Source organism: Cannabis sativa, chromosome 1, assembly GCF_029168945.1.
Source record: "Cannabis sativa cultivar Pink pepper isolate KNU-18-1 chromosome 1, ASM2916894v1, whole genome shotgun sequence".
In the NCBI taxonomy this organism is placed as follows: Eukaryota; Viridiplantae; Streptophyta; class Magnoliopsida; order Rosales; family Cannabaceae; genus Cannabis; species Cannabis sativa.
The window spans coordinates 23,814,451-23,879,251 of record NC_083601.1 but is presented as its reverse complement, the minus strand read 5'-3'; the positions used below and the strand labels follow the sequence as shown (position 1 = coordinate 23,879,251).

Genomic DNA, 64,801 nt, shown 5'->3' with positions numbered 1-64,801 from the left:
AAAAATTATTTCTAAATATAGCTTAAATAGAACAGTTTTGCAAGAATTTTCCATTTCAGCAATCATTTATCTACATTTCCGATTCACACAAGCAACTAGAGTCTCCACTAGAATTAGATATAGAATGCATGAATCATGATCAAATGAATGCCATCAGCAACAAGGAGAAAATATAAATATATTATGATCAATGTAAGCCACAGACTTACCTCTGCACATTGCTCTTCGATCTCGTGCTTCAGTTTCAGGACATATTCGCTACTAACATCCATGTTGTTTAAAGCTGTTGCAATCTCTGTTCCAGTTTTCTGTACACCAACACCACCCAAGAACAACTTGGCACCGAGATTGGGCTCCCTCATTTTCTGTTGCAATGCCTCATGGAATTCATTACTCAACAAGCTACTTGCCCCACTAAGAACAGCAATCACAGAGCTTATATTCGAAGTGGATATTGCCCTTCGCAAACAGCTCTGCAAAACATAGAAAACATCGTCCACCATTGATGTTGTGAGACTATCAGGTACATGCTCATCAATAGTAATAGCCTTTCTAACATTTTCCACCATGAAGAATCCTTCTAGAATGACATAAAACCCAGTAATATCCTGAACAACTTTGCTGAAACTCCCACTCCTAAAAGCCTTGGTGGCTCGTGGGAGTAACTCTGGATCCACAGAAGTCAATCCCTTGATCTTAGAAACCATGAACTCTGTATAGTCCTCACCCAGTTGCATCAAGGATAGTATTTCCTCCAAATACAACTCAACCTCTCTGGGGTCAGGCCCCTCAGTGCTAACCCCAACAGTTAGCAAATTCTTATTCTGGGCATTGATCTCAGAAGACAACTTGGGCAATTTCCTGTACTCCATGTACTTCTTCAAGATCAAAGTACCCCTAGAATCACACTCCTCTTGAAGTTCACAAATTGCATAAACAATACCATCTTCACCACATAGACCTTTCAAGATGGCATGGTTCTCTTCAACAGCCAAGACGATATCTTTAAACAAATTGGTCAAGCAACCGACAAAATTCACCGGGCTCTGACCCACACCAGAAGCATTTTGCTCCATCAGCTCCACCAAATTCTCATACTCAAGCCTAGATCTCATTCCAATCACCTTCCTCAAATAACCAACATAAACCTGCAAACCCTCTTCCTCCAATCCCAGTGGTGTGTACAACTGAATGAACCTCAGAATGGTGGCGTGGTCTCTCTGATCCACGGCCGCCAAGAGCCGCTTCCTCACAATCCCCTCCAACTTCTTTTTCGACTCAATTAGCTGCTCCCTCTGATCGGACCCAGAATCCTTATACTTATCATCGATTTGGAGGAAAGTCTGGACGTAATTGGCAGCGGCTTCGTAGTCTTCGCTCTCTAGCGCCTTCTTCACCCCATCAATACAGTTCCCCCTCTCAACAATGGCGTCAAGACGTTGAAGCGTGGACTTAACACGCGACTGAGCGAAATCGAGCTCACGAACCTTACCACTGACATGGTCGGCAAGGTCTGCAGTTGAGCTCACATTGGAAAGCATGTGGTCGGACTCGCCCTTGACAATGTCTAGAACCTCGGCAGACTTTTGGAGGTGGATGAGTTGCTTATCGAGATCGGTGCGTTGAGAGAGAAGGGTATCAAGCTCCAGATCCAAAGCTCTCTGATAAGCAATACATTCGTGGAGTAACCGAGTCATGGTTCCCACATCGGTCAGGCTCCGCACATCCTCCAGTGCCTCCTCCGTCCCGAATTTTATCGACGACGACGATAGCAGATCCTGCTGTTGACGGTGGTGATCATTTTCCAGGGATGTGATCGATCCGTTTGGGGTCGACCCCATTTTTTTCAATTCGGTTCTTCACACACACAAGCCAAAAATATGGCACAATGAACTACTTGGAAACAATGGAATGAAGAACACACGTTCACGAAACCACTGCTTCTCGGGTCGGGTTTCCGATTCTCATCCAAGTTTGCGATTTTGGGCCTTGGCCCCAATATGAAAAAAAAAAATATTAGGGAGAAGTTGAAAAATGCCTTTTTATTTAATTAATAAACCAAATCTGTCTCCATTTTGGATTTAATTGAAACTTACCTCTTTTTATGGGTATAGTACCCAAAATACCCTTGCCACAATCACGATTAACTTCATGAACACAAGTGACTCAGTAGCCATTGTTCACCATCACCATCGCATATTTTTCGTCTCTTTTGCCACTGCCAGCAACAGTCCGCCACCTCCATCACCACCATCAACGTTGTACCTCAGCAATTGCAATCTTAAGTCTCATCAGTGAGTCAAATAGAATTTATAATCTTTCTGAATTTGATTATTTTCATTATTTTAGTCTGGTTTCTCTCTTCAAGTTTATTTCCTTCTTGTTTGTACTGACTTAATATTCTAAACACTGTGTAAATTTGTATATAAAAATGTATTAATGCTAATGGATACTATTTTTTAAGGCTTTGATTTATTTGAATTGATTGGCTTTGAGATTTACGATAATGATTCACAATAGCTTAACTCTAACGACAGGACTCGATAAGGATTCAAATAGTGAGTACTAGCAGCTATGGTGGCTTGCAGTGTCGGACTCTGATAGAACGAGAATTGCTAGTGGGTGTTAATATTGGGATGGGAAAAGTATTGTGTTAATAAGTTTGAAACAGGGGCATAATTGGTACAATACTTGAAAAAGAGGGTATAAATTTAATAATTTTAAAAAGGAGGTAAAAATGAGATGTACTGTGTTAAAAAGGCTATAGCATGTAATTTTATTATCACGGGAGAAGTTGAAAAATACCTTTTTATTTAATTAATTAACCAAATCTGCATCCACTTTGGATTTAATTGAAACTTACCTCTTTTTATGGGTATGGTACCCAAAATACCCTTGCCACAATCACGATTAACTTCATGAACACAAGTGACTCAGTAGCCATTGTTCGCCATCACCATCGCATATTTTTCGTGACTCTTTTGCCACTGCCAGCAACCGTCCGCCACTGCCAGCAACAGTCCGCCACTGCCAGCAACAGTCCGCCACCTCCATCACCACCATCAACGTTGTACCTCAGCAATTGCAATCTTAAGTCTCATCAGTGAGTCAAATATAATTTATAATCTTTCTGAATTTGATTATTTTCATTATTTTAGTCTGGTTTCTCTCTTCAAGTATATTTCCTTCTTGTTTGTACTGACTTAATACTCTAAACACTGTGTAAATTTGTATATAAAAATGTATTAATGCTAATGGATACTATTTTGTAAGGCTTTGATTTATTTGAATTGATTGGCTTTGAGATTTACGATAATGATTCACAATAGCTTAACTCTAACGACAGGACTCGATAAGGATTCAAATAGTGAGTACTAACAGCTATGGTGGCTTGCAGTGTCGGACTCTGATAGAACGAGAATCGCTAGTGGGTGTTAATATTGGGATGGGAAAAGTTTGTGTTAATAGGTTTGAAATAGGGGCATAATTGGTATAATACTTGAAAAAGAGGGTATAAATTTAATAATTTTAAAAAGGAGGTAAAAATGAGATGTACTGTGTTAAAAAGGCTATAGCATGTAATTTTATTATCACTCCAATAAACATTTGAGGTAAGTTGAAAAATACCACTTTTAGTAATCAATTAATCAAATTTACCTCTAATTTTATATTTAATTGAAACATACCTCTTTTTATATGTATTGTACCCAAAATACCCTGACATAAAAGAGTCACATAGAGAGTATCTTGAAGTGGCAGTGGCAAAATTGGTACAATATTTAAAAAAAAAAAGGTAAAAATGATAGACTTTAAAAAAGAGGGCAAAAATAAAAGGGAATAATATAAAAAAAGATATAGAGTGTAATTTCCTCTAAAACATTTCCTGGAATGTTATTGGGAAATAACATAAACCAGTAAAATAGTAAAGTGTTATAAAAATACAAGAAAATAACATATAAATAACAATTTTATGTAAATAAAATCTAAGAAAACCTAAAAATGTTAAAAATTTCCTACATACCGTATTTTTATAAATTTTTTTTTTTATAGTTTTTGTGTTTTTTTTTTCTAATTATCCCTAAATTTTATTTACAAATATATTAAAATTTTAGGAGAGTTTTATTTGCACTAAAAATTATACAAATACACCATATTTTAATAATTTTATGTCAAATTTAGGGGACAAAGTTTCTAATTTACAAATACACGACATCATTTAAACGGAATAATGGGACAGAACCTAACAGAAGGACTAAATTTCTGTAGATGTAAAAGTTCAGGAAGATTCTTATCAAGCCGTATATTTTAGGGGACAAAATTAGTATTGTCAAAAATTCAAGGGTAAAAATTACTAATTATTCTTCTTTAAAATACATCACAAAACCCCCCACTTTTTTAAATTTTAACATATTTAAAGCAATGAATAATATTCTATAAATGTAGAGCATGAATAGTACATTTTAAGCGTGTTCAGTCTAGTTTGGTCCGAATTTTAATTTTTTTGAACCAAACTAGTAATGTTGGTTTTTTAAAATTCAAAGCCGAACCGAACCAAACTATGATTTGTAATTCGTAATTTTTTAAATATTCTTTTACTAATTATGTTTACTTTAAAGTTTATAATACATAAATAACAATGAAAGTAAATAATCTTAACACAATGTTAAGATATTATCAATATTAGGCTTAAAATTGTTGCCAAATATCAATATTCAATAAAAAAAAATTATATTAAAGTATATATCAAGAATTAGGCGGTTTGGTTTGGTTTGAACTACATGTGAGAATTTTAAAATTGTGACCGAACCAAAGAATTATAAATGGTCCGAATTAACACCATATTCATTTGGTCCGGTCTTAAATAATTTGGTTCGAATTGGTTAGATTTTGGAACTACGAATTGTGAATTATATGAGCATACCTAGTAAATTTTAAAGAAATTTTCAAATAAAAAAAGAAGTTTAAAATATTTGCTATAGCATGTTTTTAGTACGGATTAAAATTCACTGTTAAAAATTAGTGTTACATAATATATTAAACTAATCTAATTTTAATACATTAATTAGTTTGAGCATTTTAAGGAAAAAAAATAATGTATAGATAATTAATGGAGTTCTAAAAAAAAATAAATTTTTAATAATATAAATTTAATTAGTTGAATTGTCATACTTAATTTTGGTATTGGTCTAATAGAATACCACCAGTTTTTTAGAAATGATCTTAATTCCAGTCTCTTAAATAGTGATAATAGTTATGCTAAAAATTCTAATTATGTTATGTTCAAAAAAAAAAAAATTCTAATTATGTTTTTTTCTTCCTCTAATCTATAATTCCATTTCAAAAACAATTTTTTTTAATAACTAAACAATGTTATTTTTATTCTTATTATTTTCCCGAAACCATGTCTTAAATTTGAGTGAATTTTTCGTTATTCTTTTGTTGGGCTTTTGGGCCTAGAAAAGCTTATCCATTTTAGTAGCAAGAGAAAGAAGAACAGCTGAGCATTCGTCTATGCTGAGAGATGAGCAGAGCAATGGCAGCCAGCATAGTACCTCTGTCTTTCTCCTTCATTAACACCAAAGCCGCAGCACTACTTCCGGCAAAACGAGTCGTTTCTTGGTTATCCCCTCCGTTATTTCGACCATGCCAGCTTCCTCATCCAAAAATGCCCATTTTTGCTGTTGTAGATGGAGAAGCAGTGGCGGTAGAGGTACCGGTGGAGGAGGAAGGTTTAGATGACAACAGTGACGAAGACCACAACCAAAATGACGGCGTTTCGACCCGACAATGGAATAATCGATTGTTACCGTGCAAGCTATATGTATGTAATATTCCGAGGAGCTACGATATTCCAGACCTCATGAATTTGTTTAAGCCTTTTGGAACCATTTTTTCTATTGAGGTAGTCTTCTTCCCCAACCCCAACGCTGAAACTTAATATCAAGGCAAAAGCTTTGATAATCTGCAGTTATTTTCTTAATTTTTATTTTTCTTATTGTGAAATGTGAAATGGGGTTTTTCTAGATTTGTAGGAATCTTGAAACGGGGTTAAGTAAGGGATCTGGGTATGTCTCAATTGAATCCATTGAAGCTGCAAAAGCTGCCATTGCTGCTCTGGATGGCACTGTGAGTTTCAAACCTCAGTTTCTCTCTTTCGGTTTGCTTTGATTGAAGTTTTTTTCTTTCTTTGTTAAATGAAGAACTAATAAAAACTTGTTCTTCACATTTTGTTTTCTCAAGGATGTTGGGGGAAGAGAGATGCGAGTAAAATTTTCGACTCACATGAATCCAAAGAGGAGGAATCCAGAGCCACTGGACTCTGTTCCACTAGAGAATAAAATATACGAAAGCCCTTATAAGGTCTATGTTGGAAACCTTGCATGGTCTGTTCGACCTGAGTATTTGAGAGACCACTTTAGCCAATTAGGGACTGTAAAAAGTGCTCGAGTGTTACGTGATCGTAAAGGAGGCAAGAACAGAGTTTATGGGTTTCTCTCTTTCTCTTCAGCTGAAGAAAGGGACGCTGCACTATCATTAAATGGAGAGGTATGAATGAAATCCCATACAAACCATATTCTTGCCTTTTCTTCATCTTCATCTTGTTGTGTTTCTTATTCAGTTTTGTTTCATTTTCTTGCAGGAGTTTCATGGTCGGAAAATAATTGTAAGACAAGAGTTACAGAAAAAGATTGGCCCTTCAATTTAGGTACCAAAAGAAACATAGTAGTGAAGAAGAAATAGAATGCAAGGCTAGCTTAACGTAGTTGTTTACACGTCCGTCCATTCCCAACCCAACCACAGTTTTGTATAACCTATTCTATATTGATGAGTTGAGTAGTTGTTGTTGTAGCCTCTTGTAAATTAACGTTTTTTAACCAATATTATTATTATGTTAAGCTGAGACAGAAAGTGAAGAAGATGGTTTCTTACTTTTGACGTCTCTTAAACAGTTTAACTCATTAGACACATCATTAATGAATCTAGAAAAGACTGTGCAATACTTCTGTGAGGATAATCAAGTTGCAACTTCGTGCGTGGCCTAACTTAAGGCTCCCAAAGCAAAGAAAAGGGTGTTTGGAAAACGAAGCTAGCCCAAAAATTATACATCAAACAAGTTTAATGAAGTTATTATGATCTGTAATGCTTGCAGGCAATAATCCTACAATGAAAGTCTTACAATAACCATACAGCATTATATACATATAAATACCCCTTTATCTTCATCTCACACAAAAGCTTAAATGGCCCTCTTAGCTGCTGCTTCTTCCTAAAACTGTTCAATAACTTGGTATAGGCCGAGATGACTAGTCACAATATTATTACTGAAAATTAAACCAAAAAATTCCCTTTTTCTCATCAGACTGTTTTGTGGCCAATTAATTAAACAAAACGCTGAGAAAGATTGAATAAAAAAATAAACAATGTAGACAAATTTTATAGGTGTTGTCGTGATTTTTCCTTTTTAGTGTGAAAATGGTTTTAGTTGTTTTTCTTGGTTTTAATTAGGTGGTATGTATTATTGACGCAGGTGCTTGTTTGTGTTAGACATGGGTTCATTTCATTAGGATAGGTACACTTTGTAGTCGGAAATGGTGTTATGGCTTGAACAAAATATTGGATGTGGATGCATATCATGCATTGGAAGGGTAGTGATATTCTTGCTTGCTTGTCAATCAGTTAATGTCTTTTATGTTGATGATCTTAATATTGTTTGTTTTGTTGGTGATATTTAGTATTTTCTGTGTATTTCTAATGTTGGCTCTTCCTTCTTTGTTCTTTGTTCTTTCTCAGGGAAACAAAGTTGTTGGACCCCCATAACTTGTATTCACACCAGCATAACGTTATGTGAAGCTTGATTGTCAATAGGAAGATGGTTGAAATTCTGATTTTATGATTACCAACTTAATTATTCAAAATAGAGTTTTTTGCGACAAAACTTTGTTAATTGTCGTTTCACTTGCATTTAATCCTCTAAATTCAAATTTTGGCCGTAAAATCCTCCAAATTACTGAACTAGTAGCAAATTTATAGTGTCATTCGGTTAACTGTCACTATGGACTATTTATGCTCTTGTACACATGGTACATTTATATTGATATACCTAATATTATTATTTAAAAATTATTTTCAAAATTTATTTTAAAAATTAAATAAAATTATAAAAATAAAAATAAAAAATATTATAAATTTTGAAATAATTTATATATTTTTAAAATAATAATATTACGTGTACCAATATAAATTTGACACATGTACAAAGTGTACACATAAACAGTCTATATTGATAATTAACTGTAAAAAAAATGGATGTCACCTTAAATTTGCAAGCAATTTAGTAGTTTGGAGGGTTCTACTGTCAAAATTTGAGCTTAGAGAGTTAAGTACAAGTGGAATAATAATTGAGAGGATTTAACTGTAAAAAATTCTTTAAAATAAATAATTAATAGCAATTGTGTTGTGGAAATATTTACACGCAAAAATTGTTTAAACAAAAACACAATAAATTTAAATAGTTTAAAAATAAAATAATCATATAAAAATAAATAACACAGAAAATTATAAGTGATATATCAACAATTCTTAGAGATTGTTACCACTCAACAAGACTATACCTAAAAAATAAAATTTATACAAAACTAAATTGAATTATACAAATAAAGACTCACTCTTAAATTTATCACAATTGTTATAATTATAACTTCTAATTAAATTTTTGAAGCATTAAGACCTTGAACTCCCTTCAATCATAATACTTGCACTCTTCTTTCTTAAAAGTGTCTCATGAACAAAACTTCCCTCAAACTTAATGAAGCGTCTAAGTATGTATCAAACCTACACAATTAACATAAAGAACAATACATAACACACTTTAATATAAGTGTAAGAACTTTATGAACTCAAGTTATTCACACCAAGAAATTTTCTCTAAAAACTTAAAAAACTTTTTGAAACATGATCAGAGATAATCAAAATCAACGATTTAAGGATGTATATATACATAATACACCCTAAATACACTTTAGATAGTGGAAAAGAGTAAGGGAAACAATTAGAAAGTAAATACAAACTATTCATGAAAAGAAAATTCAGAATTTATTCAAACAAACTATGAATCTGTTGAAATAGATTCAATGAATCAATCTGAACAATTTTTAAACAAAATATCCTTAAATAAATTAGGAAAGAAAATTCCATGTCATACAATTACAATCAATTAAATAAAAAATTATATATATTAATAAATATAAATATTAAGATATTATATACTTATATAAAAAATATTTATTTGTTTTATACATATATAAAATATAAAAAAATTTAATTGAAACTTTTCACACCAACACAAAAGCAAATTCAGATTTCAAAAATGCTATAGTAATTAATTTTGTCGATTTTATTAAATATGACAATTTACTTTTTTACAACGACATCAATTTAATAGTTACACCTCTTATTGTGTTGTGTTTTCTCTTTCGTTCTTATATTAACTCTTATCTTGCAGCTATATGATTGAATGGATATTTTCTCCACTAACAATCGAGGGGTTACTGGAATATTCCTCAGAAGAAATTAGAAACAACTTTATGAAGAGTATCTATTTTAGGTTTAAAATAATGTTCTAGACAGAGCTCTAGACATTAGAATAAAAGGAATGAAAGAAAGAAAAACAAAATAACTCAAATAATGACACCATCAAAAAAGAAATACCAAATAATGAAAGGGATGCAATAATGAAAGCAAAGATATAAATTAGATTGAGAAAAAAAAAAAAAAAAAAAGGATAAATGATGTTCTCCAATACAAAAGCATATAAGCATATTATATTTGGCGTCCTTATCCAAACAATGAAATATTTGAAGAACCTTAAAAAGGCAAAACGACAAATCCTAATTTGGAAACCAAATGAGAACCACAAAACTAGATGGTCCATAAAATGCTGAACGACAATATACCATTAAAGAGAACGACATTTTGAAGATGCTAAACGACTTACCATTCCATGACCACCTTTACATCCTTCACCAAAGCTAAAATTCACAAACCTCCTAAAAATTTATTCCCTAACAACGACCCAACTTCTTTTTCTTTTTGACTCAATATAGTAAAATTACAACATTTAAAACTTTGGAAATTTTCACATACTTTCACACAAAATTCTATATTTTATGTATGATATTAGATTGTATGTTATTGTGTAATATTATATTCACTTGTATTTTATATTATATGTTTATAGAGTAATTGTAATTTACAACGTATTTTGTACTCAAACGGTCACTTATTTTAAAAGTACAGGTTAAACATACTTAATTTAAGAGTTTTTAAGTGGTAGATTCTTGAAAACAATATAATATAGGTAATACTTATCAGTTTATTTGAGAGATCTTCAATTGTGTAGTTTTATATATATACACAGTCTCAGAATATCTTCACCAGATGATGTGAGATTGCACAACTTACCTAATACTTTCAATTACGGATCACAAAACTACTGAGTGTCACAACCTAAGTTATATTCTAAAATTTCGGTAGGACCTTATCGTTAAGTGTCAAATCAATAGCCATAATACAATCATTGATTGATCCAGGTAATTAAATTTTTATTTTTCATTTAAAAATTAATTTAAATATATTAATAAAAAAAATAACGAGTAAATAAGACGATCACGTACCAACACAAATTTTAGAAATATAATTTAGGTATTATTAACGTAAACATTAAAGTTAGATATTTATTTACAATCAAAAATTAAATTTAAATATTTATACCACAAATTATTTATTTTTATATAATACTATATTAAATTTTTATTTATACGAGGATCTTATATATTTTTATGAACATATATAACTCAATATTAAACCATAATATTCTATGAAAATAAAACATATAATACAACTAAATATAATACTACACTATATAAAACGATATAATAGGTGTACTAAACAACTCTTCTTCAAGAACATCTTGTTTTCACTCATTTTGGTGTTACTTATTATAAATAAAACAGCTATTCTGTGTGTGAGAATTTTATTGGCATATACAAAGCATATTCTATAGCCATGTGTGGTATGCGATTGAATGGACTAAAAGTTAAGATTAGATTGATTTTTTTTTTGAAATAGTGTTCATTCATTAAACATAAATTAAATCTCAGGATCATTATAAAATATGTTTATAAGAATTATGGAATATTAATCACACTAGAATCGCTCTCACAATCACAAACAAGAAGCCACGGCCAGTTGTAGTTTCTACCACCAAGAAACAAGCTGTAATCTCACCACAAAAAGGATCAAAGAAGCACAAACGCTAAGTGGTCACCCAAATCACCTTACCAAGATAGTTCCTAGCAACCACCACAACGCACATATTCTCAACACCCACTTTATCATCATAATTAAGCTTGATTCACTCTAATGAAAGAGGTGACTATCCATTAATTGACATCGAATCAATTTGAGTAAAGACAGAAGCTCTATAATCTACATATTAATATAGTTCAAAATGTTATCCAAATTATTATTATTATTATTATTATTATTATTATTATTATGTATCTTATAGTTCTAAGCGTATGAACAACAATTGATGCATAAAGAAATATTTCATCAACATTGATTCTTTTTCCTTGAAAACTCTAAAAGAACTTGACCTAATTCCACATTTGGGTGCCAACCGAATATACCTCAGGAATTAGATTGGATTGGATATATTAAAACTATGTTGTGTTTAGTGTAAAATAGAACTATATAAAATATAAAATATTTTTAAATAAGTTTATAAAATATATTTTTTGATAAATGAAAATTAGTATTTTAAATTAAATAATATCTAATAAAAACAAAAATTCTAAAAATTAAGTCAATAAAAAATGTTTGAATTTTTTACAGTAAATATAATATTATTTTTTTAAAAGCATTATACTTGAACGGAACTGTAATTCCGCCTCCTTTATAGCAAGCATTCCTTTCCAAGAAAAAAAGTAAGAGAAGAGAAGGCCGACCTCCTTTTTGTTGTTCGAAGTTGGCAGGGTTATTGCAGCCATTATCCATTCCTGAATGGAAGTGGGAGGACATTGCAATGAATTTCGTGGTTTGTTTGTCTAAAACTAAGGGAATGTATGATTCGGTATGGGTCATAGTAGACCGATTATTTATTTATTTATTTTGAATAAATCAGGAGATTATTTAATTAATAAACTCGTTCAAAACAATAGAACGTACTTCAGAGGAACAATCCTCTAACTGAAGCACACAACCTGTAGAGAAACAAGAGTCTCTTGCCAAGCAATGAGTCAACTTATTTGCAGATCGTTTAACAAAACATAACTCAACAAAATACAAGTGGACCGATTATAAAATTAACTTTTAAATACAAGTGAGTGTCCTTGTACTATATTAACCTGGGTTAAATCAATCCCAAGTCAATTTGAAAGAAAAGAAGGGACCATCCACACTTAAAAAACCATACATAATTTAGGGGGTAAGTTGAAAAATACCATTTTCATTAATCAATTAATCAAATTTACCTCTAATTTTATATTTAATTGAAACATACCTCTTTTTACATGTATTGTACCCAAAATACCCTGACATAAAAGAGTCACATGGAGAGTATCTTGAAGTGACAAGGGTAAAATTTGTACAATGTTTAAAAAAATAGGTAAAAATGATAGACTTTAAAAAAAAAGTAAAAATAAAAAAAGACAATATAAAAATGGTATAGAATGTAATTTCCTCTAATTTAGGACTATTTTGTCCAATCCGAAGCCCTTATCCTAAGTTCCAAACGAGGCTATAGTATTAGTACCAGCACTGACTTACAATACTCCACTACTTAAGCCAACAATCCGTGATTTAGCACTTTAAATATAAATAATGAGCTATGTTGTTAAATTTAAATATGCAAAATTATCTTTTGATTTACCAAAATAAATATGTTAGAAGTGTCATAATTCATAAACTGTGGTTAATAACTTAATATGATCATCCATGGCCGCTATATTTTATCACTATTTATTGTGACACTGTACATACAAAAAAATAAATAAATAAAAATTGAAACCTCAATGAGAAATTTGATAAAACATGATTATATTAGAAAAAAAATAACAACTTAAATTAAAGTTAAATTATTATTAGCAATATAGATTTATTTTTCATGTCTCTCCAAATTATTTCTCTCAAAAATTTCACCCGTTCTCTCTTTCTTCTCTCGCTCCCACTCGCTTGTCTTCTCACGAAACCGACTGAACTAAGACCTAAGTTACACTCACTTCTGGAGCCAACATCGTCTTCATACCCTCAACCGACTAGAATCGAAGAAAAAAAGAAGGAATCGAAGCTAGGACCCACACGAATTGCAAACCCCCCATTTGTGAACCAAAAACTCGATAAATCGAAGAAACCACTGAAACCCTTTTCGCTATTGTTGTTTAGATGTTCGATATGCGGTTTCTTTGTGTTGTTTTTGCTTATTTTTTGTTAAAAAATCGAGTTTTGGTACGATAAGGTACGATAATAGTGTAATCTGAAAGTTAGGGATGAAGGTTTGATAGGAAACGATAGTGATATGATGGGGTACAATAGGGTATGATAATTAATAAAATACGATAGTGGTACAATGCGGTACGATAAGGTATGATATGGTATAAATTTTTATGCACATATCGTACTACTATCGGACCACTATTAGACTATATCGTTTCTTTATCAACCATCGCACCACCATCATATCTCATCGAACATTTATCCCTAACCTTTCATCATATTACACTACCCTATTGTATAATAACCTTAATATTATCATGCCATTAATTTATCATGGCATAAATTTTAAGTCACTATCGTTCATATCATACTCTAAAAATTTACAGAAAATATAAATTTCACAAAAATTTGAATTTTACCAAAAAAATAAATAAAGAAATACAAAGAAACCACATATCGTTTGTGTGTCTATTCGACGGTGGTGGTCGAAGGTCGTGGGTCGTTGGCCACTCACCAGAGAGAACTATAGAGAGAGGGAGGGTCGTAGGTTGTCAAGAGTTGTGGGTGGAGGTCATCGATGTTCAACGGTAGTTTCGATGGTGGAGTTTGGTGAGAATCAAAGAGAGAGATAGAGAGAACAAGATGGTGAAAAAGAGAGAAGGGCTAATTTTTTTTGGATAATTTTTAAACTATTGAGAGAAGTAATTTAGAGTATACAATAAAATATACCTATACTATTAATATTGAGCTAACTTAAATTTAAGTTCTTATTTTTGACCTAAAATATGAATAAAAAAAGACATAAAATATATAAGGATAATAATAAGGCTTATAGACCATTGAATTTGGTGCACAAACGTCTTATTCCATACGAAGAATAGTTTTTTAATTTGTTTAAAGTTTGATGGGTGTGTGTATCAATTGAGATTCACAAATTCTGGAACAGCTAAAAGTTTGAAGATTTTTTTAGGAATATGGAAAAAGCTAGTTATAAAAGAAAGAGGTTATTTTACATTTTATATCTTTCTTATCCAATAATATATTGCCAATTAAATATGCAAATAACTTCTAGAAAGTTCTTTCTTGATTTAAATTAATATAGAACGATGATTAATTTTATAAACCTTCTCAATCTCAACCATTGGAAACATTATTAATTATAACTACCACTTACCACCCAATTGGCTTTTACATATAATTATAATCAAGGCTGTTACTGTTAGTATAATAAAGTCCTTAATTGTTAGGTGTTTTTTTTTTTTTTTAAAAAAAAAAATTTAGAAATGTTATGATACGTAATTATCAGTACAATTTAAGATTTAGTTCTATTTATTTTATTTTAATAAAAATTGTAAAAAAAACATTAATTAATTATAAAGTATCACTTAATAATAATATTAAGCACCTTAATTTTTTATAACAATGCTTTTTTTTTTTTTTTTTTTTTTTTTTTTTTTGTTGCAAAAGAAAAATTGTTAATTGATGTTGTTTGGCCGGCCTCTTATGCTGTTAGGAGATGTTTTCTTGCTTCCCTTATTGTAGAAGTCTGATAATTAATAGCCAATTGTTACAAATTACAATAAAATCTAAAGTATGTCTTTTGACTGGACAAATAATTATGAGGTTTTTACAAAAATATTAGATTTTAGGTAAAAATTTATAATTTTATTGTCATACGGATTTGTTTTTAAAAAATACTATCTTTTTATAAAACAACCGTAAAATAACAAAACAGAACAATTAAAACAACAGTGGAACAACTAAAAAATAATTGTAGAGCAACTATGAAAACTTAATATAATACATAGTATAAACCTTGCACAGTAATTTTTTTTTTTTTTTAAAAAAATACAGTATTTTTGAAAAAAATTCTTCTCCATAAGAAAAAAGTAAAAAATTAAAAATTTCAATATGTGATGTAAAAACCTAAAAAATTATTTTTAATTATTGTATTAAATTATAAATTTTTATTTTAGTTATTATTATTATTATTATTTTGTAGAAGTGATATAGACCACTTTAAGAATTCACGATGTAGACATCAACGATCGTCAAAGTAGTCTGCATTTCTGTTCCACAAGCTTAAAGTTATTTTTGTCAATGTTAAAGTCATGACAGATGACCGTGAGGTCGATTCCAGTCACTTCCTTATGCGACCAGACGGATACATCTTGGTTTCGCCAGAGACAAGCCACGAGAAGTGTTCTCAAGGTTGGCCCCAGGTTTTTGCCGATTTTGACAGTCTTAGTCGAGTATGCTTCGTTGAGAGGGACCTCTTCTAGTTCTTCGGTCAAACCAACTCCTAAGTCATTATCTCCAAAGCATGGGCAGATATCTTCCAAGCCCAGGGTGCACCCTTAGGCAGTTGCGGGTGCAGTCCTTGTCTTCTCCTTAGCGAGATTCAACGCCTCAAAAGTCTTCTTCTTCTCATCAGATGCTTTTGCAGTCAATGAGGTCTTTTTTGCCACAACTAGCGAAGTATTATAACACTCACGAGCTGCACGCTGGTTACCCAACGAGCGTCCAATGCTTGTCGACATTGAGAACTTGATGAAGAAGTAAAAAATGGATGAGATGGCTCGAAGGTCATAAAGACTAGGCCTCCCTGTCATCGCATTATACAAAGATTTTGTATCGACCACTATTAAAGTGACCATTATAGTGTCAGTATGTGGGGATTTTTCCACAGTCAGTGGCAATTTGATCTTGCCACACGGAGCAATGCTCGCTTCACTGAAATCATACATTAGCTGCTTGTATGGCTCCAAGTCCTTCAAAGACAAACTCATTCGTTCCAGGGTTTATTCGAACATGATGTTGGATGACTCTCCATCGTCAACCATCACTCTTGCTACCATCATGTTGGCAATTTGTATCTCCACGACCAAGGGGTCGTTGTGAGGGTACCATACATGAGTAGTGTCAGACTCTGCAAATGTGATATGATCACACAAGCATTTAGTCTTGGGAGGTCTCTCCTCAACTTCCAACATGTTGACACAATGCTCATGGCGCATCGACCGTACGTACTTCTCCAATGCTTTTCTCAAGTTTCCAGCTATATGTGGGCCTCCAACAATCACATCTAACCGTCCTGCAATGGTTGCAGGTTGGAGAGGTGCGACATGCTCTTGAGGGTTGTTAGTCGTACATACCTAGGGGTGTTCATCAAACTACCTGCACCGTACCATACTGCATAAAATAATGCAATTTGAAATCTTTTGCAGTGCAGCTGCGATTTACATTTTCCCCAAATCGTAGAGTGTGGTGCAGTACGATTTTAAATTTAGTAATTACGGTTCAAATCGCACCGCACTATACATTGTAAAGTTACCAATTTTTATAATATGATTTTTATTCTTTTTTCATATAAGAACAAATATATGTAATACATGTATATCTTACATTATTTTTTAGAGACAATTTAATATAATAACTTGATGATTAATATATATGTTATAATGTTAAAATTTTATTAAGATTTTTTTTTTTGATTGCTAAAACTTTATAGATTGATTTTTAAATTTTTATTATAATGTTCGATAATGATGATAGTGTAAATTGCTCAAACTGCACCGCACTATACTGTATTTTCACTGTGTGGTTTTAAGATCTCGTAGTGCAGTTGCGGTTTGAGAAATTACAAAAACCACATATGGAGTTTGGTTTGAAAAAAAAGTTACAACCCGCACCATTCGTACCGCGAATAACCCCATAGATATTGCTGGAGGGCATCATGTTTTTGACAGATAATGAACTCGATCTCGTCCCACAACTGATTACACTTATTAGTATCATGACCGGCTGACCGTAATCATTGTGAATCTGAAAAAGATTAGTTTATTCTTTGACTTTGGAGAAGTTCTCTTGGTAAGTTTACTTGGTATGCACGGGTGATGCCTAATGAATAACTAATGACGACTAGGTGACACTCAGGTGATCACTAGTGTACATGGATATCGATGTACTTTGCACATGACACATGTACATGAGATATTGACTTACGAAAACATCCAAATCTTATTTTAGGGGCAAAATAAGACTGATACCTAGAACATAATCTTTATTTGAAGGACAGAGCAGCATGCCCCAGGCCAATGCCAACCTAGGCGCTTAGTGTGTTTGCACACTGGCGCCCGGTGATTCCTTGAGGATAACTCACTACTTGAACAATATTTCTCCTGATTTCAAGTCTCATATCTTGTTTTTGGAACAAAACAAGAAAAATTCTCAAGAAAAAAATACTTCGAACTGACTCAGGTTGACAAAACTTCAACTTGGGCACTAGGACCAGGCATTAGGTCAACTTAGGCGCTGAGTCCTAGTTTTACCGATAGATGCTTATATTTGATTCCTAAAATCACTTGTATCTTAATTGTTGGTGAACAAAGAGAATATGCCGAAAAAACTTATCGTGAAAAATGTTTAGCAATGGCCCAAGCTGACAATATGTCAACCTGGGCGCTAGACCTTAGCACTAGGTCAACTTAATATTAATATATCTAATACTTATACTCAATAATATTTGTTGAAGAAAAAAGAATAATAATTTTTTTTACCAATATAGGCCAAAAGTCATTGAGATAATAAAAATTTAAGAGACTCTTAGTTGGGTTAAGAGCCAAAAGTGGCATTATGGTTTTGGTTCAAGTCATTTGTAGTAATCTTGCAATGTGTTTAACTTTTGGCTTTGTTGTTGGGGACTGCCAATTTCTTTTATCTATGATATTTATTGTTTAATTATTTTTTATAAGACGATCAATAAATTAAGTAGCACATTATGTTGTTACATACTTTCGGTATCAACCCTGTTGTAGTATTTTTGAATTTCTAATTTCAGTTAATCTTCAATATCTTTTGTATTTAGAACGTGAATTCATTTTAATGAAATTATATTTTAATTAAAAAAATATTTTTTTTTTACTAAAAATATATATTCCAACTTTTATCATTTTATATCCACCAAGCATCACATTAACATTTTTTTTTTCCCATTTTCCTTAGAAGATTTTTTCCTTTCGATCAATTATAGGTGTAGTTGTAGAAAAGAATATAAAACCAAGAGAGAGAGATAGAAAGAAATAGAAGAAGGTTTAGGAAATAGGAAGAGGCAGAGGAAGTTAAGAGTGAAAAAGAAAAGAAACTTCTCAAAGAAGCTGCCACGTGTGATGCTCCCAACCATGAAATCCAAATTCGTGGTGGCACAAGGTGTACGTGGCAGTTCCTCAAGAGAAATATCAAAACAAAGAATCAAATAAAAATTAATAAAAATTACACGTACCTTTATTTTAAGAAATATGTAGTACCAAGTGGGCCCCTTCACCACCTTGGTCGATCATCACCACCACACCATGTGACAAAACTTAAAAAATCAAATACGGTGGCTCATATTTGGCCACGTGTACTGTAAGAAACCATTGCCCAATCACGGCCCACACCCACACCTCTGTCTTCTCCAGATATTTTTCTTTCTCAAAACTTTGTTTCGCGGCTGTGATACAGAGCTTAACATTTTGTAATTTTCTTTATTTTTTTTATTAACTAAAATAGAGAATAAATCTGCTTTTTGAGTTTTGTTTTCGAATTTGGTTTCAGATACTTTTTTTTTTTTCTTTTTTTCCCGGGTTTTATATGAAGAGGATGAGGTAGAGTTTTTTTTAAGTTTAAAGTTGTAGAGTAGACCTGATTTTTCTTTTAATAGTATTTTTATTTGCATTTTCTCGTGGTTTCTTTTTTAATCTCAACTGGGTTTCTGGAATTTTGGGTTTGGGTTGTGTTTACAGGGTGTTTGAAAATGGGTGAAGTAGCTGAGAGTATTGAAGAGCTTATGGCGGCGGAAGTTGAAGTTGAGAAACGAGAGCAGAATGAAGAAGAAGAAGAAAAAGACGGATCCAAGGAGGTAGTTAGGTGGGAGAGTTATCTTCCCAGAATGGTGCTTAGAGTTCTTTTGGTTGAGGCTGATGATTCCACGCGGCAGATTGTGACAGCCCTTCTTCGAAAATGCGGTTATAAAGGTCAAATACTTTGCTCCTTTATGTATTACTCTCATTTTATTTGCTATTATTGGCTTATGTATAGTAATATATGTGTATATGTATTACTATATTTGCTGTGCGTTCTTGGATTAGTGGCATTCTTTTTATTTAATTTTGTTGTAGAGGCTAGTACAGTTACAGTTTTTTGTTTTTTAACAGAACCATTCTTTGTACTTTGTTGTAATATGAAAATGAGATGGAACATTAGAAAAACTTTGCGTTTGAATTCTGTCTATTGGGTGATTTTGGTTTTTGGGTTGGACATGGAATTTTATATTTTGTAGGATTTTATGCTGTTATTGATATTCATTATAGGTTATGAGATGTTAAGCTTGTTCCCAATTGGACCCCTTCTTTGCCTCTTTAGTGTTATAGCAATTACTCGATGTTTCTTCATTAGTCCTTTCGTTTCAATGTCATGCTAAGTATTTGAAGTTTTTTCTTTTTGGATTGTTAATTCAAAGAGAGATGTTAGACACATTTCATACATAAGATTTATACTCTTGAGACCGATGCATCATTTTTTATTAACCTCACTTATTTTTATGGGGCTTAAAAATAAGCCACATCACTGATGAGTGTTAAAAAGTTTGTGTTTAATATTAAGTCTGAACCAAGTTATAAAGTGGATGAAAACATTATACAGATTCAAATGTATACCCAATAGAATTATTTAAAGTACATCAATAATTTTCAATAACTTTATTGTAGGCTTTTAAATTAGGAAAGAGGGGGGGGGGGGGGTATTGCATATAATTTTACTATAATTGACAAAAAATTTCTCTTATGATAAAAATTTGAGGGGGCAGGCATATGCCCATCATTAGCATAAGCTGGCCCCGCTCCTGTTTGTTGATGTTAAACCATAGGGAATAATATATTTCACAGTTTAGTTATGCTAGTCATTGACTTTCTGTATGAAGATCAGACATTTCTTATGACTAAATGTTTCACAATTTTTCTTTTATGCCTCTGTGTTAGATAGTTAATTGGATTGCTTAGATTCCCATTGCTAATTTGCAGTTTCTTGCATCTTTATGTAAAATTCTATCATTTTTCTATGATATTTTTTTTTTTTCGAATGGGTTTCTAATATAAAAAAAAATTATTGGTTTGTAATCCGACCAAATTAACTCAATTCGGTTATCCTTTCCTATTCTTAATAAGCATTTGAACCATTATCGATAACTGTTTTCTTAATAATGTATGAGCAACATCGAAATTCATTTTTTTTTAAAATGTTGGTAAAAGTTTGTAATTAAAAGTGAATACTTTGTTTGGTCAACCAGTTTCTGCAGTACCCGATGGACTGAAAGCATGTGAGGTTTTAAAGGAGAGGGCTCGAAACATAGATCTCATACTGACTGAAATGGAGTTGCCATCAATATCAGGATTCACACTTCTTTCGTTAGTCATGGAGCATGAAGTTTGCAAAAACATACCTGTCATAAGTATGTTTTCTGTAGAAATTGCTGTATCTTTCTCTAACTTGTGGTCCTCAAAATTAGATGTGAAACTAATATAATACATATTCTTTCATTGTAGTGATGTCCTCTCAAGATTCAGTTAGCATGGTTTTCAAGTGTATGTTAAAAGGAGCTGCTGACTATCTAATCAAGCCTATTAGGAAGAATGAGCTAAAGAATCTTTGGCAGCATGTGTGGAGAAAGCGCACCGTATGTTCCTTTTCTCTTCGGCGTGTATTGGATTATCTTTGTTGATTCCATATTCCTATAACCATAAATGATATATTTTTCGTTCCACGGGGTTTTGTTTTTTAGTTTTCTAAGAACATGACAGCTGCTCAACATGGAGCGGAGCTTGCTTCTGAAATTAATACAGCAAGCAATCAGTCAAGCGATTGTGTGGTTTCAATAAAGAAAATTAAGGAATGCAGTGAGAAGGAGAGTGATTCCCAAGTAAGTTTATTTAATCATCCAGTCAATTCTTTGTCAATTGAGAAATGATAGGGTAATCTATGTTTTCTTTTCCCAACCATAATTGTATGCTTTCGATTACATATAATTTATGTGCCCATTGTTAGAGTTAATTGTATGCCCATTTCTCATATTTTTGACTGTCTTCTACCTGTCTATGATGTAAGAAGTGATTAGAATTGTTATTAACAACTAAAACAAATAAGAAGAGTTTATCAAGTTTCTTCATTACATTTTATTTTTTTGAAACTATGATCCCCGTCTAACCTTATAAGGGGACCAGAAAACTATTGAAATTGCTATGTAGGTATTTAGAACAGCCTCGAAGCTCTGACCTTGTGGGAGCAAACCACATGTCTGACCATTTGAGTTATTCCACTTGGGTATCAAGTTTCTTCATTATTAGAGTATCAAATGTTTTCCCTCTTGTTTGCTAATTACTGTCACAACTTTGAATATAATTCTTGATTGCTAGTGGACCCAAAAGGGACACAAATTAATGGTTAGAACATAGATATTGAAATCCATGTCGAAGTTAATATGAAAGCGGGGCTACTTAGCTTGAGGGAAATTTTCTTATTCCACTGAAGGCTGATTTCATGAAGTTTTTGCTAAGAGACTGCATGTTTTCCCATGTTGTGCAGAGCTCTTGTACAATGCCTCACTTGGAAGCTAAGAGTGAGCACGTCCAAAATATGCAAGATATTTCACAGATAAGGAGTGGGAATTCTTCTAAAGTTGACAGGAACAATGTAAAGAGTCACGAAGATTGTACTCCGTTAAATAAAGAAGCAGTAATGCATGAAAACAAGACAGAAGGAGGTATGCCATAACCTTTTGTTTCCCACTCTGTGTCTGTGCTCATGTATTTTCTTCTTCTTTTTTTTTTTTTTTTGAGTGGAGCAGCTAATAGCTATTTAACTGCAGATAAATCAAACCTTTTTAAACCAGAGGTTGTATCTTGCAATGAAGCTTTTAGGTCATCTCTCTTGGGATTAAAGGAAGAGTACATTGGCAATAAGAGAATGAAGCTAGTCGAAACTTCCCAGCCTGAAAATTGTGAAGTCAATGCTAATGCCAATATTCAGAGTTGTTATGACGAACTGGTGAAACCCTCTTGTGGAGCTATTGACTTGATCGGTACATTTGATGATCACCCAAGGTGCACTGATAAGTCGGATGATCAGTGCATAAGCATCTCTGAGTATCCTCCACAGCTGGAACTTTCTTTGAAAGGAATTTGTCCAAGGAACTCGAATAGCCAAGGTACTGGTGAAAGGCCAAAACTCAACCATTCTAATGCCTCTGCATTTTCATGGTGCGTTCTCTATCACTTTTAGACGCCTTATGATTTGCTTAGTTAGCTTAATTGAGGTTCAAGAGAGCCTCACCTTCCTTCCATTGTTATGTTCTCAATACTTTATCAGAGGAACAAGAATTTGGTATTTTCTTTTGTGTGCCATTTAATTATAAAAAAGCTTTTTAAGAATTTACCACAGAAGAATCTGTATAATTAAGCTTGGAAGGTTTCCTTGTCTCTGATGAATTGTATGGAAGAAAGGCCTAAGTGGAACTGTAAGAGTACTGAATTATATATACATATATATATCTATAAAAAATGAGGGAATTCGTGGTATGTTTCCTGAATATGTAATCATTGTATCCCTTCTGCAGGTATAGTAATAGCAATACACTGCAACCCCTTTTTCCCACTCTTCCCAACACTGAAATTACCCCAAAGGAGGGTCCAAAGAAATCTCCTGAGTTAATTTTCACTCCATCGTTTAGCTCCACCGGTTCTTCTCCACAGCATGCTGCCACAAGGAGCGGTAGTCACTACAATTTGCCGGCTTCGGTTGCTGGGCAATCCGGGCATACCACTGTGTCCTTCCCCAGTCCTCAACTTGGAATGAGTCCAGTTAAGGGTCTAAAGTATGAAAATTCTGGAGGCAACCAGTTATTACCATCCTTTTATACACAATCAAGTGTATCCTCTACGTGGGGTCCCATTTCGGAAAGCCAGCGAGAGAAGTCTCCATTTGCAGCAAATACCTCAAGTCAACACTCGGAACAAGGTTACCAACTTTCTGAAGAAGCAACTCATAAATCTTCTGATCTAACCAAGCAAGAGAAGAAAGAGTTTGATCTTGTGGAGGAAGTGAAGCCTAGCTCTTTTGCTGCTGCTGATCAGAGCCATGGTGGTAGTTTTTGCAATGGAGTGGGAGATCAAATTAGTAGTGCTGAACATGGCAGCTCTTGTGGTAGAAACGATGGAAACACCAATTCTTCTTCCGGGGCTGATGAGAAAACCACCACTTCTCGTGGTCTAAACGACAATGGACATTTTGTTTATGAAAGTTTTAGAGGGATGGATTTGCATCGCATGAGTCAGAGAGAAGCAGCTCTAACCAAATTTCGAATGAAACGTAAAGATCGTTGCTTTGAGAAAAAGGTACTACTACTACATAGTACTTACTATTGTTTTTAATTGTCATTATCAGTGTTCATTAGTTCACTGTTGTGCTATTGAAAATTTTCAAATGATCACTGTTATAACTCTAAAGATCAAAACGTAGGGACTCAAGCTTTAGCAAAACGTTACCTCTGAATGAGGTTTCATTACATTATTTATAGGCATTAGTTTCAAGAGTACAAGAGTGAATAACAGAAACTGTTAAAGAGTTATAACAGAAAACTAACTCTGAACAAATAACAGAAAACTAACTCTAAGTAACTGCCTAAACTAACTGTTGACTATCAATCACAAACTAAGTCATCTCTGTAAAGGGTCGAGATTGGAACCTAACATTGGCTCATTCTTTTACACAGGTTCGATATCAGAGCAGGAAAAGACTGGCAGAACAGAGGCCCCGGGTGAAAGGACAATTTGTTCGTCAAGGACAAACTGACCCTCCAATTGGTAATAGTACGTGAAGATCAATTGCTCTCGTTTGCTTTATGACACAATAGCGTTGAAGTTGACGTAGGGTTCTTGTGCTCTCAAAGCAATCGTTAACTATAGGACTAGGAGTAGGATGTAGAGTGACGAGAATGACTATCAAAGATGGTTGTAACCTTGCAATCACTTTCGGAATTGCTAGTTGGTTTGGCTGTGTTTTACGACGTGGTTTTCTTTTTTTTTTTTTTATATAGTTTGGCTTGAAAAGGTTTAAAGGTTGTGTCATAACTACTTAGTAACTGAATTTAGATGACTGAACTTAGATTTATTTGATTGGTGGATTATTTGTATTTATAGGCCTTGTTTAGTACCAGATAGTAGTAGTTATTGTAATGCTACATATATAATGTATGATAATATATTATATATCAGTTCATAATTCATAGCTACATATTTAATGCTACGTGTACATGAGATGTACTCATATATGTACATGCTGTCATCAGATCATCGTGCTTAATTAACTTTATCATGGAAAGAAATATATACCGAAAGTAGAAACAGAAAGGAGCAAAGCAAATGCATGCAAATGCAACGTGTGCTTTTATAACCAGAGAAACACTTTCATGTGACACGTGGGATCTGACTAGGCATGACCCCACAAGTGTCCAGAAACGTGTAAAAGCCAAAATAGAGAGGGCCGAGGGGCCTTTGTAGTAACAGTCGATCGAGATGAGAACATTTGGAGGTATTAGGAGTCAAATAAGGGGTCTTATACTTTTGTCGGCAAAGCCCGGGCCCGGCCAACTCCATTACCATTTCCTTTCCCAATGACTGATAAAACGTGGGACTCAATTAATTTTAAAATGAATGATTAATGAACTTTACATATATAAATATATAATTTACATAATAGTTTTATTTGATTTTATATAACAGATTAAAGTTGCAGTACCGAAAAGGTTTGGGAGACAAGGCTCGGGGATAACGCGCTGAAACTAATTAAATGTTCCCAATGACATATAATACCTAGTCTTGGATCATGGGCGTAGTGCAATTCAATTTGAAAATCTTATATATTATGGAATGAGAAATACTAAAAAGTATTAGTGGTCACAAATACTTCGTTATATATTGACTGGTCTAATTTAATATTCTGTCTTATATAATTTAATATAATAATTTGTCTCATATAATTTAATATAATAATTTTTAAAATATATCTAACAACAGGTTTAATATTCTGTCTCATATAATTTAATATAATAATTTTTAAAATATATCTAACAACAGGTATCCACTAACAATGCTCTTAACTAATATTTAAATTATAATGTAAACTCGTGAGTCTATTAAATTGTTAACGGGGGGCGTGGAAATTAAAACAAAAACAAAAAGAAAAGGAAGTAGGGTTATTCACATCGATTAAAGGAATCTCCCACTTGAAAAGTGGACTAATATATAAGCACACTTAAGTTTAAAAAGTATTTCAAGAATACTTAACCCCAAAGCAAATTTGTTTGGCAATAAATTGAGAATAAATAAATAAATAAATAAATACAGTAAGTATACCACCACTACTACCGTTATAGTACCAATGAACTGTTACATCGAGGACGAGAGCTAAATAGGCTTTTTTCATACATGACAAATTGAACGATTATCTTTCTCTACACAAACAAATACTTGAACAAAGAATTATTAAAACCAAACAATACTAATTTAGAAAATTAAGAACTATTCATTTTAAGTACAAGTTCTATCATCATTAATTCATGTATAATTTTACAACTAAATTATAAAAGAGCTTTTGAGTGAGAGAGAAGAGTACACTATTTTATACTAGTTTACCAATAAAGTAAAACCCAACACTTCACCTTTCTTCTATTTTCCACTGCTTTTTGGTTCCATTTGGATTCTTCTCCTTCTTATTTCCTCAACTTCTTCTCTCGTAAAATACACACTCGCCCACTTCCACTACCACCACCACTAAGACTAACCACCTCCTTTTTCTTTTTCATACGTACACAAACTTTTACTGTAGATTTACACAAACACACACATATATATATACACTCAAATATCTTCAACCATGGCAGAAGAGCATGCACCAGAACAACAACAACAACCACCACCTCCAATACAAACACAAAAAATGACCCACGAAAAAGGCACCCCAAGCACGAGCGACCCCCGCAGGGCCCTCTGCTCCTGCATCTCCGTCTTCCTCCTCCTAGCCGGCGTCACAGCGCTCACTCTATGGCTCGTCTACCGCCCCTACAAGCCCCAGTTCAGAGTAGTCGGCGCCGCCATCTACCAGCTCAACACAACGTCCACCACCTCTTCCCAGATGCAGCAGCCGCCGCTAGTCACCACCACCATGCAATTCACAATCGTCACGCGCAACCCCAACAGGCGCGTGTCCATTTACTACGACCGGCTGACCGCCTTCCTCATGTACAGGAACCAGGCGATAACGCCGCAGGTGTCGCTGCCGCCGCTCTACCACGCGAGGAAGAGCACGGTGGCGCTTTCTCCGGTGCTGGGCGGCGGACAGGAGGTTCCGGTGTCGGTGGAGGTGTTGAATGGGTTGGCGGTGGACGAGGGTTATGGGGTTTTGGGGTTGAGGGTGGTTCTGTTGGGGAGGCTTAGATGGAAAGCTGGGGCCATTAAGACTGCTCATTACGGGGTTTATGTTAAGTGTGATGTTTTGGTGGGTTTCAAGAAAGGTGTTATGGGCCAAGTTCCTCTTCTCACTGCTAATGCCTGTAAAGTTGATATTTGAACCAAACTTCTTCTCTTTAATTTCCTCAATTAATTGTATAATTTTCTTTTCTGTTTTGTTTCTTAATTTACTTTTAATTATTACTAAGTAATAAGCTATTTTTTTTATCTGTGTAAGTTTAACTGATAGAGATTTACATTTTCATATGTTTATAGATTGTTACGAAATGCAACTAAGGTTTCTTGCTCAGTTCTTTCTTTTTTCTTTCCTTTCCTTCTTTTTTCTTTTTGGTTCTTGTTTTTTTTTTTTAATTAATTTGTTTATGCTAGCATGGTTTTTTGGCTTTGAGACACGTGGCTTTCTTCATGCAGACTGTATAAGACTACTATTAAAATTACTTTTTGAAAGCTAATAATGAGATGAAGTGTTACATGTTAAATTACTTCCTTCAAGTATGATTTTACAAGCTATATTAGAGATATTTTGTCAAACTAACATGTAAAATTTGCAAAAGAATGATAATATATACTGTGCGAGGTTCTGTACTAGGTGTTAATAAGTTAGTGATTTTAGTAATAATAGTGAGAATTAATCAATATGGGTTTGGTGTTGATAAATTGGGGAACAAGTGTTTTGATTCTAGACATGAAGATAAACAAATGAACATGGGATGTAATGGTGGGTTGGCACTGATAATATCTGGCATTGGTTTGGTGTGCTGAACCAAGTTTAGAGCCATCACACTCAATAATAATGTACACTGTGTCACTTGGTGCTTCTTTTCTATCTTTTTGACTTTCAATATGCTACACTTGAAAATGATTTGTGTAGCTTAATTTTCTTAAAGTTCATGATTATTAATCCCCTAATTAATAGCCTAATCATTTAGTTAACTACTTAATTATAAGTTTTAATTCTTGCATTAGAGAATTAAAGGGGGAAGGGGGGAATCTCAATAATGGGATTATGGGCATCTAATTCTCACTCTCTCTATGCCTCTCACAATCAATGCAATATTCCCAATGTTCAGTGGACATAATTAGAAGGAATCGGATTCATATCTTTATGAAATCAGCTCATGCTCTCTTGAAAGAAATATATATGCCTTTTAAGCTTTGTTGATCACCTAAATGTCTCCTTAAAAAAACATATAAATATACCATAACTTGAGAGCTTGGCAGAAATATTTAAGGCTTTTATATTCTATATTATCACATATCATATAAAAAAGGCAAGGTGGGGGCTACAAGAGAGGAAAATGATAGGTAGCCCTTACTTTATTATTTTAGGGATAAAGATGCTTATCCAGTTTCCTTTGAGACAGTCTCAACTTTGGTTACTGTATTCTGAGTTCTGACAATGGCAAAACTCCATGATTATTTGAATACTTCTTGACCTGTAATTTTCTACTGGGATGGACCTCAAATACGCAGGCTATTGAAAATTAGCCATAAGGTTTGCTTTCCAATGCAAATTATATTAGGCATTTGGCAGATGAGAATCTCTCATCATCTTACAGTTTTAGTACCTTTTGAAAGAAAAGAAAATATTATATATTTTGAATTATGCGCATATCGCCCTTTTCTCCATGTTTTGTGTGATAAATTTATACTCACATATGAACAATGTAATATTTGAAACACAAGATTGAGTTTGTATCATACAAATTCTAAATATTGCATACTTATGCAACAAATATTTCTAAAGTTTATGAAGGTGGTGAAAGATCACCCTCAAAACACTGTCGTTACAAATGTAGTGATATTCAAGAACACACAATTAAGCAAGAATCAACTTAGCTCGAGAATGAATGAATCATGAATCTTTATTGATTAAGAATGGTCAGTAGTACACAATCAGATATGTCCAAGATTACAACTCAACACAGTGAACAATTGTAAAAAAAAAATATCTCACATTGAGATAAATCACTTCAAGAGTGATACTACAATTACATCTCTCCATATATACACTCACTGTGATTTTGGACTCTCAAACTAAACTTGACTCTGAATTCTGGAGTATGAGCCTTGAGTTGATATGAGAGAGTTAAGACACGTGTATTTGTAGGTGTTGGTGGGGCTCTTTTTAAGTTAGTGTCAAAGCTAACTATTATAACTAATTGCAGCTTTCTTCAGTTTGATAAATGTCAAGATAGAACTACTGACTTGACAGATTAAGTGAGTTTAATCTCAACAATTCCACCTAATTAGACTCACTTGATCCTTCCAGAAATGATTGAGGACATTAACTATCCTAAATGCTTAGCAAGTTTAGGCAGTGCCTAAACTTGTCTCTATACAGTCTTAAATATCAGCAGGGTTATCATGTGTGCTTATTTTCTTCACTTGTACCTGCTTAGATGACACAATGTCCCTTATGAAGTGTTACTTGATATCAATGTGCTTTGACCTCTCATGAAATATTGGTTTTTTCATGAGATGCAAAACACTCTGATTGCCATAGTAAACTGTGATATCCTCAAATTAAAAACCTAATTCCTTTATTAACCCCTTTAGCCATATAACTTCTTTGATGGCTTAACAACCATGTATTCAACTTCTGTTGATGACAAGGCTACTACTTTTGTAGGTTAGATTTCCAGCTGATGCAGCCCCTAAGAGCAGTGAACACAAACCATGTTAGGATCCTTCTAGTGTCTAGGTTTGCCGCAAAATTTGGGTCCACGTTTATTTCTTCCTTGAACTAGTTCTCTTTATAACTGAACATAATTTCAGTGTGCAGACTACCTTGCAGGTACCTCATTGTCCATTTTAGTGCTTTCTAATGTTCAGGGCCAAGGTCTGGAATGTACCTGCTGACCACACCCATAACATGAGCTAAGTCAGGTCTTGAACAGAACATAGAGTACATGAGGGTCCCAACATAACTTGCATAGGGAACCTTGCTCATCTTGGATCTTTCTGCATCTATTTTTGGTGACTAAGATGCAGACAACTTGAAGTGTTGAGCAAAAGGTGTTGCAATTGGTTTTCACTTGACCATGCCAAACTTATTCAATATTTTTTGTACGTAGGCAGCTTGAGAAAGTATTATCATGTTAGGCTTAGGTCTTCTAATTTGCCCAGATCTTTCATCTCAAACTCATCACTGAGTTTCCTTTTATAAGCTTGTCAATCTCTGACCTTGCTTTGCTAAAGATCAGTATATCATCAACATAGAGTAACAAATAGGCCGATTATTGAAATACACACATGAGTCATACTTGCTTTTAGTGTATCAAATATTATGCATATAGTTGTCAAACCTCAAATTCCATTGCCTAGGTGCTTGCTTAAGAGCGTAAAGAGACTTCTTGAGTAGGCATACCTAATCTGGGATCCCATTGCCAAAGCTTTCAGGATGTTGCATATACCTCTTCCAATTCGCTATGTAAGAAAGTTGTCCTTACATCCATCTATTCAATCTCTAGGTCCATGCTTGCTGCCTTTGCCATCATGACTCTGATTGAAGCTTGCTTGACCACTAGAGAGAAAATCTTATTGTAATCGATGCCTTCCTTCTGAGTGAACCCCTTGGCAACTAACCTTGCTTTGACTCTGGCAGGTTCATTCCCTTAACCTTCTTTGTGCTTGAAAAGCCATTTACATCCTACAAACTTGTAGAACTCTAGTTTATTCACAATAATCTAGGTTCTGTTCTTTTTAAGAGACTGCATCTCTTCTTGATGGCCTGCAACCATGATGCATCATCTTTACTTTTCATAGCTTCTTGAAAGCTAGTGGGTTCTGAACTGTTGGTTTTTCTTCTCAGTTTTAGTATTAATTTTGTTGTTTCAAATTTTTATCTTTTTAGTACTAATTTATTTATTTATTTATTTTTAAATTTTATTAATGTTTTACTAATGAGTTTGATATGCAAGATAAATCCAGATGCTATACCTTGAGGATTTTTCCCAACAACACAATGAGCCATTCTATTCTCCTTAGGATTATAAGGGGCAGTGAATTTTTTGTTGCATCGACTGATAGTATTTTGTCCATAACTCTCTCGACATTGCTCAAAATTAGACGATTCAAGATATTCTGGAAAGATAAAAGAGAGATCTAGAACTTTTATGTTTTAATTTTTTTTAAAATCTAATCAGAACATAGTTGAATTCAAGTTTGAAGTTTAGCTTTATTTTATTGCACAATTTCTCTATTTTTTATATCATCTTTTTTTGTGAGATTTTTTTTTTATCTTTTTTTTTTCCATCTTATTCCTTTGATATTTTCTAATCTTCTTTTATTTTAAATCTGCAAAAATAAAAGATAACAAGCGTTAAAATGCTCCAAACACGATTTAAAACTAATTAAAAATATACTAAATTTAGTCTAAAATTAATACTAAAAATAACCTAACAACTGTTAACCTCTTCTCCAATCATGCATATGCAATGAATTCAGCATAATTAAATCGATCAGGGCCTTTTCTCTATCTTTTTTTTTTCTCTCTCTCTCCCCTCTCTTTCTCTCTCTAATTGATAGTTACTTAGTTCCTGCTGATCGTCATTGTCTTCTCCTTCTGTTACTTCAGTTTCATCTGGAACAACATTAGTTGGTGCTGTAGGAGCAACCAACTCCAACTTAATCTAGAAATTCTCATTTGATACAAGATCACTGTCTTTAGAAGTGATTTTGGTTTTCATGGCCATTTCATCTTACTTGAAAATAACATCTCTACTAATAATGCACTTCTTGAATCCAAGTTTTAAGAACCACACTCTATATCCCTTAACCCTTTCAGGGTAGCCTAGAAACATTCATCTGAAAGCTCTAGGCTGCAACTTATATCTTGTCTAACATGCACTACATGCACAAATGCAGTACATCCGAACACTTTCAAGTGATCTAAGTTTGGGGGTTTACCGGTCCATAGCTCTTGCGGGGTCTTGAAGTTGTTTGGCACAAATGGTGATCTGTTGATTAGGCATATTTTTTTTAAGGCTTCTTGTTGAAACTTATTTTACAAGAATCTTAATTTACTAATCATGTATGTTGATTATGCAACTATAATCTATCATCCTAAATACGAATAATCCTAAAACAATAAATAAACATGTAAAGTATAAGAAACCTTGTATTGATTGCAACAGAATATAATGTCTCTTTCCATTCAGTACTCTGTTGTAGAGTAACAACAAGTACTAAACTTGGATTCTCTTTCCTTAACCCGAAAAATGACAGTTCTTCATAGTCTTCCACAAAGGTCTGAGTATCACCTTGAATAGTGTGGACTGATACTCAACTCACCTTTGAACACATTTTGAAAGAGAAATAGACATAGTGATTTTCAAAAATAGCAGAAAGAGAAGAAGAAGAAGAGAGCTTTCTTGTCAGATCTAGAATAATTAGGTTAGAATAACATTACCAAACTCTCTCTCATCACTTCCTTTATATAGCCATCACTTAGGGCTAGGTTTAGATGAGATGGGCTTAAAATAGAAAACTTGGGCTTAAATTCACTATAAGGTCGAATTCCACTTAAACGTTATAGAGTTATATTTTTGCTACTTTATTTCAATTAATGTATGTATATAAAATTAAATTTCCCTTCCTATTTTACGAATTATCTCATCTAATTATTTAAATATCAATTTTAATTTTTTTTATCTTGAAATATCAACTTCATGAAGTATAGCATTCCAAGTACAAAATAGTACTAAGTTCATCAGGAACATTATGCTAGAAAATGCTACGATAAGAGTACTATCAAGAATTCCTAGCAATAAAATGTGCAGCTCGATCTGTTGATCGTCTTACAAAAGATAATCTAACATTAAACATAGAAGAAAGTAAAATGCGATAATGATGAATAATTAAACTAAAATTGGAACTCATCACTTAATCACTACGAATAGCTTGAATAAAGAGTAAGCTATCTGATTCAATAACAACCAATTAACAAATAAACTCTTATTTCTCTTTTCTTCTCAAAATTGCCCAAATTTAGTAAAAATTCTCAAATAAGACCTATTTTCGAATTTTAATTGATTTATTAAATATATCAATTAATTGAGTCTACAAAATGATGTTATCTCAGACAATGTGAGAACCGATCTAGACAATGTAAAGGAGGCCATTGCTGAAATTGTGGCGGATGAAGTGAAGCAAGCCGTCAAAATTGACAAACATTAGATGGAAGAATGGGTGAGGAAGAATTCAGAACCGCTCAGGAGCTTGAAGACCGTTTCTTTGCCATCTACTTAAACATTTTTTTAAACGTACAATTTTTTTTCTTCTTGCTTTGAATTTACTTTTATTTGTTTTATTTATTTTAATTTGTTAAAGACATAAAACAACAATAATTTATTTTTTCTTTGTTTGAACAAATAATAATTTATTTTATTTTGTTGTTAGTCATGTGAAAAAATTAATAAATGTTAAATTATTTAATATTAAAAAGTAACAAATTCAAAATAATTGATCCAATTTGCATTTTTAGGGAGTGGATTAGATTTTGAGTTACTATGTGTAATTGATTGGATCCAAATTATGAAATTGGCACTTAATGCAAATCGAATAATGCACTATAAGCAAAATAATACAAATTAATTTGATCAGATAAACACCCTTAAAACTACACAATTATTAATATTTCTCGTCAATTATTAATTATAAAAATAAAGTAGGTTTAGTACAGAGTCATCGACCAAGATACAATCTGTACTAACATAATCATGCATTTATTATTGGTGCGACTCACTTCTTTTTAATTATTGGTGCAAACAATGGGTTGAAATTTAGATTGATGATGATATATATATATATATTTTTCTTGCTGTGTGATGATGATATATATGTATATTGAATAATAGATTGATGATGATATTATTATTATTATTATTGAAGTGATGACATTTTCTTTAAATGCAAATGATATTATTATGTACATTTTTTTGTTTTTTTGTCCTAGTTAGTTGGAACTGTATGCAGTTGAAAAGTGACTCGCAACATACATGATTATGTTAGTACATATTGTACTATCATATTCATACCTTAGTACAGATGTTAAACGTATGCCACAAAACTAAGAAGATAAATAACAATAACAATCATATTTACTGAAAATAATTAGTTTTCTTTTATATAAATTATGAATTCTTACTGGAAATAATGAAAAAAAAAAAATGTATGGGCCAGGAGAACTACAGCTGACATCGTTCCCTTCCATGACAAAGAAAATGAAAAAGAAATAAACAAAGTGCATTATATGGCGAGTGAAGCCAAAAAAATATATATAATGATTAATATGATGATATATAATATATATATATATGTATTACATGAATGATATTTATCAAACTTATGAAGTTGTTATATGTAATGATTGATGCAAAGATCGGAGAGGACAACCTTATTGTCCATCATGTTTGTCACTTCCCAGTTCCAACGACTCCATCAAACATTCAAACTCTTAATTTAACAATTCACTTGAGATTTACTCATAAAATAGTTTTGAGACATTAAACTAAGAATAAAAATAAATGCCCAAACTCATGTGCAGCTGGCCTGGCATATTTGACCAAGTTTAGGATTTGGCTTATAAATCTTCCAAGATCCAAAACATTATGTACTGATGAGAGTGTCACCCTCTCACAATAAAGACCCTCTTTTATCCGATTCAATTCAACAGTTGCAAAGATTTCAATTTCAATCACCGACTTAATAGCAAATATTGGTAAGATCACCACACTTTTATTTACTTTTTCTATTTTTTTTTTTTAAATGAAGCTTTTTGCGATTATCAAAATACCATTGTGAATATCCTATGTGGGGTTCTTGTTTATCCTCGTAACTGCATATTCTTTGGTTTGTTTCCTTTGTACCATTTCATTGCTTAATTATTCTTTCTGACTACTCTGTATGATAGATATGGATGTCTGATTTTCCGTAGCCCTTGAGATATTTATATATGATTCCGTGTAATGGTGTTGAAATGTGATCAATTAAATGAATAAGCTTATATTTCTTATATCCCTTTTTAATGGGCCATTCGTTGCTAGAGCAGGGCTATGTTGTTTAACTTAATCCTCAAGGTCGGTTTGTACTACAATCTGACTATGGAAATTTTTAAAAAAGCATATATTTGAACAACCTGTAAATGATAGAAAATGAATTGGCAAATGGTTTGAATTTGATCATCTTCTCTTCTATAATAACAAAACTATCCATGAAAAATATCATCATATAAGTTTCTTTCTTATGAAAAATACGAGTCATATGACTATGACACCACTCATTGACACAACTTTGTTTCAAGGTTCCTGGTTTTAAAGAATCTTGTCCATCTTAGCAACACACTAATATTCTGTGGTGTTGTCCTTGAAGTCTTCAGATGGAAGTACAAAATCATCCACATGGGCAGATTATTGAGATCAGAGGTGATATTTCTTATGGAGAGGAGGGTAGCAGAGGAGGAGGGAGTACTAAAATTTGTGGGGAAGTTTCCTGTGGATTATCTGATGTTGGATCAAACTCGAAAGATGCTAAAGAACGATCAGCAGCAATGCGAAAGCTCCTAATAGCAGTGGCACTTTGTCTAGTGTTCATGAGTGTGGAAGTTGTTGGTGGCATCAAAGCAAACAGTTTAGCTATATTGACTGATGCAGCTCATTTGCTCTCAGATGTTGCTGCTTTTGCCATCTCCTTATTTTCTCTGTGGGCTTCTAGCTGGAACGCCAATCCCCGCCAGTCTTATGGGTTTTTCAGGGTTGAAATTCTTGGTGCACTCATTTCCATCCAGCTCATATGGCTGCTTGCAGGTATACTGGTGTATGAAGCCATTGTTAGGATTGTTCATAAGACTGGTGAAGTAGATGGTTTTCTTATGTTTGTTGTGGCTGCATTTGGCCTATTAGTTAACATAGTCATGGCTGTATTGTTGGGACATGATCATGGGCATGGACATGGTGAGCATGATCATGGTTTTGGCCATTCTCATACTCATGAACATGAACATAAACATGAGGAGCACTCAAAACATGATCATGATCATGATCATAAAGATCATCCACACAATCATGATTCTGAAGATCCTGCTGAGTCGCTATTGGATAAACCCGAAGGTGGTCATCAAAAGAAGCAGAGGAACATAAATGTACAAGGAGCATATCTCCATGTACTTGGGGATTCCATCCAAAGTATAGGAGTAATGATTGGTGGTGGAATTATATGGTATAAGCCCCAATGGGTGATAGTTGATTTGATTTGCACACTCATATTTTCGGTCATTGTTTTGGGGACAACATTCAGGATGCTGCGAAACATACTCGAAGTCCTGATGGAGAGCACACCAAGAGAAATTGATGCTACTAAACTTGAAAAAGGGCTATTGGAGATGGAGGATGTTGTGGCCATCCATGAGCTACATATATGGGCCATAACAGTGGGAAAAATCCTTCTGGCTTGCCATGTCAAGATCAGACCAGAAGCAAATGCAGACATGGTGCTGAGTAATGTAGTAGAATATTTTAAAAGGGAGTATAACATCACTCATGTCACCATTCAAATTGAGCGCTAGTTGGTTTTTTAAAGGGGAAGATAAGAAATGTGAAGATGTGACTAGAAAGGTGTGTGAAGTTGTAATGTACGTATTATTTTTGGTCAGTAGATTGCTGGTACTGTTTCTGTAAAGATTTGCATATTGAGTGTACTGTACTTTGATATGAATCTATAGACACAGCTTTGATCTATAGCTCTTCACAGATGCCTGAACTATGTTTACAAGTGTTTTTCCCCACTAACAACTTTCTTTTTTGGTACTAAATATGACAAAGAACAAAAGATTAAACAGTTTTGGCTAAATTAAGGGTCTTCAAGGTGGGGTAAGGAGCTCAATACTTTGTAAACTCATTCTTATACTTGAGACTATTGTTCGTACACCCAACAAGAGGAATTTTCTGAAGGTGGAATTATTGGGAATTCTTTTTGTTGGTATGGTATGGAGACATCTACAGGTCTGTGAAAAGCTCAGAACAGTTGGCAGAGATTCAGTCATGGATTCCATACCACCATGTCATGTCTCTATCGTATGTCATACCAATTAATATGAAATTTTTTATATATAAGCATGTCAATGGTTTAATCATATGGGGCATCTGATTCTCTGCCTATGATTCAATATAAAAACATACAAGTAAAACAAAATCCAGTAATTCATACTCTTCTAGATAATTCAAATTAGTATGCATAAAATAACTAGTACCCAAAGTATGCTTGGTTCCCAATTAGTGACTCTCTTTAATTGTTTGTTTCATTATGCTCATTTTATTCTCTCATAGTAATGTAGTTAATAATATTGTGACTTTAATTACTTTGCCTCATCAATTAACTTATGTTGTTTTTTGTATTGGAGACTTTGCTTTAGCTTTATTCATAGTTCTATTACAAGCAGTACTATAAAGTAACCAATATATTCTCCAATTTCCTGTGTTATTGTTTTGTTAGTTTAGCCTTTTTGGATGATCATCTCAAAGTTTTAGGTTCTGTTTGAAACATGATCTTCTTACTTGGTGAGTTGTAACCAGTGAATTAAGGCATTGCTACTTTCCAAGTAGGGTGCTAACTCATTTAACTCTTGCATAATAAACCTATTTGGCCCCAAAATTTAGTTTGTTCATGTTATAGTACAAATGTTTCTCTCTTTGCATGTTGGAGAAATAACAAGATTTCTCATGTCAACTGATATGAATTGGAATTAGTACTATAAATGTTGAAGAGGAAGTACTAAAATTTGTGAGGAAATCGCTTGTGGATTGTGTGATATTGCTAAATCACCCTCCAAAGGTGGTGAGGAATGATCAGATTCGATGCCAAAGCTATTAATGGCAGTGGCATTTTGTGTATAGTCATCATAATCAGAGCCAACAGTTCAGTAATACACACTGATGCAACTCATTGGGCCTCAGAGATATCTACACCAAGAATTTCAACATCTTTGAGACCCAATGAGTTGCATCAGTGAGTTATGAGTATTACTGAACTGTTGGCTCTGATTATGATAACTACACAAAATGCCACTGCCATTCATAACTTTGCAATAGAATCTGACCATTCCTTATATAGATATGGTTGGTTTGCAGGGGATCAGGGATGTTGGTGAATGGAGCCAACAACCTCATTCACAAGACCAGTGAAGAAAATGGTTTCTAACTGATCAACGGCCAATATTCGACCTCTAGGTCTACATGATCCAATGGTTAGGAAGGAACAATCTCAACGTTGCGAGGATGTCAAATGCCAAAAAATATAGGGATGTTGGTGCATTATAAAACTTTTTCTATAATAGGCATTTTAGGTCCAAATTTTACATTTTTATTTTATTAAGATAAATTAAACAAAAAAGAAAATACAAAACTTTTTTTAAAAAAAATACGGACGGACTAAACAATCCGCATATACACGTTGCCCACTACCTCTAAATGACCCCACTTAACACTAACATATATAGACTCTACTGTCACCTATTTCTATCCATAATATAACGTAGAAACCAGTGGTCATCATTCCTCATATGGATTCAATAGATATGTAGCTAGTATGAAGGTCCATTCTCATATTTATTAATATTGTATACATTTTGTTATTATTTAACGAATAATTGAAAAAAGTTTAAAAATAACTAAACATAAATCACAATTTTTTTTAAAAAAAAATAAAAAGTTATTTTCATATTGTTATTAATTAAGTTTTTTTTATGTTGTTTTTGTAATAATTTATATTCAACTTTAAAATATTTGATAAAATAAAATTATTAATTTCTATGTTGTTGTATAGTTTATTACGAGTTGTTTACACTCTGTTTTTTCAATATGTAAAAAATATAGAGTTTTACGATTCAAAACAAAAACCCATATCATCCCTTAATTCTAAGGAATAAAACTTATACCAATCTTGATACATAATTTGGAGAAATAGGATGACAATAAACATTATGTTGATAGGAAGAGATTCTGAATATGATCAATAAAATTAAAAATGTTAGATCAGCAGCTACATTATAAATATGAATTTTATGTTCAATTTATAAATTTAGGATCTAATAACATGATGATGTCTAATTACTGATATTGGAATAACCAAAGTTGTTTTTATATTTTTGTATAATTGTTTTTAAGTTGTTTAGTGTGTTTACTGTAATTATTTTCTTCATTCATTATAGTTGTTTTTCTTGATTCACATATATTAGCCAGTAGATTTTTTTTATATAATTTTAGTGCATTTTGATAATTTTCGAAAAATTAGAATAAAAACAACTCAAGTGAATTTTTGGGTACTATAATGAATATATTGTATTAGAATTTTAATATAAAAAATATGTTATTTTTACGTTGTTGTCCATGAGTTTGAAAGAAAAATTATACAAAGAAATGCAAAAATAACACAAATATAACGAAAAATGTGATTCAAAACCATAAAACAACTAAACCTAAATAAGCATTTTGTAACAACCAAAAATCAAATGTAAAATGACACTAGTATATAGATAAGAACAACTGAAAATAATTACATAGCATCTAAAAAATTACTACTATCAAACATTAACACCTTTTCTAATACACAAATGTTACAGGAAAAAACCCCTATAAATCAAACATAATGAAATTGGCCATCATAATGTTGAAAAACCTTACAGAAACTCTAAAACCCAACCAAAGAAACTCAAGATATCATACTTAGAACAGAACATTAAAAACTGAAAAACAACGAAAAAGCACCTCAAAAAATACATTTGCTTAGTGATAAAATAAAACTGAACAACAACAAAAAATGATAAATGGCTAAGTAGAAACAAAATGAAAATATGAACGAAATTAGGATCAACATTCTATAATCACAAAAACATACAAGAATTCTTTTACAACTATAAAAAAGAAAGGAAAACAACAATGCAAAACATAAACAAAAGAATTTTTCGCATAATAGACCAAAAATTAAAAAAAAAATTACAAAAATACATTAACACTAATGCTTTTTTATTTTTACGCTTTGAAATTTTTTATTTACAAAAATACATAGTTCAGTAAAAATAATAAATTATTTTTTTATTGTTTTATAGTTTATTTAAACTTGTATTGTAGCTGCCACAATGTTATTTATTTTGGATATTTTTGGTTGTTTTGTAGTTTTTTATGATTATTTCATAGTTGTCATGATGTTAATTTCACGTTGTTTTTTAGTTATTTTCTTATTTTTTGTTGAGAAAAGAGTATTTTTGTAATTTTAAAAGCGTATTTTTGTAAATAAAAATTTTAGGCCGTAAAATTATAAATAAAACATAAAAATAGGATATTTATACATGACATTACTTACACTAGCATTTGATTATTTTCACTTTTTTTTTTTACTTTTTCATTTTCAACCTTATATGGCAATGGCATTTTCTTTGAAGTTGATGCTTCTGGAATAGGTTGAGAAACATGGTCATCCTCCATTGCAATAGCGTTTACCCATTTTAGTTTGTATTTTGGGTTTTTATGATTATTTTGTAACATTTTTAGGATCTAGAATTAGAAGAAAGGATGAAAAAGCTTTAGAAATAGCCATAGTCTTGTTACTCTCTCTTTCTGTTTTTTTTTTTTAAAAAAAAAGGCCATAGTAAATTATGAATTTATGAATTAAAAAAAATAGTTTCACAAATAAAAAATGAGTGGAATGGGAGAACATGTGTACTGGAGAAGTTCTATTTAAAAAAAAAATGAGAGAGAGAAATGTGATGAATATAAAAGAGTAGAACAAAAAAAAATGAGTATTTGAGTGACGAGAGAGAGAGAGAGAGAGGGAGAAAATCATGTCTAACATGTAAAAATTAGAAAAATACATTATATCAACATTAATGTGTAAGTGTAATGCCCTAATCTATAGGGACGCCACGTGTGTGATTTTATAAACTAGTTTAATACTAATAGAATAATTAATTATTAAAAACCGTGATAATATTAAAAACTTGACTAAAATAAAACACTGAAAATGGACATTATAACGGCATAAAAAGTGTGTTCCGGGAATCCCTGTTGTAAAAAGTTTTACTAAAGAAATATATACGACAACTATTTAAACATAAAATCAAAATACACAACCGATAAATCCAGTCTAAAATAACTCCTGGCAACTCGGCACGCAGGCCGGCGAGGTCAATATGTACATTGCTGGAGAAGACTGCCACCTCATGGTTGATCTAGCTTTTCTTTGCCTTTACCTATACCACATAGCACCCGTGAGTCACAAGGACTCAGCAATAAAAGTAATAATAACAATCATATAGCTTATTATTCGAATATTGTCATTTATACACAATAAGAATCAAACCATCACACTTTGTTCATAAGATGAAATCCAAATCACTACTGGCATCTGCCACGAATAAACATTAGTATACAGATATTTGGTAATACAAAACCATTATACCAATAATGGAATTCATATTCATTTAATCATATAAATAATATATATGTTACCTCATAAAGCAACCATCTTCATGACATCATGTTGCCTAATTAGGCAAGTCGATGCTTTAATCTGATGATCTTGTATTGTATCGCCTAATCAGGCAAGCCCGTGCCATAGCCTGGCACCCATATGTAGCATAACTGCATCACCTAATCAGGTGAGCCTATGCCCAAAAACCTGCAATCATATAATTGCATCACCTAATTAGGTGAGCCCGTGCCACAATCTGGCACCAATATATCGCATTGTCTAATTAGACGAGCTCGTACCTACGCCCGGTACTTATCATGTCACTGACGCACGTACTTACGCCCAGTACGTCGCCAGGAAAATCGCATCACCTAATCAGGTGAGCCCACATATCACATGCATAATATTATCACATTATCAATACTCAACCAATCATTCTTTTTAATATATAACAATATTAACTATATCTCAATATTAATCAATTCATAACAATACTAATTGTATTACATACAACGTACTATGCAGTACAATATACTTTTCAATATATAACAATATTAACTATATCTCAATATTGATCAATTCATAACAATACTAATTGTATTACATACAACGTACTATGCAGTACAATATACTTTTCTATATATAACAATATTAACTATATCTCAATATTGATCAATTCATAACAATACTAACTGTATTACATACAACGTACTATGCAGTACAATATACTTTTCTTACCTTTAATCCAGATTCATATATTTTAGCCAACCCAAGTGGAGAACTATCCCCGATGATCTCGGCCCTATGTCACAACAACGATAAACCAATAAGTGTTTATCCCAAAACACTGCTTATATTCACATAAGACAATCGAGGGTTTTCTACCAAACCTCGCAGTATAAATACACTAAAATAAACTTATATTTTGGCTCTAAAACATACACATATTGTGGAGCTCGTCGCAAGCTTCGAAACGGTATATAGAATGTCCAAAACGGACACCTGAGTCAAAAGTTATGACAAAAATACAATTTCTGATCTCTTAAGAATTTCTATAAACTGTGAAATACGAAAATTTCAATTTTCGCACTCACCGAAACACTACCAAAACTTATCCAAATCACTTCAAACTTCACAGGGTGCATGTATGCCATAAATACTACCATCCTTACGTAACAGAAATAAAAATCGACCCCTTAAATGAAAAACGCCATTAACGTTCGGACTAAGCTTTAAAAAGTTCCAAACTCGATTTCTAACTCAAAAATAACTTCTAATTCAACAAGAAAATATCGAAACTAGTCCCATGACTACCCGAGAACAATTTTATAAGGTCAGAAACTTCATAACTATTCTAATTCACAAAACCCCTATACGAAACCAATTGTTTTTAAACTTAAAACGAAATTAAACCATACCTTAAGCTTTCCCTCTTCAAGGATTTGCTATCCTGCTACTACCAGAGCTTAGATCGCTATGTTTTGGATTAAAAATTGAAGAAAATAGATATAAGGGGAGAAAGTTTTATGAAAAGAGGGAAAACGAGGGTTTCGTTCGTCTTTCGTTCTGTTCTGTTTCACTGATAACTTAATATATATATATATAAAAGTTAACTTACGTTAACTTATATATAAATAATATTATAATAATATATTAATATTAATAATAATATATTAATATATTAATAATAATATAATAATATTAATAAAAAATTTATTATTAATAGTTATCTTATTATTTCTTAGCCACTAAGAAATTTCTATTTCTAAAGTATTTGGCCAACTTCGAGTACTCTAAAATACCCCGATATTTTTAAAATCAATTTATCCCAATAATCTCATCAATATTTCTAACTAAAACTGTTGTAACATTTTTGGCCTCCAATCGGGTCTCTAGGGTCGCCAAACTTGAAAATATTTTTATTTCACAAATAACTTATATTATATCCACGTATTTCAAATAAATCCCCGTAATTAACAAATTACGCTTATGTATCCACTTATTAAGTCTCCAGGGTTGCCCAACCTGAAAATATTTTTATTCCACATATAGCTCATATTACATTCACACATGCTATATAAATCTCTGTAATTAACAAATTACGATTATTTACTTACTTATAGCAAAATTTAAATTTTATACTGAAATAGATTAGTAAGATCATAATCCCACTAATTACCTGATTAACTCATAGTATAATATAAACTCCAATTATTTACCATTAGGCTTATCGGGATATTACAGTAAGTAGTAATTTTTAAATTTTTAAACTTTTAAAAATGTATTAAAAAATCAATGTTAAACTTATTCAAAATGCTCTTCACTAATAAGAAAGTAATAATCTGTGATTTTTTGTTGAATTGCGTAAATATCTCTTATTTAATTAATATTACAATTGTTTTTTTTTTTTAATTTAAAGAGAGAGAAAAATGAAGAGAAAAAAAAAAAGAAAATTAAAAAAAAAAAGAAGAGAAAGGGAGTTAACATGTAAAGAGATTAAATATAAGCAATAAAGGTATTTTTGTAATTAAAGAACTTTTTGAAAAGTAAAATTGAAAAATAAAATTTATAAAAAAGTTTAAAAAACCAAACATAAATAAAAATGTAAAAAAGATACCAAATTTGACATATAGTGTAAAAATCATTGGATCATATAGACCAACCATTGGATCATGTAGACCTAGAGGTGCATTATAGGGATTTATCAATAAGTTTAATATAATGCCTATAGTTCTTAATAAGTTTAATTTATCAATATTTGGATTTGGTAAGCAAATAATGCGTTTGGTAACACTTTTAGTTGTGATGGTAATAATACTTAAGTTATAATTGTTGAACTTCTATAGTTATCTGGTTGTTAAGTGTTAAGTAAATTGCCACGTGGCAATCCTTAATTGGTCAAAGTCATTAAATTTTTATTTTTTTTTTATAAAAAATAGTTTAAATATACCAATAAAAAATGACATGTGGATAATGACTTTAACATTTAATGGTTAGGTACTTACAGAGTTCCAGAAATATAACTTAGGTATTATTACAGCCAAAAAATAAACTTAGGTATTTATCTGCAACTGAGAGTTAAACTTAGATATTTATGCCGCAAATTACTCATTTTTTTTAATTAGAAAATTGAAAATATTTTTTAAAAACATGTTTTATAAAATAGTTTTTACTTATCAATTTTTTAATTGAGATTCAAAATTTTAAAAATTTTTGAAAAAAATAACTTTCAAAAGTTTTTTAAACAGTTTTTTTTTTCTTAATAAATATTTTGAACTTCGACTCCAACCTGGACCTTAGGACTCGAACCCTTGACACGAACCCCGACCCTAACCTCGAACTCAGACTTGGACTTTGAACCCCAAACTCGAACTCTGGACCCCCGAACCCGGCCCTAGAACCCAACCTTGACTCTAATCCCGCACTTAGACCTAAACCCGAACTCAAACTGGGACCCCAGTCCTGGACCTAAACCTGACCCCAGACTTAGACCTCAAACCTAGGCTTAAACTTGGTCCTAGACCTCGACCTGTTCTCGGATCCTAGCCTGAACAAAAACTCGAACTCGAACCCCGAACTCGAACTTAAACTCCAGCCCCGACCCCAGCCCCAAACTCGGACCCAAACCTAGACCCAGGCCCCAGCTCTGGACTCAGACCCAGACCCCGAAGACTAACCTCGAAGTCCGACCCTAACCCCATACCCTGACCCCAAACCTAGACCCAGACCCCAAACCTAGAGCCTGACCTCAAACTAAAACATAGACATCAACCCTCGACCTAACCCCGTTCCCGGCCCTGACCCAAACCCAGACCCCGACCCCAACTCTAGACCTGGATGGACCCCAGACCTAGACCGCGACCTCAGACTCAAATTGGGAACCAGGCCCTGAACTTGGTCCCACACCCCAGCCCTAGACCCAGCCCCGGACCTTGAAGTGGACCCAGATCTTGGCCCCAATCTGGACTCAGTCCCAAACCCCAGCCCCGACCCCGAACCTGGACCCTGAACTCTGAACTTGGACTCAGACCACGATCTCGGTCCCAAACTTGAACCTTGGACTCGAACCATGATTTCGGTCCTAAACCCGAACCCAAACTTGGATCCCCACCCATGCCGCGACCGTCATAGAGATTTTCGACATGATTAGGTTAAATAAACCTAATTCAAAAAAGGGAAAGGTGAGAGACTTTTGGGGGCACGAATTTTGAGAGAAAGAGCAACCTTGGAGACTACCACCATTGATTTTCAACGAGTTTTTTTCTTCCAACTTTTCTTCTATGTTTTCAATTAGTTTTATGCAATTGTTTAGAATGACAATTATGAGCTAAACTTATATTTAAGGTTTTTAATGGAATTTGTCTAATATTTTTTATGATTTATGATTCCAATATAAAAATTAAAAAGTAAATATTGATTATGCTATAATTGATTAGTTACAGGTCTCTATATACGAAATGAAAGTATTTTATGTGGCTTGTAGGGTTGTTCATCAAACTGCATAAACCACTAGCACCGCAAAAAAATGTAGTTTAAAATTCTTTCCAATGCGATATCGGTTTGAATTTTTTCTAAACTACGAGGTGCGGTTTGCGGTTTTGAGTTATTAATATGCGGTTCAAACCGTACCGCAACACATTATAAAAATACTAATTTTTATATTTATTTAGGTTCATATGTGAAGGTCCAGCCCAAAACCCACTAATTATTGTATTATTGAAACTTGAAATTTTTTTCATATTTATTTTCAAGCCTTATGGTATTTTTGACTAGTGTTGCTTAAGTTTTATTGTATTTGTAATAGTTTAATTATTTTGTGGTAGTTCAAACTACAGAAATCGCACTACACCGCACCATTTTTTGCCGTGCGGTTTCTGCAGTTTTTTACTTTTGCACAACAGGTGCGGATTGGAAAATTAAAAAAACCGCATGTACGGTTTGATTTGAAAAATAGTCAAAAACCGCACCACCTGCACCACAAACACCCCTAGTGACTTGTGTGGCGTTTGAATTATTACTTATTGATGATTATATATGCATATGTTATACCTTAAAGATGTAGGATAGTATCATATAGTTTAAGTTTTTTATGTCTTAAATCACAATAGAAAATAATTTATAAATTGCTATCACACTAGTTTAAAAGAAGAAGATTAGTTGCATTGGTGAAGTAAAAAGTAGAAGCAAAGGAAATTAATTTTCCTAATCTTGTAAATCACTTTTATTTGCTTTATTTATTTTCTTTCTCTTAATTGATTACAATCAACATTCAAATTTTGTTTGCGAATAGAATTTTTTTTTATTAATTGGTATTTAATTATAAGAGTAATTTGCGGTATAAATACCTAAGTTTTATACCTAGTAGCAGATAAATACCTAAGTCGTATTTTTGGCGGTAAAAATACCTTCCGTCACTAGTGTGGAACTTCCGTAGGTACCTGGCCGTTATGTGCCAGGTTAGTGTCCATGTGTTATTTTTTGATTAGTCCACGTCATTTAATCTATATATTTTATTTAAAAAATTAATTTAAAAATTAAAAATAAAACAAAAAACAATTTAAAATTAAAATAAAATAATAAATATTTAATATTTATATTTTCATTAAATTATAATAAAATAAATTATTAATTAAAACCCAAAAACTAAAACATCTCTTCGTCATCTCTTCTTCTTCCTGCTCTTCTTTTTTTGCTGAAAATTGAAACGCTAATCTTCTTCCCGCTCTTCTTTTTTTGCTGAAAATCGAAACCCTAATCTTCTTCCTGCTCTTCTTTTTTTGCTGAAAATCGAAACCCTAATCTCAAGGGATTGACAAAATTGCTAGCCAAAATCCCAACTCGGCGAGTTCTAGGGCAAACAACAGGGTCCATCGGATTAGATGCAAAGGTGGAGCCGAAATCGCCTCTGATCTCCTCACATGCCATAAAAGCGTTCTGCTGAAGACTAAAATGGTTCATCGATCTTTCTAGGCAATAAGAATATTCTGCAGAAAAATGCCTAACCTACCAGAACTTGTTGGTGGAGCTGGGCAGCGAGCTTCTCACAGACCTGGCATTTGATGTAGGGAATGTCTTCCTTTCTAGCCACAACCACTTGTTTCTTGGCACACTCTAAAATGGGCATCCATGCCAAGGTCGCCATTACTGAAAGCACAACAAGTATTGCCTTCAAATTCGCCATAGCTCTTTCTCTCTCTGTTTCTCTCTCTGTTTCTTCCTCTAACACTATAACTATGCAAAATGAGGAAAATAAATTAGGGCTTTTGATAGAGAAATGGGATAGAGATGTAAAAAAGATTACACTGGTTTTCAGGAAGAAGAAGAATGGCAGGAAGAAGAAGAGGACGATGAAGGGGATGACCTTCAATTTTTTAGGTTTTGGGTTTTAATTAATAATTTAATTTAATTAAAATATGAATATTAAATATTTATTATTTTATTTTGATTTTAAATTATTTTTGTTTTATTTTAATTTTTTAAATAAAATATATAGATTAAAGGGATTTTTTTTAATAATATACTTAAAATACAAACTAATTACAAAAATACCTTAACAAATCTAATTTACAATAATACCTTGCCACGTCTTCAAAAAATACCTTAATTCAAAATTAATATGCCTGAAACAAAATTAATCTCAAATTCTACTTTTTATTTTTAATTTACTTGCGTTTTCAAAAGTAATTATTTGGTTACTTAGTTATGATGTTGATAAGAAACTAATTAGTTAATTTTACATAAAAAAAAAATTATTTTTATATCATATAATTTGAGATACAATTTAGTTACTTCCAAAATTTATTTGTAAACATCTTAATAATCAATTAGTTATTTTTAAATTATATTATAGTATCTTATTATTTAAAATATATTTTGGTAACCTTAAAGTTTATTGAAACTAATGAGTTGTTATGTAATATAATAAAATACCACTTTTATATACCAATTATTTTGTATACCTTTTTGATACTTTGAAATCTATGTGTTTATTTTTAAATCATATTAAACTATTCAGTTATTTTGAATTTTTACGTTTTTTTTTTTATTATTTTTCTTTTGTAACAATATCTATGTTACTTTCAAGTTTATTTAATAAACTACTAAATTATAATAATAAAAAAAAAACTCACATAATTTATTAGTAAAATTAGTAAACATTTAAATTATTAATTACTTATTTTAAAATTACATTTTTAGTTATCTTTTAAGTTTATTCTAGAAATTAGTTCCCTTTCATAAATATAATATACAAAGTAAGCATAAATATGAAATAGTTTTATCTAGTATACTTAATAATTTGAATATTGTTTAATTGTTGGTAAACTAAATATAGAAAAAAACTTTTGAAAAAAAAGAAGAAAAAAACACTGAAAAAAACTAAAATGCTACCTTTGATTCAGGCTAGCAAAAAAATATATGTTTCTCACATATCAAAATGATTATCTTAAAGTGTAGATCACAATGTGTAAGTTTTGAGACCAAATAATTATTAGTGTAGCCAAAAAAAAAATTAAATATAAAAAAAGAAGAAGAAAGAGAAAATATTATAAATCTAAATATTAATTAAATATATGTACAGTAAAAAAAACTAGGTGTATATAAGACAAGATAATTGATACAAACATTGAAATATATTGTACAAACAAAAATAAAGAATGTATGTCACAAAGATAACCAAGAATGTATAAACTAAAAACAAAACTAATATTAATGAAAACGTTACAAATACAAGAGTAAGTTTGATTGTTTTAAAAGTAACGTTATTTCTGTAATTGAGATGGATTTTAAGACTCCACATGTAAATTTCTCTAGATTAAATGACGTGGACTAATCAAAAAATAACACGTGGACACTAACCTGGCACATAACGGCCAGGTACCTACGGAAGATCTACACTAGTGACGGAAGGTATTTTTACTGTCAAAAGTATTTATCTGCTACTCGGCATAAAACTTAAGTATTTATGCCGCAAATTACTCTAACTATAATCATCATGATAGTAAATTTATTACTTGAATACGACATATCTTTATATATTAAAAGTGCCTATCTAACGGCAATTCTTGGTTTAACGATTCTTGGTTTAACGATTCTCTTTTTTTTTTTAAGAAAAAGTAAACGGAAGATTAACTCTGTTAACATTCTCAAAATAAAAATTGAGTTTCTAACGATTGACCCTCTGTAATGAAACCCTGCAATCCGATTCATTCGTAACCCTAAGCATATGCCATAGCCCTGAACCCATGATCAAAACATCGGGAGAGTTTCTATTTTGCTTGAATGTTGTAACCAAATCGGTCAAATTGGATTCGTACGGAGCCCATACAAAATCCAATTTCATCCCAATCTCATCAACATAGTCCGATAATCATTGTGCCTCCTAAAGAGATCGTTTTTCACTGACTCAACAGCTTGGGGTTTCATTGCCAAACCCAAAAGTGATAGAGCGAAGAATCGTGACTGTGAGTCACCAGTGAATACAACCCATGACCCGTTTAGGAGATCCGAAGCGTCGGATGAATGAGTTTCCGAAAGTCACAGGCCGAAACGTCGGTGTGGGAGAACCAAGTCCAGGACTTTTCGTATTGGGAAGTGTTGGGATGAGTGTGGGCGACATTCCAAACAACGTCGTGGAGAAGAGAGAAAGATGAGTGTCGGCTGTCGAAGATGACGACGGAAGAGACATGAGTGTTGGAGCTTGCACTTTGCCCAGTAAGTCGCTTGATTTTTCAGGTACGTTTCGTTTTACGTTTATATTGAATGGTTTGTGTTTTCGGTATTGTCAAATTGTGATTTTCGTTAAACCTTTTCAGTTTCATATTTACAAATTTGTTCTTATTTTGCGTTGAGGTGTCTGTGTTCTTGTTTCTTTATCGGTATCATTGAAGTGATATAAATGCTTATCTCTGCATATCTTCATCTTCTGTTCAGTTATAAATTCAGTGAAAATTATGATTTGGAGAAAACAAAAATATTGTATATTGGAATATAAATTTTTAGGCTGCAAATGAAGTGATCTTATTTTATGTGAAACAGGCTGCAAATGTTAAGCTCCTTCTTTTCTGTGGTGTCGGTTGCCAAGTGCAAGGTATGCTTTGTATTTCGAATAAAAGTGTGTTGTTTTACTTCTTCTCTGTTGTGACTTGTACCATTGTAATGCAGAGTAATTTCTTAAACTGCAACATTAAGAGCTGTGGAGCACCACTTAAATTTGGAAAAGCTCTATGTGCTGGGAACTAATTGTGGTAGTTATCTTCAGCTGAGATCCTTAATTCAGTTACTCTGTAAGAAATGTGTTATCTGGTGTTGATTGGATTAGCTTAACTAATTGCTGAAGATTTAAGTGTCGATGTTGAAGAAAATTACATACTCGAAAACTATTGCATTTAATGAGAATATGTTCTAACCAAAAATTCAATATTTTTGCCTGTAAAATGAGATGAATCTTCTTTGGTTCATACTTAATCATGACTTGAAAAAAATTGAAGATTTTGGAGTTCTTAATTGTTTAGCTTAATTTAATTTGGATTTCTCCTCATTTTGTTTTTTGTTATTGCAAATGTTGTCAAATGTATTTTTTTATGTAAAGTTTTCTGCTTTTTCATTGTTTGACTCTTATGATTTTCAGTTGCAGGGTCTAATTGTTGGTTTGCCCTTGTTAGTTATTCAATATATACAATTAAAATATCTTAGTAATATTTAGATAGGAGCATAGTAGTTTATCTTTAAAATTATCATACTAATGTTATCTCATTGTACTTCTAACTAGCAGGCACGCATTCAATTTCAAACTTTTGCCTAAATTTGCTGGAAATTTTGGTTTTACTTAGTATTCTGCTCACTTCAATGTGTACTTTTTTCTTTTGTTCTTTTCAAATTTTTATTACTTAGGTTAACCTCTCTTCTCTCTCACTCTCTCATATAGATCACTATCATTGGATCTCTTAACTTTAGGATTTTGACCCTTTAATTTCGATAGAGTTTAATTACAGTCATGATTTGTTTCAAGTTTATTAAAGCTAGAGTTATTGATATTTATGATTGAACTTGGTTTTTTTTTTCTTGACTTGGAATATCAAAATAAATTTTTTTGCTCTTTCTAATTGTTTAATGAACAAGAAGCTTTGAAATAATTCTGAATTGTTTATGGGTTTGAATTTCATAATGTATAATAAGATTTATGTGTGAATTTTGTTTATGGTTAATTAGTAGCCATTCTACTTTTTCCCAGCTATTGAAATAGCCATTTATATAATTTTGTTTATAGAAATTAATTTCTCTCATTTTATGCCTTGCTTACTTTAATTGAGTAATTTTTTTCTATATTCAAAACATTAAGGGACTTTAATTGCTTTTATCATGAGTAGAATAATATTTGGTTATGCTTAATTGCTTATCCACTTATGAGTGCAAATGCTGGTCTTTTATACAGATTTATTAATAATTACATTATTAATTATTTCAAAATCGTTTTTGTGTCTCTGGATTTTGGGTGCTATGATTACTGTATTGGCGATGATAACTGTAGATAACTTTCTTTCTTGGTACGAAAACTTGGGTTCTTCTTATGTGAGTGTATCTCCTTCTTTCTTTGGTAGTTATATTATTGAATTTGGATTTATATTGTTAAGGATTATCATTGTAGAACAAAGTTAACTTGGCATGTGTATATATTTATGATGTGACCAATATCTTTAAATAATTTGTATAATTATTTGTTTTTGAAAGCATTTTGTATTATTTTTTTTTTATATAATTTGTACAATGCTATAAAGATGTATTATTTGTTTTTTTCAAAAAAAGTTGGGTTCATAAAATTTTTAACGGAACAAAATATAAGAATGGTGAAAAAACTTAAAAATATGATACAGAGATATTGATATAAATATATCTTATCTTTAATAAAGTAGCAAAGAGGGAAATTCGAAACCCACAAGAGGAAGAAAAAGCATGAGTAGTCCAGTGTTCTCCGCAAGATTAGGTAATTTTAAATGACCTTGATGAGTAGAATAATGCTAAGGATATCTCAACTTGTGTTTTTAAATTGAGTAGGTTTTAGCCTTATAACATTAAATTTCTTTTCATCACATAATCGTTATGAAACTAATAATTTTGTTGTATTTTTTTTCAGCTTCTTGAAAATTAAATTTGTAACAAGGTTAGACTATGCATCATGTGAAAATATTAATTTATTTTGGTTTCAATTTTCCATTTTTACAAATTAAGCATATAACTAAGTATACGTGCATTGCACGTAACTTCTACCTAGTATATATATATATATATACTTATTTTTCACAAGAAATATTTTTTTTTTTTGGTAAAATTCCTCCACAATTTACTCACTACATTCCACACATTCTCTAATTCTGTAGAGTGTATATATATATGCATATATTCACTCTCATTTATTGCCATCCTACATTTTCATCTTTGACCTTTTAACAGGTACAAAATTCATACTGCAACTCGAATTCGAACCTAGTACAAGACAAGAGTAGAGTTTTACATTCAAGCTCAATAAAAATTCATGTTTAAAAATTTGAACTTGTGCTCCAGCACAGCACTGCGAAGCAGCAATAATTAATACGTATAACATTTCCCTGAACTGTAAATAAATACGTTTGTACCTAGCTACTTTTTGGATTTATTTGCTCATTAAAATTTCTTTGCATGTACCAATTAAAGGTTGAATAAAAGAAAAAAGCAACAGGGATTTAAGATTGAACTTTCTCAATTCATAATGAATAATCATATCCAAATTAGGGGTTAAGAATATACTTAATTGGATCTTCAAAATGAATCTAAGTCTTATAGGCAATAGTATTAGTATTGCAAGAGTCATGAAAGCCTGCTATATATAGCCATGGACCTAAAATCAAGAGCAACACATTAGGCTTATTAATTTGCTTTATTTCATGTGCCCTGTAGATGTAGTACTGGAGCTTCTCTAATCTTTTCTATTGGGCTATATATATATACATTAGCATTATGCGTAGATAATTAACAGCACGTGGATGTGGGTTCCATTTTGTTACATGACAGTTTAACAATATCTCTCTCTCTATATCCTTCAAAATATGTAGTGGTTAGGATTTTCTTTCCTTTTATTATGCTACTTTCAAAATTTGTTGTGGCCAGAAAGAAAAGTTGTTCTCTTCCTCCTCCATCAAATAACTCTCTCTACGCTCAAATTTATCACCAAATAAATAAATACAATCATATTACATGATGTAGATATTTTATTGTAATAATTAATATCACAGCTTATTAGAGTCATGACAATGTTCTGATATTATTAATAAGTCTTTATCTATAGTTCTATTTACTGAATAATATATAGGCATGAAATGATAGTTGACATTTTGATAGCTCTCTCGCTACAACAGTCTTCATCAGATACACATACATGTTATATATGACTACCAGTGACTACTAGAGTTGGTCACTTTTAGAATCAGAGTTCACACTTCAGCGTATTTAGTCTCACCTTGGTTAATAAGTTGTGATAAAAATTGTTGGGTTCTATCTCAAATTAAATTGATGATGAATATATAGAGTAATTCATATTTTTATATATGGTTCAATACTTTTATATTTAATCTATGTAGAATAATGTTCTCTAATAAGTTGTATTTTCGGAACACAAAACTGGTACGATTCAAAAAAATATTAGACTCAAGCCCAATATGATATGACTCAAAAGGATATGGACTTACACATGACACGGAAAAATATAAATTTATTAAGTACAACACAACAAATACAAAAACATAACAGGAAAACACAAATTACATCTATAAATATAGTATTTTTTATTTTAATTATTTATATAATTAAAAAATTTATAATATACTATTCTAAAATATATATATTGTGTTAATTCAATGTTGTAAAAAATTATTAATTTTCTTTCAAAAAAAAAAGATTAATTTTAATATATTTATGTTTGAAAAAAATACTATTTATTCAAAAAAGAAAAAAACTAAAATATTTATTCTTATTTAAGTTTATAAATTTATTGAAGAAAGAAATTCAGTATAAAAAATTACTCGCATTTTAACTTACATTTGGACAGAGCAATGACATGAACAGGGGCGGAGGTATACATTAAGCTACAGAGGCCATGGCCCCCCCTTAATTTCCAAAACTATACATAGTAAATGTATAATATATGATATATACTGCCACCCCAAAATTGATGCAGATCTATATCGAAGAAATAGATAAAATTGTAGGTTTAAGTTATTGACTTAATCAATGTTATATATAATATATGCCTAGGTGTAACATTATAATAATTTTTAAAATGAAAATTTAATATTTTATAATTGTGTATTTTTTACTCTTTATTTGAATTAAACATAAAATGTACTTTTATTAAACACTTTAAAAAGGGTGCACTAACGTATTACTTATCTGTTTCGGTATTTAGGGAAATTTTTTAATCTAATTATTTTTTTATAGTTCTGTATATATTATAGTTATCGAAGACATCTTACAAAATTTTGATAAATTTAAAATAATTTACAATATAGAAATCAGTGTTCAAACAGTCTATTTCATACGCGTATAAAATAAAAGAGTCATGCGTGAACAAACTATTTGAATCTTATTTTCAGCGTGTTAAATTTTTCTAAATTTCTCAAAATTTTACAAGATGTCTTAAATAATTACAACACATACGACTGTAAAAAAAAATTAACTAAAAAATTTATCAAGAATGCATTGGTGCACTATAAAATTTTTCAATACTATATATACATGTATTAATTACAGGTATATAAATTTGTAAAATATTAGTATGTAGAATAAATAAAATAGAACATTCTTAATATTAATGGACACACATCTCTTATTCTTTTTCATTTTAGAAATTACAAGTAAATTTTGATATAGTGATACTTTAGTTTCCTAACTTTATTATCAGTGTATTTTAATTTGATTAATTTGCGGTATAAATACCCAAGTTTAACTACCAGTTGCAAATAAATACATAAGTTTAATTTTTGGTGGTAATAATAACTAAGTTATGTTTTTGGAACTCTTAGGTCCCTGACCATTAAATATTAAATCATTATCCACGTATCATTTTCTTATTGGTATATTTAAATTAATTTTTTAAAAAAATTAATGACTTGGACCAATTAAGAATTGCTACGTGACAATTTACTTAACACTTAACAGCCAGGTACCTACAAAAGTTCTAAAATTTCAACTTAGTATTATTACAGCCAAAAATTAAACTTAATTATTTATTTGCAACTGAGAGTTAAACTTAGGTATTTATGCCGCAAATTTCTTTTTCATCGACATGCACTCTTCAAAAAAGAATTTTAGTCACAAAATTCCTCAATTAAATTTATTGTATGTGTTATTTGATGTTGGCCCCCCCTACTATCCAGTCCTGGCTCCGCCCCTGGACATGAATAATTCAGGCTTATGGGTTAAGCGGGGTTTTACTCTCAAAATATAAACACGACATAACACTTCTCATATATTTTTGGACAAACCGAGCACCCCTTTATATTTAAAACAGACTTCCTAAATTAAACATAATGTCTCTTTGTTTTAGTTTTGAAAGTTTCAAAACCAAAGAGGGAATAGATCACCCTCAGTTGTAGTCTAAACTCCTTTAATTCATGTTTGTGTTATTACTTCCTAAATTCGCTACAGCTATGTATATTTATGCTAATAAATACTTTTAGCTAATAGTCGGCTTTAACTTGATAGTTTATTAATTGGATAGAGTAAAAATGTTATGTTTTGCATTTGGTTTAATTTAGTTAATATAGTTATGATAGAAAATAAGTAGGTGTGATGATGTTAATTAATACTGTTAAGTTGATAGTTTGATGAGACAAGTTAGAAGAGTTATGTTGGGCTTTTTTTTTTTTCTTTTTATGTATTAAGGTATTGGAAGGTTAGATTAGTATATTATGGAATAGTAGTAAGAGGTAGTGAAGGCTTGGCTTTTTGTTATTGTTTGAAGTGATTGATTCCTGATTACATATCATTTTGGATACATTGAGACCTAGTTATTACGTGATAGCTAGAATAGGTGGTATATACCAAACCGACATTACACTAGTAGTAGATATTACATTTTTTGTAGATCATTCTAATCAACATTTTTAATATATACAACTAGAAGTTTCTACAATGAAAAAGTTCTGGAAATTCTATTAGTATTCAACATATTTCCAATAAATGTGTAGAAATTTTAATACTCTTTTTTGGTACATATTTTTGTAATTCTAATCATATCTCGTAATAGTTTAAATTTGCTTCTTGATAATGTTTTTGTGAATATGTCTATTAACTGCTCTTCAATTTTGTAATACTTGAGTTAAATTTTTTATTTACTTCAAAGTTCAAAAATCTTGAATGAAGTGATACTTAATGCTATTATATGCTTAGTCATACTATATGACATACAAGATTCTTTACTATTGTTTGCTAATTTGCTGTCACAATAGATCTTTATAGTTTTCGTTGTGATTCTCTCATGTCTTCTCTAATATTTTTTTTAATCATATAATTTGGCTTGTACTTATTGTTGGAACAATATACTCAACTTCTACATGTAATAATTGCTAGAATATTGTGTATTTTGATAATTTATTAGTAACTTTTTTAATATTTATATTTTATTTTTAAAAATATTATATATTTTGAATTATTACTATATAATATTTAATTTTTTAATATAATTTTATTTGTTTTTAAATAGGGAGGATGGGCTGCATAGAAATTACTCGCCCCAAGGGAGATTCACCGCCCAAATAATTAACGGGAAGATGAGATAAATATTTCCCACTTATTACCTGCCTCATTTCCTTCCCTATAGTAGTGATTGATATTTGGTTACATTAAATTTAGGATACACTTAGAGCTAATTATAATATAGCTAGAGTCGATCGTTTGTGTGTACTGACCCAACATTACACTAGCTGTTACATTTTCTATCATTCTAATCTACATGTTTTAGTATATATAACTAGAAGTTTCTATAAGGAAAAAGTTCTAGAAAATATCTAGAAATCTTAATAGTATTTTACATATTTTTTAGAAATTTCTAGGAAAATAATAAATTGTGTAGCAATTTCAATACTCTCTTATAATTCTCTTAATAAAAAAACTCATAGTACCAAATTTAGCAAGTGTTAGTAATTCTTAATGAGTATTATTTATTAAAAAAATTAAGTTTTTATGTTTAATATTTTTATCTAATTAAAAAAAGAGAATTAGTTTATATACTATTTTTTAACTTTTTTCTTTTCAAATTTACAGTTTGGGTTGCTCTGGTGATTTCTCCGTAGTTTCTATGTGGGTTGTTGTACACATTTTATTTACGATTTGGTTTGCTCCGTTAGTTGATATAGAAGTTTCTGGGTGTGGAATTCCATAAAAATGTAAAAAAAAAAAAAAAACTGTTTTGAAGTGTAAAAATAAAAAATTCTTTAAAAAAATTTCTTATTTATACAATATATAAATTGAGGTTGTTATATCGACTAAAAAATATAATAAATAAAATTACTCAGTGTCAAAAAGATAAAAAAATTGAATTTTACTTATTTATTTTTTATATAAATATATTTTTAATATAAAATACAAAAAATTATATTTTTTTTTATTAAATAGTAAAATTAAGTATATAAACTGAATTTGTTTTTATTATTTGCAGTAGATTAAAATTTAATAATTTAACATTTTTAAAATTGATATTTGTAGTTAAATAATTGTAATAACCATCAAGCAATATTAGCCATTGAACTATTGCATAGTACCCTACCCATATACACATGATGATTCAATAACTTTCAAAAACTAAAAGAAACGATGGTTATAGTATCTTGAAACCAATCTTTTTCTGCAGTTGATTATATACATATATATGCGTACATCACGAACTGATGACATTAAGATGGGGTCTACCACTTTCAAATTTTAGAGTGTTATACAGTCACAAGCTATAGAACAAGAAATGGAGATGGTGGTTACAAACCTTCTCTCTATTATTTTCAGTTTCACATATAAAATCATAACTAGAAACCAAAGTGATGAAGAGGTGGGGGCAGACCCAATTTGTTTTTACTTATTATTAATTATACTTTATTGGGTTATATTAATATATACAGGATGAAATGACTCAAACTATGTATGAAAGCAACCTCATCATGTAGATTGATGTGGCAATTTGATTTAAATATTGTCAATGAAAAGAAGGAAATATGCCAAAACTCACTGATATGAAACTTCACCATTGTGAGATAAGGATAAGATTTTACTACAGTCTCGTAGATATTCATAGTTTTTTATTACTACCCAATAAGCTTCATCCACGTACCAAGGGTAAAAAATTTATATACTGCAGTTTTTTGTATTGCTCACTCTCAACCACAACCAGTTTCTATGTCTCACTAATATTATAAGGGTATAATGATACTTCATACACAAATTTTATACATCACTTTACTTAATTAACTTCATTTATAAGTACTCAACCAATTTGAGTCAACTAGACAGAAATAATTAAAAGAATAAACATTAAAAAATAAAATCTTATTTTATTATTCTAAGTGTTCCTGTTTTAGATTGGATTGAGAAGTGAAGGTCAGTTTTAGCTTTTTCTAGACAACCTATAGAGCTAGCTAGAGAGAAATATAGTTGAAATGGTATTTAACTAATCACCCTGAAATTAAGGATGGCAATTGATTGTATCTAGTCGACATGAATTATCACACAATGAAAATGTGTAATAATGTATCAGAAACTGGAATTTGCATATTAATTTATACAATTAAGAGGGGTTCTCAATTTAGTGGAGCCATAGAAAAAATATATGTTTGACCCTTTATTTAGAAAAAAAAATGTGTTATTTTTTAAAATTAGTAAAAAAATATGTAATTTCAAAATAATTAAAAAAAAATTTGAGCCCTTAAGCTAGGTGGGCAGACCTTAGACACAAGTTTAGCCCGTCTATACTCAGTGTCAGGCCTGCAACTAAATTGTTGATTATTTAAAAATTTTAAAAAAGGGTTAATTTCACAAATGCACAAAAATAACAAAAAAATAACAAAAATACGGTTTCACAGAATTTTAAACATTTTTACGATTTTTTTTTATTTTATTTACATAAAATACGGTCTTTTTATGTTGAAATTTTGTTCATTTGTTGTTAATTTTTTGTTATATGTATGTTATTTTTTGTTGTTTTTTTGTTGTTATTTTCATGTTACTTTAATGTTGTTTTCTTGTTGATTTTATGTTGTTTTCGTGTTATTTTTTGGAAAACCGTAAAAATGTAAAAAAAAAATATTCTTTGAACGTAAAAATGTAAATGTTTCACAAAAAATGGTGTCTTATGTAATTATTCCTTTAAAAAATTATTGTATAGTTTTTTAGGATTATTTCACAAAATACACAAAAACAATAAAAAAATTACAAAAAATACAGTTTTACGGAATTTTAAATATTTTTATGATTTTTTTTATTTTATTTACAAAAAATACGGTCTTTTTATGTTGTACTCTTGTTATTTTATTTTGATTTTTTGTTATTTATATGTTATTTTTTGTTATTGTTTTGATGTTATTTTCATGTTACTATTATGTCATTTTTATGTTGTTTTTATGAAAAACTGTATAAAAAAAAAAAAATTCTTTAAACATAAAAATATAATATATTGTATCCTTATCTTTAAATTAAGAGGACTACTAGACGAGTTCATAATATACCACTCTAAATATACATTTATACATGGTTGAAGCCATGAGAGTAGTACTTACGCAAAAATTGAGAAAGCTTCAAAACCTCTCTTTGTTGGAGAATTCAAGTGAACTCATGACCTTCTTCTACAATTATATAAAAATTAAAGTGACGTTTGGTAACACTTTTTCAATTAATTTTCTGTTTTTAAAATTAAAAAAGTAAAAATATTTTAAAAAACATGTTCTATAAAACTGTTTTTATTTTTCAATATTTTAATTGAGAATTAAAATTTTAAAAATAATTAAAAAAAGTCACTTATTATTTTTTTAAACAATTTTTTTTTAATTAATATTTTGTACTTCGATCATACTTGGACCCAAATTCTCTCATGGCCCTAGCGTTGAACCCGACCTCTGACTTGAACCTGAATCCGACTCCAAACCTAGACCCGATGTAAATAAAATCAAAAAATTAAAATAAAAACAAACTTTACAGTACACATTTTATTTTCTATTTTTAAAATTGAAAAATAAAAATAGTTATAGAACGTATTTTTGTTTTCAAAATAAATTTTTTAAAAATAAAAATTTTACTTTCATTTTGTGATTAAAAAATTAGAAAACAAAAATGTTACCAAACGACACCTAAAGTGTTGAGATTTGATTAGAGATAATTAACTTGAATAGAATTAAAAGAATTCTTTTTTTTTATTTGGTTGCATTATAAAGTTTTGGTAAAATCTTTTCGAAGTCCTTTTTGATACAAATTTTCAGGTGAATATATAAAAAATAAATTAATGGTAATTACTGTAACTAAAATTTATATTCAATTATTTTTGGTACTATATATCATCAAAGATTATTATTTTAAATTATTATAGAGATTAGAGACCATGCCCAATGAAAAAAATTAACGCATCTAACATTAAATAAGACGCATAATAAAATTATAAAGAAATTCAATTAGTTGTTACTAAGCTACAAAGTAATTTTTTTTAGGAGTAAAAGTTATTAATAAGTAATTTAAAATTTTAAAAATATGCAGCGCGCTAAATCACTAAGTAATTTTTATTACGGTAAAAAATCACATTTTATGCTGATATTAAAAGGCAACAAGATTATTTCTTAAAAAAAAAAAAAAAAAAAAAAAAAAAAGGCAACAAGATTATATAACCTACCACAAGTAAAAAAACAAAGAAACGTCACATGTTTATTTCTTTTAATAAACAATATTATAGGAACGTCTTCTTCTGTGAAGGGTTCAAGAGCAGTTGTCTGAAAGTGGTTCGGTTCAGCTCAACGACGTCCTCCGTTTTTCGATTTTTGTTTTCATTTATTAATTTACTATTATTAGTTTAATTCCAATTAATATTTTTATGGGATTAGAATTATAAGGTGTTCATTCCTTAATTAATTTTAATGTTGTGATCGTATTTATGTGTTGAAACTAATTTAGTTTTTCCATTAGTCTTGTCTTTTGACATGGTTCTTTAGTCTTGTCTTTTGACATGATTTTTTAGTCTTTTCCTTTTAGTTTTTTCTGGTTCGAATCTTGTCTTTTGACATAGGTTGTGTAGCTCAGAATCATCATAGTGCTATGGTGGTAACATTCAAAAAGGTGAAGATTGGATGTGTTCAACTTGAAATTCACTACAAGAAATGTCACTTTTACCAGCACAGTTCGCTACTGCACTAGTAAAAGTAACTTTAACAGCGCATTTCGCAAACTGCACTGGCAAAGAAGTCAAAGTTTTACTAGCGTACATTTACAGTGGCTAAAATCTAACTTTTACCAGCGCATTTACGTGCTGGGAAAAGTCATCTTTGCCAGCACTTTTTATTTTATGTTGGCAAAAGTTCTAATACCAATATTGATTTGTCAACCTTCTTTTACCAACACAGCACAAGTAAATTCTATTTTACTAGCGCAATACTAACTTTTGCCAGCACAAAAATATGCTGGCAAAAGTGACATTTCTTGTAGTGATTGCTGAGATAATAGGCATTAAAGAAGCATTGAGTTGGAATCCAACTTATTTGTGGGATAGAGTCATGTTGGAAGCAGATAGCTTGGTGTGTGTCCAAGCGATTCAGAGCGATATTTTATGCCTTCATAGTTTGTGTTTTGTAAAACGATCTGCAAATAAGTTGGCTCATTGCTTGGCAAGAGACTCTTATTTCTCTACAGGTCGTGTGCTTCAGTTAGAGGACTGTTCTTTTTGAACGAATTTATTAATTAATAGATCTTATGATTTTTATTCAAAAAAAAAACAAAAAACGGAAAAAAAAAAAAGGGCAACAAGATCGTAAACATTAGATTTAACAAAAACACTTCCATTATTAGTTCTCTATTTTATTTTTGAAAATATAATAATAAAATCCATGTATCTTTATATTTTACCTCGAATTTTTATAGTAGAGCTTCTTTATGTTTTTTTTTTCTTTTTTTATCTTTATACTATTTAAATAATATAATTTTATACAATAAGAATTAAATATTTTACCTATTGAATAAGTATAGCAATTCATAATTTTTGATTTAATCGTATGGTTCAAATTAATCCATAAAAACTTTAACATAATTAATAATTTTTATTTTCATAATTAATTTTAAATATTATTACTTAGTTAGGTTTAATTGACAAAATTCCAAATCTTATACTGAACCTATATTTTCTATTTTATGTCTTTACAAAATTTTAATTATAATTTTTCTTAATTTTGAATTTACATAGAATAATATTTTAAGTAAATTTATTTTTAAAACAATAATTATACCGGCGGCCCTTATGGGGTGTAAGATGTGCTGTTGCACAGGACCCCAAAAAATAAAAGGCCAAAAAAAAAATAAATGACTTAATATATATTTTTTTAGTCCTTCAATTTTCTTTTAATGAACTGAACTTTTAAAGTGCTAATAACTTATCATTGATCATTTCTATGTCAATTCTTAAAATTCATTTTCAATTCTATTATTGCTTTTAAGAAAAAAAAAATAAAAATTCATTATTGCTATTCATTATTTTTTTTTCTTATCATTTTTTTATTGTATTGCAATCAATAACAATTATTATAAATTAATTGGAGTTTTTTGGTATTTTATAAAATATATACCCTATATAATAATATTTAAAAATATTATTTGTAAATTGTATTTATTTTTTGTAGGGGCTTAATTTCTAAAATTAGAACAGGGTCTCCAAAATATTTAAAACGGCCTACACTACAACATATTGACTTGTTAATAATTTTATAATAATCATTATAAGTACTCTTTAAAATATTAAAATGTCATGATTTTAATTCTGTGAAGCAATCTTTTCTTTTCTTTATTTATTTTTAATTTAAGATTTTAATCAATTTAATAATTTTAAATTAATACTATATTAATTAATTTTATTTTTTAAAGTTATAATGTTCAATATATTTAAAATTTTTAAATATAGAATTAATTATTTATTTTAATTACATCATTTATCACATATTAATTAGTAAATAATATATTTTCATAATATATATTCCTCAAATTAGTTCAAGATAAATATTCAATGTATTTAAATTTTTTAGATATCGAATTCAATTTTTATTTTTATTACACTACTAGTGGGAGGTACACGTGCTCCGCATGTGTATTCAACATGATTTTTTATTTTAAGGGGACTCATTTAATTAAGATGTCGTTTGGTAACACTTTTATTTTCTAATTTTTTAATCAGAAAATGAAAGTAAAATTTTTGTTTTTGAAAAACAAAAATGCGTTTTGTAACTACTTTTGTTTTTCAATTTTAAAAACAGAAAAAAAAGTGTGTTATGTAAAATTTATTTTCATTTTTATTTTTTGATTTTATTTACGTCGGGTTCTAAGTTTGGGGTCAGATTCGGGTTCAAATCAGAGGTCGGGTTCAGCGCCAAGGCTGTGGGGGAGATTTGGTTCCGGGTCTGATCGAAGTCGAAGATATTGATTAAGAAAAAAAAAACTGTTTAAAAAACTATTGAAAGTATTTTTTTTTTTGTTTTTAAAATTTTGATTCTCAATTAAAAAATTGAAAAGTAAAAACAGTTTTATGTACATGTTTTTGAAAAATATTTTCACTTTTTCAATTTTAAAAACACAAAACTGATTAAAAAAGTGTTTCCAAACGGCACCTAAATATATGAAAAAATTTATTTGCACTCGAAAAATTAACCACAAGAAATGTCACTTTTGCCAGCACATTTTTGTGCTGGAAAAAGTTTGGTATTGCGTTGGTAAAATAAAATTTACTTTTGATGTGTTGGTGAAAGGGGTTGGCAAATCAACGTTGGCATAAGAACTTTTGCCAGCACAAAATGAAAAGTGCTGGCAAAAATGGCTTTTTTTCAGTGCGTAAATGCGCTGGAAAAAGTTAGATTTTAGTCACTGCAAATATGCGCTGGTAAAATTTTAACCTTTTTGCCAGCATAGTTTGCGAAATCCGCTGGTAAAAGTTACTTTTACCAGTTTACCAGCGCAGTAGAGAATTGTGCTGGTAAAAGGGACATTTCTTGTAGTATAAGTACACCCTAATATTTTATAAAAAAATAAACTTAAAATAA

General features: G+C 31.0%; 5 protein-coding genes and 1 long non-coding RNA gene across 10 annotated transcripts in view; 5 read left to right on the top strand and 1 right to left on the bottom strand.

The window, feature by feature from the left end:
- LOC115705456 (conserved oligomeric Golgi complex subunit 4) overlaps nucleotides 1-1,920 on the bottom strand; it is a 3,520-nt gene extending 1,600 nt beyond the window's left edge. Inside the window, exon 1 of the mRNA XM_030632794.2 lies at nucleotides 210-1,920. Within this exon, the coding sequence (XP_030488654.2) occupies nucleotides 210-1,841 (1,632 nt within the window). The 5' untranslated portion in view covers nucleotides 1,842-1,920. The remainder of the gene's footprint in view (nucleotides 1-209) is intronic.
- Nucleotides 1,921-5,442: 3,522 nt separating this feature from the next.
- LOC115704693 (28 kDa ribonucleoprotein, chloroplastic) lies at nucleotides 5,443-6,909 on the top strand. The gene is made up of 4 exons (XM_030631893.2): nucleotides 5,443-5,902; nucleotides 6,025-6,126; nucleotides 6,241-6,546; nucleotides 6,641-6,909. The coding sequence occupies exons 1-4, from the start codon at nucleotides 5,522-5,524 to the stop codon at nucleotides 6,704-6,706; spliced, it is 855 nt and encodes a 284-aa protein (XP_030487753.2). The 5' UTR covers nucleotides 5,443-5,521; the 3' UTR covers nucleotides 6,707-6,909.
- Nucleotides 6,910-18,860: 11,951 nt separating this feature from the next.
- LOC115705125 (two-component response regulator-like PRR95) lies at nucleotides 18,861-24,804 on the top strand. 2 transcript variants are annotated; one of them, XM_061112530.1, is made up of 9 exons: nucleotides 18,861-19,009; nucleotides 19,278-19,508; nucleotides 20,819-20,980; nucleotides 21,075-21,205; nucleotides 21,311-21,448; nucleotides 22,111-22,288; nucleotides 22,394-22,784; nucleotides 23,141-23,918; nucleotides 24,296-24,804. In XM_061112530.1, exons 2-9 carry the CDS (start codon nucleotides 19,289-19,291, stop codon nucleotides 24,398-24,400), a joined length of 2,103 nt encoding a protein of 700 aa, XP_060968513.1. In that variant the 5' UTR covers nucleotides 18,861-19,009; nucleotides 19,278-19,288; the 3' UTR covers nucleotides 24,401-24,804. The 2 variants fall into 2 exon arrangements, with proteins under 2 accessions (XP_060968513.1, XP_030488224.2); XM_030632364.2 differs by having other exon boundaries at nucleotides 18,920-19,139.
- Nucleotides 24,805-26,145: 1,341 nt separating this feature from the next.
- LOC115708238 (NDR1/HIN1-like protein 12) lies at nucleotides 26,146-27,339 on the top strand. The gene has a single exon (XM_030636456.2). It carries the CDS (start codon nucleotides 26,458-26,460, stop codon nucleotides 27,148-27,150), a length of 693 nt encoding a protein of 230 aa, XP_030492316.2. The 5' UTR covers nucleotides 26,146-26,457; the 3' UTR covers nucleotides 27,151-27,339.
- Nucleotides 27,340-34,189: 6,850 nt separating this feature from the next.
- On the top strand, nucleotides 34,190-36,799 carry LOC115703609 (metal tolerance protein A1). Of its 4 annotated transcripts, none has more exons than XM_030630848.2 (2): nucleotides 34,190-34,773; nucleotides 35,431-36,799. In XM_030630848.2, the coding sequence occupies exon 2, from the start codon at nucleotides 35,431-35,433 to the stop codon at nucleotides 36,613-36,615; it is 1,185 nt and encodes a 394-aa protein (XP_030486708.2). In that variant the 5' UTR covers nucleotides 34,190-34,773; the 3' UTR covers nucleotides 36,616-36,799. The 4 variants fall into 4 exon arrangements, with proteins under 4 accessions (XP_030486708.2, XP_060962198.1, XP_030486706.2 ...); XM_061106215.1 differs by having other exon boundaries at nucleotides 35,356-36,799; XM_030630846.2 differs by having other exon boundaries at nucleotides 34,191-34,773; nucleotides 35,424-36,799.
- Nucleotides 36,800-49,623: 12,824 nt separating this feature from the next.
- On the top strand, nucleotides 49,624-52,845 carry LOC133032313 (uncharacterized). The gene is made up of 3 exons (XR_009685044.1): nucleotides 49,624-50,246; nucleotides 50,550-50,601; nucleotides 50,676-52,845. It is a non-coding gene; the product is annotated as an uncharacterized LOC133032313 (long non-coding RNA).
- Nucleotides 52,846-64,801: the final 11,956 nt, after the last annotated feature.

What these genes read in the sequence shown, in the direction of transcription:
- LOC115705125 (XM_061112530.1), top strand. Translation starts at nt 19,289, where the DNA reads ATGGGTGAAGTAGCTGAGAGTATTGAAGAGCTTATGGCGGCGGAAGTT. An exon ending in TCGAAAATGCGGTTATAAAG is followed by an intron (nt 19,509 to 20,818) that starts GTCAAATACTTT and finishes TTGGTCAACCAG; the next exon opens with TTTCTGCAGTACCCGATGGA. An exon ending in AATGCCTCTGCATTTTCATG is followed by an intron (nt 22,785 to 23,140) that starts GTGCGTTCTCTA and finishes TCCCTTCTGCAG; the next exon opens with GTATAGTAATAGCAATACAC.
- LOC115703609 (XM_030630848.2), top strand. Translation starts at nt 35,431, where the DNA reads ATGGAAGTACAAAATCATCCACATGGGCAGATTATTGAGATCAGAGGT.
- LOC115704693 (XM_030631893.2), top strand. Translation starts at nt 5,522, where the DNA reads ATGAGCAGAGCAATGGCAGCCAGCATAGTACCTCTGTCTTTCTCCTTC. An exon ending in GAACCATTTTTTCTATTGAG is followed by an intron (nt 5,903 to 6,024) that starts GTAGTCTTCTTC and finishes GGGTTTTTCTAG; the next exon opens with ATTTGTAGGAATCTTGAAAC. An exon ending in TTGCTGCTCTGGATGGCACT is followed by an intron (nt 6,127 to 6,240) that starts GTGAGTTTCAAA and finishes TGTTTTCTCAAG; the next exon opens with GATGTTGGGGGAAGAGAGAT.
- LOC115708238 (XM_030636456.2), top strand. Translation starts at nt 26,458, where the DNA reads ATGGCAGAAGAGCATGCACCAGAACAACAACAACAACCACCACCTCCA.